Source organism: Strix uralensis, chromosome 11 (genome assembly GCF_047716275.1).
Source record: "Strix uralensis isolate ZFMK-TIS-50842 chromosome 11, bStrUra1, whole genome shotgun sequence".
NCBI classification, from domain to species: Eukaryota; Metazoa; Chordata; class Aves; order Strigiformes; family Strigidae; genus Strix; species Strix uralensis.
This window is the reverse complement of record NC_133982.1, coordinates 18,676,731-18,746,342: the sequence shown is the minus strand read 5'-3', so window position 1 is coordinate 18,746,342 and position 69,612 is coordinate 18,676,731. Positions and strand designations below refer to the sequence as shown.

The window sequence follows — 69,612 nt, the reverse complement described above, 5'->3', positions numbered from 1 at the left end:
CAAAGGGGAGAAAGGGGTCTCTGGCGTGACTGGCAGGCACCGCTTTGCTGCCTTCTGGGCCCCTTCGGAGGAATCGCATTTCACTCAAGTTGTCATTTCTGGTTACACTTCCAGCCCTTTCTATTAACAGTAGGCAAGAAACAAGCACCTCTTTCATCCCACCACGGGACTTGCACGGGCATGCAGGGGGAAGCCAGTCCCCGAAGAAAGGACTACTGAGGAGGTGCAATCTCATTGCACCCTCCTGGTGATGGCTTGGCCACATCCTGCACGGGCGAGAGCACGCCTGCAAGCCCGGGAGCAATTGAAACTTCATCTCGATAACTGAGCGCTGACCTCACTGGAGACATGACGTAATCACAGAGCTCGCGAGAGAAAACCCTGGGGACCGACAGCTTAAAACACTGCTGCCTTATGCCTGGAACAACACTTCCAGTCTTCGAGCCTTAAGAAGCTCCGGTCTGTTGGCAGGACGCTGCTCAGGGCTCGCCGGAGGCTGCGGGACTCGGGGAAGTTGAACACTGGCTCCGGTGGGAGCCCCAGGCTCCATCAATGCCTCTGGGGACATCTCCCAAGCGTCACTCCGAAGCAGTGAGCAGGCAGCACTCTCTGCTAAGGAGCCCCTGCTGTCAAGACCTTTGCAGCTTTTGGTGGTATGTTTCACAGGACCAGCTGTTGAATGGAGCAGAGGCAATATCTGCCACTTCCACATAGCAGATGGCAACTGGGACATAGTGTCCCTCTTCCAAGGGTCTGCTTTGCTCCCCTATCCATCACAGCTTCCCCTCCGGTCAATGGAGTAACCAAGATCAACCCATGGGTGTCTGAGCACGTGCTTTATACACTGACAAGTGACTTCATCATCACACTGCTGGCTGTCACCGTATTGTCCATGGTCAGCACACAACCACTGAGCACAGTGCCACCGGCTCCTTTGCATCCATTCACTCAGACCCTCATCACACTGTTTTTTGGTGGCACTCCCTGGATTCATACTAGTGGGAGTAGGCTCACTGGCAGGCATTTTCAGCCCTGTGGGAAGGAGAATATAGCTGCATATATGAAGACGGTGATTTTTTTTTTTTTTTTGAGGGGAGGAGCGGATAAAATCTGTACATCCCAGAAGAGACTCCTTCAAGAAAGAAAAGGTCTTCATCACACTATAGGAGACAGCAGTCTCATGACAGCTTGTTTCATGGGCGTTTGCTAAATAGAAGCCAGCTCTCTCTAAGAATGGGTTTTCCTGAGAAATTCCTACACTAATGTATGCAATCTGCCCGTGGAAGGGGTGTTACGCATCCTCTTGGGGCCTCATCCAGCAGGGGTGTGAATCTGTCACAGTTCCTTGGGGCTCAGATGGGCTCATCAGCTCCAGAAGGAAAGGTTTTGCATGCTCTGTGTATCAGCCAGGACATGCCAGCCAAGCCTTCACACACGTATGGCGGGGAGCTAAGCATGAAAACTACACTAGCTGTATTTCCTGAGTGTAATTTGTGCCTAAAACACCAGCAACCCTGCTTCTAAACATTGCCAGTCTCCTGTTCCTCCAGACACACACATGTGATCCATCTAGAAAAGAGAATTTACTGGTACCAGTTATAGAAGCTGTGCTCAGTCCAGCAGAACTAGCTCAGAGCTGAAGGTCCTGATGTGGTCCTAGTTTTTACATTTGGATCTTTGGGCTGCAGGTTGGGAGCATCAAAGAGAGTTTCTAGGGCACAGGCTTATGGGTCTGTTAGCCAGCTCCAAGTCTATTGAACGATCAGCTGCGTTAGCTGGCAGGGGTGAGCCCCAGCAGGGAACACCATGCCTGGGACTGACCACCCAGCCAGGATCAGGTCCGATGCAAATGCTGACTGGCATTCAGAGGAGCAGACTCCAGCAGAGTTTCTTTAGTCGTTCTATGATTCACGCATAGGAAAGTGTGAATCTGTCGCGCCTTGTGTGATCGGAGAGGGTCTGTTGCCCCTTGTCATCACAAGGAGGATGGGCTGGGAGACAGACTAGCTCAGAAGGGGTCTTAGAGAGAGAAAGTCTTTGATGAGAAAAAAGAAGCATCCAAATGACTCTTTTCTCAGTAATTTTTGCTAATTATAAAGCCATTGACTGCTATTCCCAAAGCCACCCTGCATGAGGGAGCTTAATCACCGATGACAATTTTTTGGCATTTTCAGAGTTGTCACTGACAAGAACACACACCAGACACCTCCACCCAATGGCAACATCCCTCTTGACAAAACGAAGCCTCCATGTTATTCTCAGCTCGATCACTCGCTCTGTTAAATTCTCTACGTTTGCCCTGCTGGCCACACCATGATGTTAGCTTAAGGTAGCTATGGATGTCTCAGTTGTTTGCAGAGCATCCTTCTAACAAACAATACAAACACCATCTGCTTTCAAAAGCCACTTTGTGACCTGCAGTGTCCAAGAGAGGAACAGACAAGAGCCATTTGTGGGCTGTGATAGACTGATTAGAGATTTGGATATATAAACTACTTGATTTTGTTCATAGTCTCCTGAACACTTTTGACACTGCTGGTTTGGATGTGGAGACTCTGCAGACAGCTTTTAGCTCCAAGATAAAGCCAGGCAAGAAATAGTATTGCCAACAGGGAAAAAGAAGTAACCACTTGCCCTAGGGCTGGGCCATGGGAATCTGGGGGGAGCTCTGCTTCATCTAGCCAGACCTAGGCCCAGTTAAAGTTTCACTTAAGCGTCACAACCAGCCAGCCCTTCTAGCCAGATGTGAGAGCAGTCTCAGCTGTGAGCCAAGACTCCTGCGCTGAACATCCAAAGGCACTGGCTAAGCCCCTTCCCTCTCCAGGCATAATCCTAATTGCTGATGCTTGGCAGCCACTCCATCATGAGCAATAAGGGAAATTCATATTTTGTGTTTTAAATGTGTTTATTAGCCAAGAAGTTATCACCTGAAAGTGGACGCTAGGGCATGTCCAGAAACCTCTTTCCCTAAGGTTCCCACCAACAATGTAGGTACTGTAACATCTCATGGCAGCTTGGTACCAGCTTCACGGCTGCTAAAGCTATGCAGAAGCCTAATGGAATCCAAGGGTCTTTTTTAATGTCACGGAGTAACTTTTTGAATGACTAACACAGAAGTAAAGTTTTTTGAGAAGCTTTACGGTCACTGGAGGAAATTTGTGAGTGGCAATGTGTGGCTATTTGATGATGGAGAGCACGTAAAACGATCTCTTGGGACGAAGCTGGCACGCCTGCTCTCTTTATGCTTGTGACCTGGTGCAAATTCACGTTCTGGTCTTGCAGTGTGAATATCCCACTCATCTGACTTCTCCACACCCCCAGTTAATTACAACTCTGCGTTTCCTTAAAGAACCCCAGGTGCAAACATACAGATTAGAGGCGGTTACAGGAATAGGTTAGTTGGCTTGCAGAGCTAAAAGGTTATTGTTGTTGCCACAGAGGTTTTATACAGTGTGCATGTGTGTGTGCATGCATATATTTATATTTCAATTATATTTATGTTATTATTTCAATTACAACCATCCATCTCTTCATAATGCCCGATTTCATTCTGCACCGGATTAAGCCCTGGTTGAATGCCAGCTCTGAAATGGCATGAATGAGTCCTCACAGCGTGGGGAACCTTTCATCATGAAGGTCTTGAAATAAATGTCACCACTGCTCTCATCTCTTTCTCTGAAACCCTCTTTTGCCCCATCCCTCCTTCCTGCTCACTGAGGACACTATGGCAGTGTATTGACTTGTGAAGAAAGAGACTCTTCTTAGGTATCATACGTGCCCTTCAGTTGGAAGGAAGTTGGGAGCCATGGACAGTTTGTATTCAACTGTCCCTTGAGATGCTGTGACAAGAGTCTTGTCTTCACTGCCCAAATAAAAGTAACTGAAACCCATTATGCTCTTCAGCTCAGATGCAGAAGTGAAGAGGAGGCATTATGGTTTTATTGCAAGGCAAATTTACCTGAGCCAACCTTTGGCAGCATTCACATGTCCTACTTGCCTTGGGATAAACACATGTCTTTATTATTAGGAAAGGCAAGATCAGTGACTGCCAGGATCATCCCTGACCCATCACACCATGCAGCCAGAGTGAAGACTCAGTAAAATATCTATTTAATTGAAAAAATGCAGACAGGCTTCAGCTTAGTCAACTGCAACCTGTTGAGGAGTCTTAAAGACCACATGTGAAATCATTAGATTAGACCATTTTTAAGATGCAGCACAAGAGTTTGGAAAGAATTATCTCTCAGCTTTCCTTGTGGCCTCTACTGTCAGCACTGTTTTTCAGATATAGTCAGATTTTCTGTATGTCTAAAAACATCACTAAGTCTACTCATAGGAGTCATAAAGCTGAATGTTGTTTCTGGGGATAGCTGAGTGGGGACAGAGATGCCAACCTGGCTGAAGGAAGATGTGGTGGGATTTTCTGAATCAGAACTAGAAGTCCTGGGCTGTCTGCCCCACAAGGCGAAGGGGAATCTCTGTGCACGTGTATGGACAGAGGCGGGGAGAAGGCATCTGGAGCTAACAGAAGGAGACAGGGGTCAGAGAATTTGTTGCATGTTCCTGTCCAAGATGAGCTGGAAACTTTTCCCTCTTGTCAAATATCCAGGTTGTACATCTATGGTGCTGCCATATGGGAACTCAAGAGTCACTATACACAACCCTCCAACCTCGTATATATAAACGATGCAATATCTAGGAGCCATAAACATCTCCACAGCCCTCTGGGGAGGCTTTTAGTTGACACAAGAGGATCTTGCGGGGGGCAGAGGTGAGGATGTTACAGCCTAATACTTTGCCATCTCAATCCTTGGGGCATTTTGTATTCTAGACTGATACTTAGGAGCAAGGGACACGTCATCTCTTGAACACCAGGATGCTCAAAATGAGGAGGGTGTGAATCATCATGTGGAAAGCCACATCTGAACAATAGTCAAACTCCTGAGGATTCATATCTTCGGAGCTTTCAGATGCACCCATGCCAGGAGGAGGAGGTATACTTCAAAACGACACAGTTTGAAGACCATTTTCTAAGGGTCTAGAAACAATTTTACAGCTTCAGTCATTCTCACATGCTGCAATTATTGCCTTAATAAATATATTAGCACGGAAGCATAAACTCCTTTAAAGCTAAGGAAATACCCCAAACACCAACAAATGGACGAGCTGCTGTGAGCTCTGGTGGAATAAATCCCAGGCTCCTGTGGGCTCAGATGATTCAGGCTTTGCATTCTCATGGTTTATGATTTCACCAGATTTCCTTGATGCAATTATTTTCTTGAGACTCTGCAGTCTACAAATTCTAAATATAACCTTGCACATAAAATAATACCCTCATTCCTGAAACAGTCACTTGCCTAAAATCCTGCCAAACAGACGTTTTTTATATTACATTAGTCATGAGCTGTGGCTGACAAGAAGTTCCTCTTTGCAGACCCCTCCCAGAAATCTTGTGGAAAAGTCTTTTTTTTTTTTTAAATAATTCCAGGCTAGCTGAGCATATCAGGCAGGAAAACGTTAACATTTTCCAGAAGCGGCTGATGTCTCATGCACCCTTTAACAGTTGCTGCTGGTCCTTTAACAGATGTGTGGGAGGAATGGAAGTGGCTGAGCTGGGAAGTGGTGTCGTTGCTCAACACCAATAAAGACACATGAGGCCAGGCTTTGAAAATAGCTTTTATAGTCTAGGAAGGGCTAGTGAGTGAACCTAGAGACCCTCTATGGTAGATAGTGACAAGGTGCCCTGCTGAATCTGAGGTTCAGACTCCCACCATCTCATCCTTTATGTTTATACAGCTCAGGTGCTGAGCAAGGTGAAGGCTGAAAAATGCTCCCAAGATCAAGAGTCCTTCAGGACTCCTCCACCCAGGGGTGGAAGAGGCATTCAGTGCTGACAGAGCGAAGAGCAGGCCCTGTTGCATGGTCAGAGCCACAGGTATCTGTTTAAGTAAGTGCCAGAGAAACCTTTATCTTCACCCATTCCTGCTCACCAGAATGAGGTGGGAACCAGAGCTCCAGCTACCCCTGCACTAGCCAAAGGAAACAGGCTTAGATGATTTAGAATAGAGTAGAGTAGAGTAGAGTAGAGTAGAGTAGAGTAGAGTAGAGTAGAGTGGAGTAGAATAGAATAGAATAGAATAGAATAGAATAGAATAGAATAGAATAGAATAGAATAGAATAGAATAGAATAGAATAGAATAGAATAATTTCAGTTGGAAAGGACCTACAATGTTCATCTAGTCCAACTTTCTTCCTTCCATGAGGAAAAGCAAGCCCCTGGGCCTTTTCCATTCCCTGAAAGGCACAACAGCAGCAACCCTTAGGATGTTGATCCTCATCAGCTTGTACTGTATGTGGATACCAGGACCTCTCTGCCTCCCCACCGTTTAACACAGACCCAGTTCCTTCTAGCATTTCAAAGTTGAGGTAGTGAGGTTTGGGGTCAAGCAGAGAGCGGCACTGTGCAATAGGGTGTCTGTTGCAGAGCAGGCTGGGATATGGTCTTCTGTTCAAGCACCGTTAGGAGGAGGAGAAGGGAGAGAAGGTGCAGGGTGTGGTGACACTACAATTTTCCTAGTGGCAAAGCCAGTTGAAATTCACATCTTGCCAGCCTCGTTCCTCTCTGCTGTGAGGCAGCTGGCCACCCCACTCCATTGTACCAACTCAAGTCTAACTGGGTCAGGGATCTGTGTTTAAAAAAAGCCCTTGAGAATAAACATAAGCTTTCTTACAAACCTCAATAATTTCACTGATTTTAAGCACAAAAGAGGTGCTCATCAACAGCAGTTGGGGTGAGGGAAGGAAAAAGAAGAGGGAGCAGAACCCCTCCTATGTGGTTTTCCACCAAGACACTGATTGAAGCCCAGCACATGTGGGAGTCAGCACAGGCTCTGGAGGGACCACTCACACTGTCTCCTGCAGACAGCTAACCTGAGTAAGAGGTAACCTGCCTTTTCTCAGCAAATGCACGGGGATCACCAAATCTCAACTCTGCACCTCTAGCTTTTACCTCAACTGCCTATCGGGGTGGTGTGGGTTGTCAAATGAGCGTACAAAGAAAGCACAAGCATCCTGTTGGCACGCAGGGAGGCCAGCTGGAAGGGATGCAGCTCTTGTGCGAGATAACATTCTGCAGAGGCGACCGATAGCTGATGGGATGTGTAGCCAACAACATGGGACTAGAGTTATCATCTCTGTGGTTGCTCTCCAGGGACCTAAGAAGCGTATTCCTTGTTCTTGAACTCAAAAGCGTGACTGTTATAACCCTGCTCTCCATGGCAACAGAGATGGAGCAATGCCATCTCTGCTTCACGTACCCCCTTGTTGTTCTTGTGAAGGGTTTGCTCAGATCCGACCACCTGAACTAGTGGCTCAGAGCTAAGCCAAGCCTTTCCCACTCTCTACATCTCCCAGACGAAATTCTTTCAAGAACAGCTTGTTCCTTTTTGGCCTCGGTATTAGGATTATTAAATAAAACTTGGATCCAGCTCTCAAAACCTTCCCCCAAGATGCCTTTTAATTAAAGCAGTGGAAAGAAAAGACAAGTCTAAATGTTGTAACATTTTTAATTAGTGAAACCTTTATTTTATTTGCTAAAAAACAAGATTACCTCTAAGTCCATTAAAATGAGTCCTTCGTTGAAAAGCTTTGTAGTGTGTGTGAAAGGGAGATTTAAAGGATATTAACGAGGGCTTAAACATCTTAAACACGCTAAAATAATTGAAGAATGATATTTTTTAATGCAAGAACTTAAATAAACTTTTATTCCCACCACGCTGAGCGTATATGTGTGTACTGATGCCTTTAAAGTTCACTTGAACATATGCTTGCATGGGCACACACCTGCCTTCATCTTGACCCATCCATTCATCCATCCCTACTACCATGGTGAACTGCAGTCCTTTCCTGATAATTCCTGAATAAAGATGTGCCTCTGAGACAGTAAACACATGTTCAACTCATAAACACTTCAGCTGAAAGTCCTCTTATTTACGGTCCCATGATTTATTTATTGCAATGGAGGACTGTGTCCTTTGGCTTTGGGGGTTTTTAGGAAATGAAGTTTATCATCTCTTATAAAAAACAGTTAACATTTTCAGAATCAGTTACTCTACATTTTGCAGCTGTCACTCAGGGATATGAAAGTATCTAGGTCAGTTCCTGAAAGTCCAAGATGGTGGCAAAAGTTGTTTGTACTTACACAAACCCTTGAGGGATGTCTGCTAACATGGCTCATTGGTCCTGACCTAGCAGAGCACAGCCTTCTCATATGCTTTCTTCTCTGGGCAACCACCACATGCTTTAATGAGCAATGTCCATAGACTCTCCATGAGCTTCTGGTTGAGGAACCTATTTGGAGGAGGCAATGCTTGTGTTCTCATAGATGTAGCAAAGCTGAATTGCTCTACCTGTCTCTCCACTTCGGTCTCTAGAAAACACCAAATTACCATGATAGCTCTGCCACTGTGGAGAGACATGTAGATGCTAGCTGGCCACACAGGCATGGGTAACCTGGATGTTCTGTCCACGATGACCTGTTTTCCTTTTGTTTTTTCCTTTTGCAGGCATTCTTGTATGGCCTCTTGTTAGAGCAAATGAAAGAGCCTTGAGGAAGCCTGTGTGCTGTCCATACATTATAGTTAAGCAACAGAAGGCTAAAAGCAGTTCAGGCAGTCTGAGCAGCTTTTTCATGGCAGGAAGGTCCAACCATCAAGTGGAGGGAATGCTGTTGGAAGTACTGAGACTTTTGACATTGTAGAAACTTGCCTGTCCTTAGTCATAACAGAGGGCCTGATTTTAGGACTCTTGACCACAAAACTCCATTACCTGCCTTCTGTCAGAGACCATGGTCATCTTCATAGGAGGTTCTTTCACCTTCAGACCATGTTCAAGCCAAAGCATCTTCCTGCTTTCCAAGGCCAGCAGCATAAAACAAACCAAGCTAGGGTTAATCCATCCATCCATCCATCCATCCATCCATCCATCCATCCATCCATCCATCCATCCATCCAAGAGCTCTACTGGATAAAGGAAACTGCAGTGGAGGGGTCCTAGGGCACATCTCCCAGCATGATACAGCTCTTTCCCTGCAGTCCTCAAGCAAAAAAATAACCCTTCCCCCCCGCCCTTCAGAAGACCTATTCCTTATGATAGTAAAAAAATACTGATTACTATTAAAAACCCAAACCCTGCAGGAAAGCAGGGAGGGGGAGTTTATGGCCATTGACCTTTTAACTCAGGTTGGTTTATAAAGAGCTGTCTTTCTGTTGCACCACTGGGATTGTACAAGTTTCTTGGCCATGAATGGGAGCTTTGTAGGATTCTACTGTGTGGTCATTCACAGGCAATCTGTTGGTCTTTTTAGAGACGTTTAATAAAAAAGAAAACCTATCTGAAATACAGGAGGAGGGGGGTGAGCTGAGTATCAGCTAGCGGCCCAATCAATGAGTGAATGTGTTTGGGTCTCCTCCCGGAAGAGAAAGCTTGTTTTAGGAATTTAGCCTGGCACTTGCAGGGTTCTGTTTGTATAGCCCTTTCATTTAAAAAAATACATGCAGGCAATTAAAGAGAGATGGCCTGGAGCAGGCACAGGGAGAAGAGACAGGGAGGGAGGGAAAAGGGGAACGAAGAAAAAAGAAACAACTGTTAGAATTCAGAAGAGGGCAACAAGGAAGGATAAAGCCATAAACAATAGTATCTTCTTGTTCTGTTGGCACCATACAATTCAGTGAATGATGGAATATGTTCACTGTCATGGAGTAGTATCCCCTGAGGTTAGGGGAACCCTGGTCTGTGCATATTAGTGCTTGCTCCTTCCCCTACCTCTCCCCTCCACTGGCTGATACAGCTCTGCTGGATGTTGCCTCTTATCTGCTCGTTTGATAGAAGACCTTCTGCTGGGACACTGGTCCTCCTGATGGTGTGCCAAGGTGAAAGCAGCTTAGACTGAACCTCCAGGCACCAAAACTCCATCAACTAACATACTGCATCAGGAATGGCACAATTTGGAACAAAACCTGGTTTTTGCTGATTGTTTAAGAACCAAGCACAATGGGGCACTGGGCAGGACTGGGATGGCTGGACTCCACCACACTGTAGGTACAGAGGATGAATACCTTTCATGCTGGCAGATGGATCTATAAGGCATTTCCAGAGAACCCAAGCAGGACCTGGTTGAAGCTGATCTGTGGGATGTTTGTCCACAAGGCAAGAACTTTCTCGGTCTCCTAGAGAGTGCAGACGTCACCTTTACCTGACAGTCACACTGGAAGCTGGGCTGCTTCCAGCCTGTCCAAGCACTGGGCTGCCCACCACACCAGCAGGCAGGCCAGTCCAAGGAGCATCTGCTGGGATGGACAGATGCTGCCAATCTTTCTTGCAAGTTCAGTAAGAAGCTGTCAACACAAGCCAGCTCTTATGGAAAGACCAGCCACACCGCTAAAGGCTGCCTTTGGGCTGACAGAGAAGACGGAGTCTCTGGCAGCCTGTGGTCACCGAAGAGTCCCCAGGCACCTGATGGAAGAAGTGCATTAATTCAGCTGCAGTAGCCAGCCTCCACTAAACCTGCCTCCCCAAGTTAGCCAGCAGCTTCACTTGTGCTTTCTCTTTCAAGTTGTTGCTATGAAACATTAAAACAACTACCTCCATTTTTCAACAGCAAGGGAAAACTGCTTTCATATAGCTTGATAAACCATGCTGAGCTCCTCATGTGATGAAGGCTATGTAAGTGCCAGGAACAACCATTAGTTAAGCTAATTTTCTCCATGTGCGTGTGTTTGTATATGCATTTTTATACTTGTATAATATGTATCTATAAATATTCACATAATTCATCAAAATGTTGGTCTGTATAATTTTCACCTTGCAACATGTGGCTTGTTAAAGTCTCTGCATTACCCTGTAGTGATCAAAAAAAGATCTCAGTTGTGCTCTCCTGACTCTGCTGATAGCCCTTGCTATCTATAGTCTATCTTGGCCTTTACTCCTAAAGAAAATTAGAGACTTAATCTGTGAATAGTTACTAAGAACATTTAAGGATAAAATAAGTATCTAGCCTGGGGATAAGAAATGTTCACTGTTCTTCACAGGGACTTTCAAAGGGCTTAAAGAAAATACCTCCCACCAGCTGGTCTACAAAATGTGTGACTTGTACATTTGTAAACCTGAAAAGTCAACAACCATATATGATGTTAAGATTTGCCAGCCAGAACCCACAAGTCATATACAGAGACCTTTGCTCTGTCCTTGCTAAGTTGAGGACTGGATTTTAGTTGTGACTGGCCACAGGAAAAAAAATGCCTTGTGGAGGAAAATCATCAGCCTGTGAACCAGCTGGACATGCCTTTACTCCAGGGCACGCCAGGGGCAAGAAGGAGGGGACATGCAGAAAGTCCCAAAATTAGACCAGCCCCTCAGCTGGCCAACAATTGGTGGAGGGCCTGGGCTGGAGATAAGTAGCTGTGAGGTCTCTGTACCCACAGCATGGAGAAAGCAATGTCTGCTTTGGGAAAGCCATTGCTCTACATCTCCAGGGAGGACTAAGGAGGAGCAGGGAGGACATGGAGACAAATCCTCATCTGGGTCCTGCTGCACCTCTCAGGCAGGGCCAGGGCTGTGTAGCCCTCCTGAAATGTTTTATTCCTAGATATACATCAGGGAAATGACGGTGTCTCTTTTTTAGTGTTTCTGAGGAGCTGAACTGGAGGCCAAAGCAAACCAGAGATTGCTATCAATGGCTCCATTGAGTGCCAGGGCAGGCACAACGCAGAGCTGCAGGATACAGACGTTGAAATGGGGGGGCCTGTCCAATCCGAGGATCCATAGGATAACGAAGTACTGGGAAAAGAAGGGGAAGAATGGAGAGGTTGCCACTGAAAGTGTGGAAAGTGCATGGATTTGGAGTTTCCACTCAGAAGTTCTTATAAGGTGTGAATTTTGGCAGAGCTTTGTGGCTCCCATGGTAACCTGAGGAGGAGGGAGCCAGGATGTCTGGGGAGAAAGATGGCAGTGGTATGTTTCAGAGTCCCGGTAGCTGTCCCCTCGCACACACATGGCATGACACAGCACATGGGGAAACACCACAGACCCTGACAAGATCGCCTGGCCCCAGGACACGGGAGGCCTGTATGTGTGAGACTGCCCTGGGTGCAACACTGCCATCAGCATCACCTTTTACCCCTGCTCACAGAGTTCACCAGCAAAAACACACACCTCTGACCAGCTGACAGCTTCTGACAGCTGCATGCACACACAGAGGTCTGCACTTCATGTCTCTCCTGGCTGCCTGGGGTGGGACAGATGGGCAGCGAAGCAGCAGGACAAAAAGCAAAGATATGTGCTTTAGGATATCAAAACTCAGCTCCTCTCCTGCTCAGTTAATGTCTTGGAAACGTTTATCCACTGAACACTTGCCTAAATATCCCACCCCCAGACCTCCAGCTTTCTGCACATGGTGGTGCAGAAGTCTTGGTGCCACTGCTGACAGCTGCCTTCCCTGATCTCCCAGCCAAGAGCTCTGCCTCCGGACGAGGGGAAGGTAAAGAGCTGTTCAAAAGAGGTAGGAACAAGGTACTGCCAGGATAATATGCCTTGCTGCAAGGACAATATATAAGTCACCGGGGATCTCAGGAGGAAGGGAGCCCAGCAAGATCATCCCTTTCTGCAGACACAGGCTGCAGGCACCAGGCAGTCACATCTCTGACATGTGAACCGAACACACTCTTCTGAAGTCTTGGTCCTAGAGATCTGATTTCCCTCTGCTTCCCCAAAAAGACAGGGCCAGAAGGAGATTGTACTTGATCTTGGGCAGGAAGAACAGCCTGGCCAGGACACAAGCACATATCCTGCATTAACTCTCCATCACATAATGACTGCTGGATATGTTACCCAGTGTCTCTAGGCAGGGGTGCTGCTCAGGAGAACATCAGCATGTACTGTGCTGTTAAAGGAAGCCCAGGTTCCTCTGGCTTTTATCTCTTTATAAAGCACAGTCAGACACAGCTTGTTTCTGAAAGGCCAAAGTACCAGGAGGGTTATTGTTGCTACAGACAGCATGAACGGGTGAGGTGTGGGATTGAGGGACTATGCCCAGGGAAAGTCATAGATTACCCCTGCTTTCCCCAGCCCTGACACGATGGGACAGATCTGGAAACAGAGGTGTCTTCTCCATGTGTACCGAGGCTTGGAAAATGAGCATGCTACTTGAAGAGCAATCCTTTGGGGCTCTCCTCCTCCTGCTCTAATGGTGGTTAACACTGCTTGGATTTCAGCCCCATTTGTTGTCCTGCAGCTGGTTAAGTGGCGAGAGGAGTCTGTGGTATGTGCACAAGCTCGGGCTGGCCTCAGGGAAGGAAACAGAGGGTCTTGCATTGCTGGGATGCACACAGTGTGCTTTGGTACAGCATACAGCCTGGGCTATGGCTCATCCCAGAGCTTGGCCAGCCCTGCAAAGCCCAGAAAGAGTCCTGGGATGACAGAAGGAGCTCTCAACTCTTCGTCTGACTACGGCTTTTGTGAGTCAGGTTGTGTTTGCATAAACTGGACCTGGTTGCTAGCTGCAGGTTTTCCTGCCTATAACCACCATGCCTTTTAAGGCGTTTAACAGCGCCATAATAGTAATTATTACTGGCAACTCTAGCTTTGCCTTACTGTGGGCACATCCTGGATGGAGCAGCCAGTGTGTGATAACACTAGGGAATAAGATTATTTGGGCAATTTTTCTTCTTTTGACAGCACTTGAGCTACAAGAGATTCCAGTAAGAGAAATTACTGGCAGAATGGACATGGAAAGAGTGATTTTTAAGCAAATATTGAAGTGAGTGTTTGGCGTGAGAGATTGAGAAAGAAATTTGACCTGTGTCCCATCAGAGCAAGCAACGCAGCTTTGACACCACAGACGTCCTACAGTCTGACACCTAGGGAGGGAAGGAGTTCAAGAACTCATTTCAAATAAACACACACTTTGCAGAAAGTTGTGTTTTCTTTTCAAGCAGTGGACAAGAGAAAAAGGCAAAAGTCTTTAGTCACCCACTGGCTGACAAGTTTTTCCCCATTTTTATTGAGTGAAGGGAAGATATTCGCCAACATGCCTTATCCAAATGGCGGGTGTGCCAGGCTCTGCTCTGAAGTTCTGCCCTTATTTGTAGCCTGAGCTATGGTGAGTGGTGGATGGAAAGTGTCCCTTTGCAACCCCCATGGCAGAACCAGGGCTCACAGTAGCCTTTGGCTAAGCCCATGGCATGGACCTTATGAAAGACTTTTTGATCTTCAAAGCCTGCAGTTATCTTGAAACAGAAAGCCTCGTTTCACTCTGCCTTATTTAGATCTTTGCCTGTCCCATACAACGGAGATTAGAATATGTGTCATACCCCCACCACCTCGCTTTAGGTGACATGTTGACATTGCTGTGCCACAGCACCAGTATGTCTGCATTGCTCTCAACCCAAAGCAGCGCTCTCCAGCTGGCAAGAGAGCGGGTGCCTATATTTTGGCAAGGTGGTGGCTTGCAGCAGCACATACATGTATGTCCCTTTCAGGTGCAGATTTTGAAAGCCTAGTCCTCTTCTTATGTAGAATTCACCTGCCAGATCTTCCCTGGGGTAAACAACTGTCTCTCCAGAGCCCAGTGGCGCAGGCTGGCACCTCACTGTGTACAGTAGGGAAGTACAACTGCCAGAGGACTTAGTGCTGGGAAAGGCGGGACTGTCTCGGAGAAAAAAAAAAAAAAAAGAAATTTTGGAAAAGAAATGTCAGAGCAACAAAAGAAAATCCAGATGTGCTGCATTCACATGGTAACAGTCTAATTGGAGACAGCCCCACCTGATTTCTAGCAGCTTAGCGTTTCTCTTGCTGTTTATTGACTGAGGATTTTCTCATTATTGGCGCATCTTTAGGAGAAAATACTATTCAAACTTGGCATTTGATTTTCTTTCAGAAATACTGTTTTTATTACTGTACCTTCAGCAAGATTTCCTAATAAGAAACATGAGACCTTTTAGCTCAGTTGGAGTTTTGCCATGGATTTCTGCAAGGACACAATCCTGGCTTAACCCAAAGGGCTGAGGATAGGGCTGGAAGGCAGTGGCAGCAGTGCATCTCTGCAGATGCCCTCCTACACTGCAGAAGCTGCAATTATAGCAGTGCAGGGTTGCTGTCACAGTTATATCAGTGCATTCCTATCTCTCACAAGAGGGCTGGAGGGGCACTGGACGCAAAGCAATATCTCAAAGTCAGGCACAGCGTGCAGGACTAGTCAACCCCTCCTGGTAAAGGGTAGCAAATAGAGGGAAGCCTCTCTGGGATGGGGAGGTGCTCACCAAACAGGCAGATACACCTTCCCCTGCTCGTGCTTAAGAGAAAGCTTTTGATTCCCAGTTTGTTTTAGTAAGACAAGTCCAGAGAGGTTTCAATTAAGTATCTAGGAGCCAGTACATTTTGCAGCTGTCTGCTCCAGTGGGGAATCTGCCCCTTTCCAGTTAAACTCAGACACCTGCAGCTGGCGAGTCACCTGATGCTGAGCTGTGGCTGCTGCTTTGAAGGCCAAAGTAGTCCCACCTGTGTTCCTGCTGCCTCTAGGGCTGTTACACCAGGGAGTGCTTGGCTCCATGTAGACAGCAAACTCACTCCTAAGCTGAGCCAAAGGAAGGCACATGCATGCAAAGACCATGACACCTCTCATTCCCCACAGCCTCCTTCCCCACCCCTCGCCCAGGAAAAAAATCCAGTCCAGCTGCATGGCTGGCCTCTGTGCAAGGCAGAGGAAAGCTCATTTCCAGTCGGACAAACCCAGAGTGAAGTGGGTTTCAGCTTCCCCAGCACAAACCAAGGAAGTTGAATTAATTTCAGACATTTCTGGAATTTCAACTATTTCATCAAGCAGCTGTGCCCTGTCACAGGTGCTCAGTGCTAAGGGCTGGCGAGAAGCAAGCTGATGGCCCAGCACAGAAAGAAACAGAGGAGGAAAGGCCAAGGCCAGGCTGGCTCCATCCCAGTGCTGGCTGCAGCCTCCTACCCATCTTATTGCCGCCCTGCCAGCACCTCAGGGCTTCTGCCAGGTCCCTTCAAAACGCTGAAGGGGACCAAGCGACAAGAGACAATCTTTGTCCCTGGCTGATAACATATCCTTTCTCAGAGCCCTCCCCACTGCCAAGCTTTAAACCTTGCTCCTGGGGCCATCTGAGCCCGAAGCAGATGCTGGCTGAGCAAACCCACTGGCAGGCTGTCCTGGGGCTGGAGCCGCCTGTGCGTGACAGTAGGCACGTAAGCTTGGTGGCCCTTCAGAAGAGACATTTCTCTAAGGGGTGGAACAGGCGAAAAAAAAAAAAAAAAGATCAGTCCCCTTCAAGGTTTTCAGTGGTGTAATAAAAGTCCCTGTGTCCTGGATGCCAGGGAGGTCTGGGGGAGGGGGAAGAGAGGGTGAAAGTGAATTAAATGGGCCTTTCAGGAGCAGAGAGAGCACTTAATCTTCTCTAGCCCATTTAGTACAGATGCTGTTGAAGCCTCCCTGCCATGATAGCCAGCACAGCTCGGCCCACATTGTCTTTCGCAGACACGGTGCAGTCCCGGAGGAGGGCTGAGCTGGCGGAGAGGAGCAGCGCAGGAGGGGAAGGGTGTGTGCTGGCTTGAGAAATAGTGATCAGCTTAGACACACAGGATGAATCTGGGAGTACAGTGTGTCCAGGAGCATAGGGACAGTGTGCACCTCACCTTGGGATGAAACACAGTGTTTATCTCAGCACTTGCATACTTCTATGCCAGGTTCACCCACCTATGAGTAACATCGGCTACAAGGTGGTGTGGGTTGGTGCAGGAGCATAAGGCAGGGAATGGAAAGCATTTGTATCTGAAAGTCACCTTTGCATGTGGTCACCAATGATGCCAGAAGGGACCAAAGCCTGGAAGGCTGTGTCAAGGTGCAGCCCCAACCCAAGTAGAGGGGAGAAACAGGAAGACACTTGTGTTACATGGTCAGGGCACAGGCCGTGCTCTGGACAATGCCAGTAGAGATGAGGGGTGGACTGCTGGCAGATCTTCAGTTGTCCCTTTCCTACAGAGGCAGCAGAACCCCCTGCTCACCACTGCTGTGCTTCCTGACCATATCTGCCCAGCATCCCCCACTTAGGCCACTTGCCTCATCCTGTAAATATTTAGGGTGCTCTGGCACCCATCGATGCAGAGACGTAAGAGCAGGAGGAAGAGCCCAGGGGCACAGGCTAGTACACTGCAAACGTCAGCCATGATCACAGCCCTGCCCATCTCTGCCGATCCTTGCTATTCCCTTGATCCATGGTTATCCTGCTCAGAGTAGCTGTGCCCCAGATGTGCCTCTGAGCACCTATAGCTCTCAGTACTAGTGTTGTATGCATATTATCACCAGTGCTTCTATAGCACAGATCTCCCCCATGACCATACCCCATCATCTCAAGAGCATCTCTGGGTTTTTTTCTACAACTGTCCTTCTGGCTTCAGCAGTGAAGGACACCTTGCTCCTTTTATCAGCCCTAGAAAAGAGACAGACCCAAACCCTGCTGCTGCAGTCAGTAAGTGATGAAAAAAAAAGCACTAAGTAGCTGCAGGACCTGCTGACACCTCAGCGTAGAGTGTTTGCACAGGGTGCATCCTAAGAGCTACCTCTGAAAGACTCCTTAGGACTTACACCCCAGCATATCCCTCAGAAAACACATTCCTGGCTCAAATACCATTTTTCTAGAAGAAAAATAAAACTCTAAGTGCTTCTTTTCTGATAAGACTACAGAAGGGTAAATAGTTAAAACTAACTCAGAGTGAACAAGCCTGGCTAATAGGCTCAGATGTGAAAAACAGCCTTTCCCTCCTCTAGGTACTCTGGGCTCCCACATGTTCACTTAAAACAGCACCAGAGGCAGCTCCGGCTTTATACAGGACAGAGGCTACAGGTGGGCCAGTGCAGCCCTTCATGCCAGCACAGCTGAGCCTGCCTGCTCAGCAGCGGGGCTACGTAAGACCAGGTTCATGAGAGGCCTCTTCCTTTTGTGTAAGAATTTAGGTGGTGGGGGAGAGAAGCAAAGTAACTTTTGTTAGGCTGCTGGTATACAGCCAGCAGTACCTGTAGAGTCAGGGAAAATTGTGCTGTGGAGGTGAGGAGTGCTAGGAATACCTAAAAATAAAATCCTTTGGATTATAAGGACTTAAAAGCAAGCTATTCCTTAAACAGTTAGTAGTTGCAGCCTAGGGTCAGCAATGTCTTCCACCTGAGGCCGTGTGAACTAAGAACATTAATTGAGCCTCCTGGGTGTGTAAGCCTCTTATCTACTTATACACAGCACTTTATCTGAGCTGGAAAAAAAAGAGATTATTAGCTACTTTTAATGAACAGCAGTAGGATGTGCATGTTCACCTACTCTTTGCTGGAAGATGCTTCCTTCTCTCTATGTTTCTCTTTAAAACTATTAGCTTTTTAGGATGTGAGCCAAGACTTCAAAAGGGATGTAGGTGTCAGAGGAAGGGAGTTGGCTCCTATTCATCATTTAGGGGCTGAGGGTGCTCTCAAAGCTTCTGCTTGGCTCCTTAATCTTACAGGTGTTTCTCAGTTTTTCATATCTGACATCTAAAAGCTGTTGTGTGGGGCTCTACTTGCCTTCCTGTCTTGCTTAAGTGGCTCCCTATTTAGCGAGGCAGCTTTTGAGACCCATTTCCTCAGCACCTTGCAGTGCCCATGCTCTGTGTCTGGGGTGTACGTCAGAAGGGGAAGGTGGATGGGCTACAGCTCCTCGTGGGTACAGAGACCTTGAAGATGGACATGGTGGGGTGGAGGTTACACGTTGGATAATTTAAATGTGACTTGCAGGCTATGAAAGAGCCTCTGTAGACCCAAGTTCCTTTGTTGGAGAGTAGTGGACACTGGTCTGGGTTGTGCTTGGGGATGGGGGGCTTGCAGCAGGGGGTGGCTGGGACCTACCTACAGTTTTGCTCCATGTTTTTTAGGGAATATAAGAAGCAAAGCAGTGTGAAATCAGCACCACGTTGATGCCAGCCCTGAGCTGCCCTCTTCCTCTTGCCACTAACAGTGGGGGGGATGTGCTGGCTCACCAGTCCTGAGGGCCTGTGTCTGGAGGAGGAAATTGATAAGGAAGAGCCTATCTGCAGGAGCAGATTAAAACCCCCTGGCCTGGAGTTTCCCAAGGCAGTCTGTCGCCGGCAAAGGGCTCATGGGAGCCCTGTTTTCCCTCCTGCTGCCAGCTCTGCCTGTTGCCCTGCTGCTGGCATGCCTCCTGATGTGGTCCCTGCTTTGTATGCCCTCATGATCCAAGGATGACTTCAACTGACTGCTGCTTTTTCTTTAATGTCTCAGAGAGCTGTGTTTGCTTTTCTGATTCCCTTTCCTGATTGTTTTGAAAGACAGATGCCCTCTGCCCCCACTCCCTTTAAAAGCCATGGCTTTTCTTGCTGCTAGTGGGCTGTAAACATCTTTCCTGTTACAAATGTGCCCTTTCAGTTGCTTTCTGGCTTGAAGCAGTGTTCCTTTTTGTTTTTCTTTGGAAGTTGATTCTCATTTATTGCTCTCTTCTCCATAAGCTGCTAGTGCTGGCCAGGAGAGATGGGGTAATTTCCCCTCTCCTAAGTTATACTTCCTAGCTAAATTACACCTGGATCCACCACTAACCTTAAAGATGCTGTACTTGAGAGAGGATTCAGACTAGGATGAGGGTTTGAGAGCATGGCAGGGCCTTCTCTTTGCCCTCCCATTACATTTGGACCTGGAGGCCAATCGGGAACCTCAGCCATGGGGAACAAGCAGTGCGCTGTGGCTTGGCCAAAATTATTTCTAAGCCAGGGCAGGGTGAGACGCAGGAGCAGATCAGGTTCTAAACCAGAGTTTTATCGTCCTCTCTGCTCACACCTTGGTTCAACCCAAGGCTTTAGTCAGTCCCTCTCTCTGCAAGGGACCAAGGATACCATAAAGGTGGCCAATGATGGAGCTAGAGGCAGGGGCAGGCACCTTGCTCCTTTGGTTCCTGGCCCTGAGCCTGCTCCAAGAGGCTGATTCTTCCCAAAATCCTGCAATCATTTTTTAGCTCCATTCTCAGCTCAGTTTTTCAAAGCTGCCTCTCCCACTGTGTCTGGGGGCTGATCTAACATCCCTCTCGCACATCTCACTCCCTGTCCCTGCTTAGCTGCTTTTGCCCATAGAAAGCAGGGGGAGAAATAAAATCCCTGTAACTGAGGATCTCCAAGTGGTTTGCAAACCTCTTTTCTCCCCACTGTGATACTGCTTGTTCTGGTGGTAGGAAAATTGAATCAGGGAGCAGCGATGGGGTCATGTGCACTTCTAGCATCAAATGCCTGGCAGCGCCGGAGCAGAACTGGTTTGCAGGATCCCCGGTGCACAGCCCGACTTCCCACCCGCCTGCTTTACCCCACTAACCAGCCCCTGCAATACAAAACAGGTTGTGGTTGGCAGTGGTTGCTTTGCAGTGGAGCTTAACAGTGCCAACCCCTGGGATGGTGACGATCGTTCAGGCTGGGGGGGGGGGGGGTTGGGGGTGGGACACGAAGCAGAGAGCGAGCTCTTAAAATGCTGGGAGGGTTGGCACGAGGCAAAGAAATGCAGCAGTGAGAAGGCTCACTTCCAAACTTATATATATGATTTAAAAAAAACACAAACCCAAAAGCTGGAGCTAAAAAGGCAGCTTGAGGAACGAAGCTGCTGGAGTTTTCCGAGAAGGCTCCCAAGATGCACAATGGGAACATCTGTACCTCGGCCGGCGCCTTGGAAGGGTCTCAGGCCGCAGAGAGGGGCTGGCGTCAGCTGGCTACAGCCCTGCCTTGATGCTGCCCTCTCCCCCAAAACCCCTGCCTCGGCACGGCTCCTCCCGCCGCCCGGCTTGCCTCGCAGCAAGCTGTAAATCCCCCTTCCCACGTCTCCTCCTTCACCATGGGCTCTGCGGGTTTTGAGCAGCCCAGCATCCTGCGGCAGGAGCGGGGGAGAGGGAGGTTTGGCCCTGGGAACAACCGTCCTCTGTGCTGTCCGTGAAAGGCAGTTTCATAAGGCTCCTGCTCAAAACAACCCGTTATCGGGATCTGCCGCGTGGGTCAGCACGCTCCCGGGGAAGGAGACACAGGCCAAAGAGGTGCACACACGCATAGTGTCTTGGTCCTGGCACCGGTGCTTGTTTTCCAGCCCCAGGGGATGCAGGCAGCCAGGACTGATCCTGATCCTGCCTGTGAAGGCTATTGGGAGGCTGGGAGATGGTTGTCTGTCCCCCTGCCTTCATACGTGGTGCCCACTCCCAGCAAGGGGGTGAGTGTGTGCTCAGAACCCCTTGGTGAAGCCTGGCAAAGCCATGTGGGTTCCCGCTGCAGCAATTCCCATGCATGGAGCTGTCAGGAGGTGAAATGGGTCCCTTGGGGCAGGCAGCGGTGGCCTGAGATGGGGAATGCATTTAGAGACACGTCCCAGGGAAAACTCCCTCCCCTTAAACCCGTTCCCCATCAGCTATTTCATCTTTCTCCCCACACCTACTGCCCTCGTCCTCTCCTGGGGGGCTTGGCGCTTGCCTGGTGCCAATGAAGGAGCTTTGAGAGGAGACAGAGCCCGCCCGTGCCAAGCATTTCCCACTGCCTGGGACAAGCACAGTGGTCAGCCCTGGCTGGACCAGACTGCAGCCCCTGGTCAGCCTCTCAGTGAGGGCATCGGTGCTGCAGCGCTGCTGGCAGAGCCTCAGAAGGGACAGTGCCCGAGGGATGCAAACTGGGGATGGGGTTTAGCCCTCTTCATCCTGACAAGAATCTGTGCAGGACAGCCCAAAGTGGGGGAGGCTCAGGGACGGAGGAGGGGACAGCTTTCTGGATGCTCCCCTCTTATCTTTGTGCCCATATTCCTTCCTCAGAGTACAAATTAATGGATTTATTCTCTGTTAAAATCTTTGTGAACTTGGGAAACCTGCTGAAATGGGTCAAAACCAGATACCTTTAACAATTTTTGTGGCCTCTTAATGAAAAATTCACCTGTTTGAGGAACCAGAGGGGTAGAGACTTGGTTCCCTGTTGCAAGTTTTCTCTCCTGAGCTACAAGTAAACATGGAAACACATGCATGTTCGATGTAGCATGGTCTAGAAAAACAACTCCTTCATAAGGGGATGTTCTGAGCTTACACAAAGGTAAATGATAGAGATGACAAGGGTGTGTAGCTTTACTGCAGTGTTTTTCCTGACACTGGACTTCAGTGCTAAACATGGGGTTTTATTTGCAGGGTTGAAGGCAGTGGATTGTCAGGTCCGCAGGCATGAAGGAGCAGGTCTGTCTCCTGCCCAGAGTGAAGGTTTCTGAGGGTGGGGGTCAGCAGGGAGGAAGTTGCTATTCCTAGAGGTGGGATGAACCTGTGACCGTCCAAGGCAGGAGCATTGTTTGATAGTTGAAGAGCAGCTGTCACAGATGTACTGGACACTGAATTCCCAATTTAATGGGTTGGCTTGGCCAAGCTTTCCTCCAAAGAGGGAGACCTGGAAGATCAAAAGCAGGCTCTGTAGGCAGTTATTGTGTTCATGTGCTTATTCTTCACGTTCGTTCCCAAAATGGAGACCTGAGTGCCATTTTGCCCTCTTTTACATCTTTTTATTGAAGCCAGTGATGCCAGAGGCCAGAAGGACCATTCCTGCCTCCTGCTGACATTAGGTCCTCGGGGCTCATCGGCAAGTTGTCTCTCTCCAGGACATTTGTGCTGCTGATGCCAAAGGTAAACATAATTTCTCCCATGTTATTTCCAGCTCTATCTGCCCAGTGTAAAAAAAAATATTTAAAAATGAAAATATAAAAATTAGAAGCAGTCCCTGACTTTTGTGGCTTTATGTGGCTCAGACTCTGACATCTGGACAGCTCTGCAGGGCCCAAAGCAGTGTGAGTCCCCACATATGGGCAGGACTCAGGGTTTGTCTGGGGCAGGGCAAAGATGAGCAGCAACAAGGAACCATTTTTGGTGCAACTTTTTCACCCAGAACTGCATATTAAGGCCATCTTAAAATAACAACAAATGCTGCTCTGTATCTCTGGCTTTGATCTTTTCCATCATTCCGCTGTTTTAAGAGACCAGAAGATTAAGGGAGACACTGTCATGTCCTACAGTGCCACCACAGAGTGGCCTTGTGTGACTTGGCCCCTGAAAGTTGCCACTCACAGCTGGTATCCTAATCTTATAAAGGAAAGAGTGGTTTCTAATGAAAGGGAAGGAGTCTCCATCCTGGCCAGGTGAAGGCCAAATACCACCAGTGACTTCCTGAGATGGCAAACAGCCCCTGGTGCTGACCTGCAGCAGCCGCGGCCATTCCTGCCCTGGGTCCATGGGCGGCCCCGCAGATGCCCTGCATCCCTGTCCCATCGCATCCTCCTGCTCCATGATAGGGCTTCTCCCTAATGGAGACAGCTAATGCTGCTTTATGCCCATTAATTTACATTTCTAAATGAATAAATATCCTCCTAGTAACACTAATGTGTGTTAGCTTGTCTTCCTTCTCTCTTCCCCCTGCACCAGAGCTGCAGAACTATGGCTGTACATGTTTTTTTGGTGATGGTTGTGGATGGTTAGTTGCTATTTTACTCAAATGCATTCACCATGGAATTGCCTCTTTGCCCATCCCATCTTCTCTTCCTGTGTTGGGGATGTAAACCACCTTCACAGCGGTAGAAATATCAAATACTGAGGGATTCATATAAACCCAGGACATGGGAGAGAGGCCCGTGCTTGCAGGGCATTACTGGAGCCAGACCCCGAAGCCCCCAAAATGCGCCTCGATTTAATTGAGTGATGCAAGTGGCTTTCACGCTCCTTTTGTGTTTGTGACCTGCCTAAAATACACCCTGGGAACCCGGGGCAGAGCCGGGCCCTGTCCCATCCCCAGCCTGCGAGGGGATAACTCAGAAACCAGCAGCCCGAGGGCACCATCTAGTGAATAGCCGGGACTGCACAAACCTGGAATGGGCAGAAATGGAGTGAAAACCGGGGGTGGGGCTCCTCAGGGGGTCAGCCCAGAGGAATGGAGAGTCACGTTTTATGCTTCCCCTACACTCCAGTTATTTTTTAATTTTCTCCATCAGGTTCCCCCAGAGAAGAGCCTTCACCATACACCATCCATCATGGCAGAGATGCTGGCCTGGGGCATACCACACTTGCTGCTCTGTCCCGGTGAGGTGGCATTGGAAGGATGATGTTATTCTGTTTTCTTGTTTGGAAAAAGAAAAAAAAAAAAGGATTATTTCTGATGGTTTGTGAGGGGGCCCGGGTGTGTGGGAGTGGAGTGGTGCATGCAGGCAGCTCTGTTATGGGTCAGGTCTGAGCCGGAGGCATGGGCTGTGCTTTCAGCTGAGCTGAAGCTTCCCTTCTGAATTAGAAAATTTAAAAACAACCATAGGCGCTCTAACGTCTCCCTGTCACCCCAGGGTGAGCTGGTAGGGGAAAAGCAGGTTTGGTGCAGAGCTTAAAGCTCCCTGAGATAATGCAGCAACTGGGGATGAAGGAAATGCCATGCCACGCTGCTTCTGCTCCCAGTGCTGGGGGTGCTGAGCTGGGTGCTCTCCCCCTGTTCCCTTACTGGGCATTGCGTGCCTTGCCAGGAGAGAGCTGACCTGCAACTTGCTGTTTGCCGAGCAAGAGGCGTTTCTGCAGCCCAAAAGTGATGCTGTGCCTTGGTATCTGCCATCATCCCCAGCTCCCACCTCCTGCAACGTGTCCCCATGTCCACTGACCCAGGGCCAGCCCCTGGTCCCCCCAGCCATAAGATCAGTGGTTATTTTGCGATCTGGCTCACAGAGAGGCTATTGTTAAGGCAGGGGCTCACGCGTCTGACCCCGCTGTCCTCGGAGCCCTTTCCCTGGGCAGCTGTTGAAAGAGAGAATCCCAGGGCAGGGACAAGGGAAGGTGTCATCTCTGACCAGGACCACAGTGGTGACCGACTCTTCAGCTCCTCCTTTACCCAGCTGTGCTGGGGAGCTCTCCACATGCCCCTGTCACTGCACCCCATGAACCCCTCCTGCCCTAGAGCTGGCATCTTCAGCAGCTCATGGTCCCCACAACCACTTGGTGTGCAGCCCCCAGCTCGCCCCATGGGTGCAGGGCTGTGGGGTGCCTGCAGCAGGGGTCCCCTTGCCATGCTGGGGGTGAGCCCAGCACCCAGCCTGCCTGCACAGGGGATCGAGCCACAACTGAGTGGGAGGGGGTTTCTCCCCCAGGGTCTTCCTTGTGTTGTGCCTGCAGCAAACCCTTCCCATGCACCCAGTGCATGTGCGGAGCAGGGACCGAGGGGTACACAGGTACTCAGGTCAGGCCCCCCCAGCCCCCCCAGCCTTTGCAGCCCGCTTTGGGGCCAGCACCCTGGGGAGGATGGAGTGTGCCGGGAATTGTGCCTTTTCCTATCATCTGCAGACAGTCACGATGGTTAAGTGGCTTGTTTTTCATTAAGGAAAGGCTGTTGCTAGGCCACCCTGGTCCCCGGCATTGGTCGGGAAGGGGTTTTGCAGCCAATCCGTGAGACTGTGCTGGCGGTTCGCACACGCACAGACATGCACACGCACACATGCACACGCACACCCCTCCTGCAGCCGAAGTGCTAAGCAGCTGCCAGATGTGCCTATTCATTTCCACATCACACCTATTCGGTTCTTCCGGCCAAGTGGGTTATTAAGGTTCCTGAGATTTTAATTTATAGCTGGCTGCGAGTTTTCTGCCTTCTAATTTATGCTTGGGGCATAGAGGTGAGGGGTGATGGTGGGTGGGGGTACCGATGGGGCACAGGGAGGCCAGTTCCTTCCTCTGCTGCAACCGGTTTGGTATCTAGTGAGTTGCCCAAGTAAAGCCTCTGCTCTTTGCCTACAAACGGGGTGAATCATCCTTCCGTGTTGCCCCAGCGAAGGGACAAACTGCCTCAGGATGGGGGCTTGCTCCGGGCTGTTATTAGGTACCGGCATTACTCCACCACAAGACATTTGGGGCTTACATGGCACTTCAACCACATGTACCGTGATAACCAGAGTCCCCATCAAAGTAAACCTGGTGTTTGATCAGGGGATGCTGCTCCCAGCTGTGGTACCCATGCAGCCAGCCCCCAGCAGCTGGGAGAGGTGCTGGACCATGGCTAGGTGCTGGTGATGCAGGGCAAGAGGGTCAGACACATTCCTGGTGCAGCGTCTCCTGGTACAGCTGCTATTCTGCTACAGTGCTATTTCAAGCAGCAGAAGGAGAGCCCCGGCTGCCTGGGCAAGTCAGGGTGTGAGCAGAGCCTAGGACGTGAGCAGGATGGGGGCAGGCATCCACTTTTACAGCTGCAAAGCTCTTGCCATGCGAGATTGACACCAAAACCATGCAGAAAACCATGGACAATCCATGCAAAACTCAGTTTCTGAGTGTGCCCCATGAAAACCCCCATGTAGCAGGAGGGCAGGAAGTGGGGAGCTTAATAAAAGCAAAGGAAAGCATTGAATTGCCATCTGCTGCTCAAGGAGAAGCTGTTGCTAGACAGAGGTAAAAGCCGTCGCCATCAGCTCCCATTGGCTCAGCCCCACTCCAATGACGGGCTTATCAGTTACCTGCTCTTGCAGCTGGCTGGAAAAAACTCATTTGACAATGTTTTCCCTCTGATAAAAAAGCCCATTGCTGGATTCATGGGTTTGGGTTAATCATTATTCAGGGTCGTTGAGATAACAGCCAAATTTTCTGCAGATTCTTCAATTATCACAAAATTTAGTGTAAATGGTGACCCAGAACAGCTTTTCTTCACCCATCTAAAGATGCTCAGCCTGCCTAAAGATGCTCAGCCTCCCAGCATGAGCACCAGCAGGCAGCTCGAGTGATGAACCAGAGCGAAGGTTAGCTGCTTTCAGCCACAGCAACTCCCTGGCATGCAGGTGAATATTCACAAACACCTGTGAAAATCCTGATTAGCTCTTGAAGGGTTCACTGGGTGCAAACAGGCGAATGTTGCCATTCAGATTATTCAGAGCAAACATTGCTTTGCTAGTAAGAAGTGAGTTGCCACCACCCCTCCTCTTCCATGTGGGGTTTGCTCACCAGCAACCCTGCCTCGGGGGTCTGGGGAGCTGCAGTGCACAATGTCAGGGGTTTTCCAGCCCTTCAAATCTGAGGTAAATGGGGATTGACCCCCCCAGATTTGTTCTCAGCTGCCCCAAGTGCTGGAGATCATGGCATAGAAGCAAAGCTTGCAGGGCATGAGAGCACCAAAGAGCAGCTGGCCTTTGGCTGCCTTGCTGCCTTCAAATTTGCCCCCAAAGCAGGAGTGGGTATTTCAGCAGGAGAGTTAAGTGAGTGTGGTGGCAATGGGGACGAGCTCTCAGAGACAGCCTGAGACTTTCCCAGCACCTCATGCCACTGTGCAAGGCTGGGGCTGTGCAGGAGGGCAGGCAGGTGGCTGTGCAGGTAGCCTGGGGGAGTTCTGCTGTGGGCGGGCAGGGAAAAAGCTGCCCTGGATCAAAGGGGATGAGTGCTTAGAGAAATCTGTCCCTTGCTTGGAGCTCAGCCCAGGCTTATTTTTGGAAGTGGGTCTCACTAAGGTGTTTGGATGGTCAAGACTTCAGAAATGTTGGGTTTTTTTTCCTTAATTACACCTTCCCCTTGCTGCTGGCTGACAGCAAGGCAGGCTGAATCACAGGCTGATAAAGCCTCGTGGCCTTCCACCTCCTTTTGCAGCTTTCTTCAGTCTCACCCCAACACACCTGTGTCTCATACCGAGCCATCACGTGGTTTAGGGTAAGTCAGTGCTATGGGGTGGCGAGACAGGGGGGCTCAGGTGGACAAACAGGTCAGGAGCTGTGGGGTGCCCCATGTGAGCTCCCCACAAACCCATGTAGTGACCGATGGGATGCAGTTATATGGGCTAGCTTCTATGGCCATGAGCAAAGCATCTCTCTGCTGTGCCTTTCCTCCGGGTCTGCTTTCCTGGGAGCAGAAGACAGCACTGCTGTGTCAGCTTTGGGATGCCACCATCTGCTGATCCGCTGAGCTTTCACCTTTCCTCCTGCTTTACTTCCCTCCTGCCACCCCAGGAGAGGTGGAACCGGCAGAGAGGAGGAAATAGAAAAATGTGTGCCAGCTGTGCTCCTCCTGTACCCCCCTGGGTGCCGCCACGGGGTTCAGGTCCCTCCCATATCCCGCCAGGTCCTGCTGACGTTGCACAGCATCATGCTGGTGCTCAGCTGAGCTGCACCCCGAGGATTGCACAGAGGGTGGTGCCAGCTGTGTTTTACAACTTGCTGCATCGGGAACATTCCTGGGACAAACTGGCACGAGCAGTATTTAAAGACCTACCGTGGGGCCATGTTTCCTACCAGGTCTGGCGGAGAGTGCCTAGACCATGAGCTCACAGCGCAGCTCATGTTGTTATTTCTGTTGAAGGACAGTTGTGCTTGGGCCATGGGGAGGGCAGAGCTTTTCAGACACATCTAACATGTTTCAAAGCATTTCTGAGCTGTCCCCGGCTTCCGCTGCCGGGCAGGGAGGAGTTAAGATGGGAAGCGCAGGATGCGTCTTGTAATGGCACTGATGTGTGCGTCAGGTGTGCCTGCGTCACCGGCTCCCTTGGCTGCTTCCCAAGGCTGGGCCTGAGTTCCCCTTTCCTCCCCCTGGCCGCCGGGAAAAGCCTGGGACCCGTCTAGCCTGGCCGCAGGGGACACGGTCTCCACAGGGGACACGGTCTCCATGTCGGTGCTGGCTGCCGTACCCGTGCTGTGCTGTGCCCGGGCTCCCGAGGGCCCCCGGGGTGCTGGCAGCCCTCCAGCCCCCTCCTATCTCACAGCCTGGGCTGCGGGACTGGGGACCCTGGTGCTAAAGGGGTGGCCTCAGCCTTGAGGCACCCAGCAAAAAAATATCAGTTTTCTATAACCATGGCTGTTCAGTTCTCCAGGGAAGTGTGCAACTCCCCATGCCCAGCCCCAAATGCCACTCCCAGCTGGGGTACATCTGTGCAGCCACGGGTACCTACATATGTCACCCATAAGGCATCACCCCATCCCCACACCGTCACAGCAGCCCACGCCACAGCTCAGCATCATTCCCACCCCACAGGGCAGGCACAGCTCGTGCTCCCAGACCCTATGTGCACCCCTGACTTGTGGGGTGGGCAAATCCCAACAGTGCCTCTCCTTACCATGGGGAGCTCTCCGAGCTGGGACAGCTGCTGGAGAGGGGCATGGCAGGATGCGTTCTCCAAGCAGCCGGCAGCGCTGGACCACAGGGCTCTGGCTGAGCCCATCCCCTGCTGCTCCTGCCTTGCCTCCACAGGGATGTCTCCAGAGCAGAGGGGACCAGCTGGTACCCCAAGGAACTGCTTACTCCAGCCACCATCAGGTCACTCAAAGCACCTTTTTTGGCTGCAGGTGGGTTTTAAGCCCTAGGGTATGGCATGGTACACAAGCAGCTCTTTGCCAGCCTCATATACCTGCTCTCTCCCTCCTGGAGAGCTGCCAGACCAGATCATACAGCACATACACAAGGGTTTAGCAAGAACAAGTTTTAATTCAGAATTGGGCAATTATGTGAATAGTCTATTTAAAATTAAGTGCATCCTATGCTCTTGTCCAGGCTGGACATTGATTAGACCCAGACTTTCTTTTCAGGCTTCACTGTGCAAAAAAAGTGAGGCAGAAACTAGTTTAACTGGCCCCAGGTGGTTTGCAGCCTTTGGGCACCTCAGTCCTCCCACAGGAAGACTTGCCACTTGCCCCCATGGGGGGGGTATCCCCTTCCCAGAGGGCATGAGAGGTGCCCTGGCAGCCCCAGCTCACCACTGCAGCCATCACATGCCCACAGGGGCTCCTCCACGCTGACACGAGGACCCTGCTCATCCCTGAGCACCGAGTGACAGATCACCGTGGCACAGCCACGGTGTTTATTTCTGTGCAACAGCAAGAGGCTGCAGACAGCATTTTTGGGAGATTGCTGGTGTCCAGGTGTCGACATGTCTCCATCCCTGAGCAGGGCTGGGGATATCCAACTCCCCTACGTTGCTGCCCGCAGTGGAGTTGGGTGCCAGGCAGAGCCCATGAGGCACAAGCCCCGGGGAAGGAGGTCAGCAGCCACCTCCACCTTTAATAGCTGAAGGCACCAGGATGGCCCGAAACACGTGGAGGAGATGCTGTTCCCCATCACAGGCTGCTTGTCATCAGGTCTGTGGGCCAGTACTGGTCATCCATGTACTGGTTGCTGTCTGCAGTGGGGTCTGTGACGGGGCTGGGGGGCCGGGGGGGCAGGCTACGGGCCAGCTCTGTCTCCCACTGCACCTCCACCAGTCTGTACAGCTCCATGGCCGTCTGAGCATCCTCCACCGATGAGTGCCCTTTGCAGCCGACCTGAGCGAAGGGGGGAAAGCCTTGTTAGATAAAGGGAACAGCAAAAATCCCACAGGTCATCTTGTCTGCTTGCTTGGAAGGACACAAGTGCAGGGGGTTTTGGAGGTGGCAAAGGTTCGATGCAGCTGAGGGAACAGGCATCTCTTGAACACCTTCTGGAGGGCACAGGTCCTGTCCCTGCTTTACTGAGATGCTTAATAGTCAGTTTGGGAGGTCCTGGGCTCCCCCAGCTTGATCACAGCCAGGAGCACAGGAGGTTCATCTCCATCTCACAGAGAGCACCCATGGAGACAGAGGGACCAGGCTGACCACACAGGCTCGCAGCAAATCCAGGAACTGCTCCCCAGGGTTCCTGGTGCTTACCTGGATCTTTTTCTGGAGCAGGTGCCCGGCCAAGCTCTTGAGTGAGACGTTGGCCCTGCTGGGCAGCCCTGCCCTCTGGTTCAGGATGGGGATCCGGCTGGTGTCTCGAGTCCTGTCTTTCGGGTGGAAGTACTTCAGGGCTTGGAAGTCATTGTGGATGGCGTGTCCTACCACAATCTTGTCTTTCAAGATCTTCAGGATCTGGAAGTGTCAGAAAGAGTTAGACAGGCAGTACAGCAAAAGAGACACCAATTAAGCATAAAATAAACCATTTTGCGTTAATTTCAGCTCCCTCAGTTCTAGTTTTTACGTTCCCAAAATAGAGCAGTCAAGCAAACCAACCCACTGCACAGCTTCACAGGCTCCCCGTCCTGTGCTCGTGTCTGCACAGGCCACCAAATATCCCAATTCGCATCTGGAAGGTTACACACAGCCTTTTTTTTTTTGTTGTAATTTCTCTCTTTTTCCTCACCTCTGCCTGGGCAGCCTTGAAAGGAATCGCACTCTTCATGTGCCGCTTGGTGATACCGCTCCAGCGCGTCCGGTAGTCCACGATGGGGAGCTCAGGCTGGACGTATTTGTCGTAGATGACGTCCCCCTCGTAGTTCACCACAGAGCACCGTGCCAGCTCGCTCAGCCTGCCCTGAGGACCCGTGCCCACCATCTCGCAGTCGATGGCCACGTACTTGCCCGGGCGCAGGAGCGCGGAGGACATCCGCACGCCCTTGGAGCTGCCGTTGCCCTGGGACAGCAGCACGGAGTGGTGCCTGGCGATGCTGTCCGGAGAGGCGGACGGGGACAGGGATGAGGAGATGACCTGTTTGGGCTTGGCGACCTTCCCGCAGCGCGGTGCCGTGGTGCCACCCGTCTTGACAAGCGCACTGCGTGCCTCCGACCCGGCCATGGGGGTCTGGCTGCCCAGGCGCTTGCGGGGGCTCAGCAGCCCCTTCCGCTCCAGCAGCGCCCGGCGCTCCATGAACCGCTGGTGCTTACGGCTCCTCTTTTTGCTGCGACCCTGCGTTGAGCCGGGACCCTCCGGGGGCTGAGCGCAGCCCCCCGCGGCGCGGCCATGCGTGCCCTGCGGGGGGGGTGCGGAGACCTTCGGGGCGGGCAGCAGCGGGCTCATCTGCCCTCTGCCCGGAGGCATCCCTGCTGGAGCGGGCACAGGGGGGTGAGTGCCATGCAGCCACCATGCCCCCTGGCAAAAAGGGCCCGCACCCCCTCCCCCCGCAACCCCCCCGCCATACCCCCTCCTCCCGCGGTGTGGGCAGGGGAAACACGGTCACATTGTCACACCCTGTCCCCACACCCTTGCCCCCTCACTGCCCGGCCCCCGCCTGCCCCATTCGCGGTCCCAGGGCCCTTCCCACCCCGTAACCGATCCGCAGACCCCTGCCCACCCCGCCGCCCCCTCCGCCCACCCCACTACACACCCCCTAGGGCCCTGCCTGCCCATTGCCCGGGCCCCGTCTGCCTCGCTCGCAGCCGCACCCCCTGGCCACGCCATTACCGGACCCGCAGCCCCCTCCCGCCCCGTTGCCCACCCCCAGGCCCCTGCTCGCCCCCGCCCCGGTCGCCCAGGACCCACCGCTGCCCGACCGGACCCGGCGCGGCTCCCACGTGTCTCCTCTGCCCCCCCCACCCCCCCGGAAGCCGTCGCGCTCACATGCCCGGGCAAGTCCCGCCGTGGCCACGCCCCCGGCTCCCCATTGGCTGCGCGGGGATGATTTGCATGCGAGGGGCGGTGCCCACAGCCGGGTGGGGCGGGGCTGTCACCGCCTCGCTATAAGGCGCCTCGGCTATAGCGCGGGGTGCGGGCGGTGCCGCTAGCGCAGCACGTCTGGCACTTACATCCCAGAGCTGGGTGCTGCTCAGGGCTTTCAGCCTGTGCCACCTGGTGGGAAGGGACCCTTCTGGGGGGTGGGTTTGGGGTGGGGATGCACCCAGCCCCACGCCCTGGAATTTAGCCCAGCAGCGACATGCTGCAGTTTTGCTGTGCGTTTGCTGGGGTGCGGTGCTGGCCCTGTCAGCATCCCTTCTCCTACCAGGGACCTTTGGGCTGCTGGCTGGGGCAGCAGCACTCTTGTGGGGTGGGCTGAGGCACTGCAGTGATACGTTAGCATAGAATCATTCAGGTTGGAAAAGACCCTTGGTATCGTCAAGTCCAACCCTCAGCCCTACTCTACAAGTTCTCCCCTACACCACATCCCCCAACATCTCATCTAAACGATCCTTAAAGACATCCAGGGATGGTCAATCCACCCCCTCCCTGGGCAGCCTATTCCACTCTCTGACCACTCTTTCTGTGAAAAATTTTTTCCTCATGTCCAGTCTGAACCTCCCCTGTTGCAGTTTAAAGCCGTTCCCTCTTGTTCTGTCACTAATTACCTGTGAGAAGAGACCAGCACCAACCTCTCTACAATGTCCTTTCAGGGAGCTGTAGAGAGTGACGAGGTCTCCCCTCAGCCTTCTCCTCCTCACACTGAACAGTCCCAGCTCCTTCAATCGCTCCTCACTGCATTTATTCTCCAGGCCCTTCACCAGCTTTGTTGCCCTCCTCTGCCCTCGCTCCAGCACCTCGAGATCTCTCTCGTATTGAGGTGCCCAAAACTGGACACAACACTCCAGGTGTGGCCTCACCAGTGCAGAGCACAGGGGGACTGTCACCTCCCTACTTCTGCTGGTCACACTATTTCTGATACAAGCCAGGATGCCATTGGCTTTCTTGGCCACCTGGGCACGCTGCTGACTCATGTTCAGCTGTTTGTCAATTAGAACCCCCAGATCCTTCTCTTCCAGACAGCTCTCCAGCCACACCTCCCCAAGCCTGTAGCCATGCCTTGTTGAAGCTCATCCTGTTAATGTTGGCCACCAATCCAACCTGTCCAAGTCTCTCTGTAGTGCCTCCCTATCCTCATGCAGATCGACACTCCCGCTTAACTTGGTGTCATCTGCGAACTTACTGATGATACACTCTATGTCCTTATCAAGATCATCAATAAAGATGTTGAACAGAAATGGTCCCCACACCAAGCCCTGAGGAACACCACTTGCATCCTCCAAGCTCTCCCATGGTGCTCCCCAGGGTTGTGGGGGGCAGCTCTGGCCGGGGCGTGGGTGCAGATGGAGTTTCAGACCGGCCTCTCGTTGCTTCACTCTCGAGGCTCACGAAAGCAACGGCTGAGGTGGTCAGAAGCAGGGAAGGGCCATGGGCAGCCCCAGCCACCAGCTTGTCCCCGTGCCTTTAGCATCGCTGGAGAGGCCGTGCGCCCTAGGGCAGACTGTGACTTGTTGTGGTGGGATGAGCCATACAACAACAAAATCACTAGTCTTCCAGAGGGAGCCAGGCACAGCATCCATCCTTGTCCCGCTGGACCCCACGCTGAGCATCCCCTCTCCCTGCCACCGAGGGGGCTTGCGGGGACACAGGACAAGAGTTTTCATGCTCTGTTGTTCCCCCTTTTTGCCACCTGTGAGCTTTTTCTGCCTAGTCAAAAAGAAAAGATTTAGATCACCCTGCAATTTATTTTTTCCTATTCCTTTTATGTTTTTCTTCTGGCTAGTAAACCTCTTCCTTAAATCTGTTGCTCTGTGTTTTGCATTTATTGCTTCAGTCCCTGCTGTTCAGCTAATTAATTCCCCCTAATGAGAGTAGTTCAAGTGTCCCACAATAACTTGCTAGAGAGCCCTGGCAGGCCTTGATGCAGAAATTTGTTTCTGGTATTTTTGGTGAAACTGTGCAGCACAGCTCTCAGGGAAGGTTCATTTGGGGTTCCTGGGCCACTTTGCCTCATTTTTCTCCACTAAGTGAGCATGTGAGCTGATCATCACAGCACAAGTGGGAGAAAGTTTGAGCCCTGATGTGAGAGAAACTGGCTCGTGTTGCCTGTTGTATCTCTCCACCAGATCCAGGCAGGCAAGGAGGTGGCATCTCTGGCTGCTCTTCTCCCTCGCACTCTGTGGTGGGACAGGAGATTCAAGCACCTCAACTGGTGCTTCTTGGTTGATACCTTCTCCCTGGACATGTTGCTGTTGCACTCGTGGGTCTGATCAGTCTTGGTTTGTCCACAACCAACCTATCCATCTCCCCTATGTTTGGTGACACTTTCTTTCCTAGGCTGTAGGTTTTGCAAGGAGCGCACAACTCCACTTGGCAGTGTGAAATTTTAGCTGTACTGTTGTGATTATAGAAAAACCTCAACAGGTGAAATTCTGGTCACATGGGGAGGAAGGGAAAAAAGCGTTTTCTGGTTTCTCAAGGCCACTATAGCCCAGGCTGCAAGGGAAGAGTGGTGTCATTTTTGTCCCTTATCCCAGATGCAAGGATGGAGGTGGAAAAAAGTCAAAATAGCTTTAGATGGATCCATCTGTGTACCATGGCCTCATTTGATCCTGCTGACCTCTGGATTATCAGAATATGGTTTTCGCATCACCTCCAGCTTCAGTGTCTGCAGGGAAAAAAGAGCAGTGAAGTGTTTCTCCCTGGAAAAAGATGCAAAAAAGGTCCAGGGGGTGTGGAGGGCAAACACAGACAGTGGTGTTCCTGCTGAGATCTGCGCTGGAGCCTGCACGCAGTTACAAGCACCACGGGAGGACCCCAGCCATGCCAAGGGTACAGCTTGCACCCACTCCCTTAGGAGAAGCCTTGTGCACTGCAGGGATGCTGCTCATCTCCACAAGGTCCTGTGGCCTCACTGAGGATAGAGGGTTTGGCAGCAGACAGTGGAAATCCCATTTCGGATGTGGCAGATGAGCCGAGAGCTGAGATGAAGGCAGAGCGCGCCAGAGCCCGGGAGAGGCTTCTGTGGTGTTTGCACAATTTGAAATAATAACGAAATCTGTAAAACTCTGGGTAGAGCACGACTAGAATAACAGGCTAAATTTGTCGGATGAATAATTTACTAGAAGAGATTGGACCCGCTCCAAGTGAGACGAGCACCAGCCTCATCTCAGGCAGAGCAGCCTGGGTGGCTCTGTCCTCAGCTGGGAGCTGGTCCCGCTCCTGCCACCTGGTCATTGCTCCTGTAATAAAAGCCAGTCTCCAGCCAAGGTGCCTGTCCTCAGGTCATCACTGCCCCGGGGCTGCAGGGCTTCCTGCAGAGCTCATAGTACCCTTTTCCTGCAGTTTATTTTCAAAGTGCTGCTTTGCAGAGCAGAGGTGATGGCAGTGGGTGTCTGTCACCAGCTCCGGGCTCATGGACTCACCTGTCCTCTGCCTCTTTGCCTTCTCCAGCCAATTCCCTGTCCTCAGCTGTGGTGCCAAGTGGATGGAGGAACAGACATCTTGACATTTGGGATGGGAAGGGAGATGAAGTCTCAGTGCTGGGAGGAGGCGGCGGCTGCGGCCTCGGCAGCCAATTAACATGATCATGTTTATGAATGTGGATCAGTAATTCCAGGTAAACTCCCTGAGAGCAGTGCTGCAAGCAAACAAAGCCTCCTGCCTGCCCAGGAGCCCACTGGTGGCCAGCGGTCCCCACCAGTGCCAGCAAGTTCCTGCTGTGACTCTAAACTGCCTCATTTCCCAGTCCCAGCCTGGACCCAGCTCATTTTGCTCATATTAGCACAACGCTGGAGCTCACGCCCGTCTTTACAGGGCTGGTTGCACCCATTCCCAGCCTGGACCTCTCTGCCCCCTCTCTGCTGTGGGGGGCGGCTGGTGGGAATGAGGACCTTGGGGATAAGGTAACTTGGAGAAGGCAGCAAGGACCCAGCTTTGCCTCCACGGGTGATGAGGGACCATTTCACCTTCCTGGGCTTTGCTGGCTGCATGGCACCTCCCTGTCACCCACCCATGGGTTGGGGAACCCCACGAGGGTTCCCTCAAGCTGCTCCCATCACTCCAAATAGGCTTGCGGCAGGGCTGGTTTGTGCCCATCGGCATCTAGAAGATCAAACAGAAGCTGGGAAGCTAGAGAAGTAGGTCAGGGCTGTGATCAGTCCCTTGCTGGACCTGATTTCCTTTAGACAAAGGAAGTCTCATCACGAAGGGAGCACCTGGAAACACCACTGCCATCCTTCGGTGCAAGGGACTGGCTGCAGATGTCATCAGCTGCTGGTCTGAGGTCACCAGCGTGAGATTATCAGAACAGACAGGCACTATGTCACTCCCTGGCTTTTGCCATGATGGGTCTCGGAGCACTGCAGCCCTCTTGCTCTACAGCAGCGGTCCAGCACAGGGGTCCCCCCCGGACCTCTCCTTTGCCATGCCTCATCCCCTCTGAAGAGAGCAAAGCGGTTCATCCTCCAGCGCTTGGCCACTCCTTGGCTTCTCTGCTCAGTGGAGCTGGGCTGGGACTGACCGCGTGTTTCAGACTCGAGCTCAACTGCCTTAAACCTGAAGGGCAGGAAGGCAAGAAGTGTGTGGATGTTAACATTGGCCGCAGAAGCCAAGGGTTTCTGGAGTGGTCTCAGTCAATGAGTGCTTTCCTCATTCCTGCTTTACACCCTTGATACCTCAGCTGTAGCTGGTCTTTGAGTTCCCCAGCCTGACCCCACTTATGCAAAACCTCCAGGAGACCGTACCCGTCCCGGCTAAGGACAGAGACGGACTGGGTACGACTGCACCCACCCAGCCTTGAAGACTAGTCAATGCTGAAAAGTCCTGCTTGGAAAGCAGAAAACCTTTTCCTTTCGCTTGGAGTACCAACAGTCTCCCTCTTCCTCTCACACCTCCTCCACTGCTCCATGGGAATTGCCTGTATCCCTCCAACATGGACAGACCTCCTCCTCAACCATGTCCTGGTGCTCTGAGGATGCTCCTGGGGATTAGGAGGGATGCTCCTGAAGCAGGAGGGAGAGCATATGATGCTGCCATACGGCTCCCCCCCTCACTCCCCATTTTCTGGCTCGCCCCCAGGAGAGCAGTAAGCAATTATGGGCCATGCAGAAGCTTCATTATCGCCCTGTCGTGGCCTCGTTTGACGAGACATTTTATTGCCAAACTTATTAAAAGTGAAACGTGCGGTTTCTGCGCAGCAATTTCCTGTCTGCAGTGATAAGCTGGGCTCTGCCCGCTGTGTAATAAACAGTTATTTTTATGTATGGCTCTGGCTAGGACGACAAGGAGGAGAGAGGGCCTGGCCTGTGTTAATTGCGGTGGTTAATGAGATCTATTTTGGGAGTGATGTGTGAGGAGGTGCGTGCCCTCTCCCTGCCACCACTCTGCCTCTGGTGGCTTTGTGCTCTGGGTGCTGGCAGCGGGGACTGTGCAGGATCTCCTCCCTGGGATGTATGGGGGCAGCATGCTGGGAGGGGGATTAGTCTGAGACACCCTCACCTGCCTCATCTCAGCCCTTTGTCACAGCTGGGAGCAAACAAGGGACCTGCTGTGCACCCCCACAGTGTGAGACTCCATCCCATGCAAGGGCTACCCCTGAGCTCCACTGATCCCACCCCTGTGTGATGCTGGAGGGAGCCCCAAAACCCAGGGGCTTTGCTTCAGCCTCCCCAGATCCTCCTGTCCACCCAAGAGCCACCCTGTTTGTAGCGGCATTTGCAGGTGATGTTGGTGGCCAAAGCCCAGGGCATCCACCATGTCACTTCCCAAATGTCCCTCCTTGGGCACCTGCAGCAGGTGGGTGCTGGAGAGGAGACGGCAAGAGCAATAAATTCAAAAGGCACACAAATGTCACAGTAAACCTGCTGTTGCTGCTGGGCTGGGACCAGCCAAAAGCTGATAAATATCATTTCGTTTTGTCAGAAACAAAATGTCCTCATTAGGTGTGCGGTCTGTATTTTGGTTTAATGATATCTTTTTAATATGTTTTGAAGGGAAACAGCTTTTTTAAATGCAACATGTCAAAACTGTGTTTACAAAAATCCTGACTGCTTTTCTTTTTTCCATACCTGGCCAAAGCTATTAATTGAACTCAACCTGAAACTGCATAACTTCTCCCAATAAACAATTCATCAGAAAAATTCCTCTTGCTCTGGGAGACCTGTTAGTTATTTGTCAGCAGTCAAAACCCTGTTGGGTATTTCCCATCTGACTTCTTTTCTTAACAGCGGCTTTACTGGTCTGTGAATAAATGGTGGAAGAAGCGATACTTGCTATTCATTGCAGTCATCCCAAATGCCACTCATCTCATCAAGCCATGGCTCCGCAAAGCAAAAGCCCCTCTCCTTCCTCTGATGCACCATTTTTTGGCAACCATGGGGTATTTTACCCCAATTTCCTCCCCACATCGTCCCAGTCCTGCAGCATGCACTGCTATCCCCAGGCTTGGAGCCACATCAGGTTCCCCCATCCCTGTCCCCCCCCCCATCCCCATCCCTGCTACCTGGCTCTGCCTCTCACTGGGTAAACTCCCTCCATCACCAGCCTGGGCCCTCATTAATTTGTATTGCAGAGTGTGTCGCGGGCTGATGTGTAATTAGAGCTCCTGAAGCCTGTCTCATGCTGTAATTGCCATGACAGGGGCCACAGCATATCCGCTTGTTAATTAGTAAACCACAATATCCCGGGGGCTCGTTGAGAGCTGCCTTAATTGTATTTCAGCTGGAACAGAGGGATAATTACCCTTCGCTAGCGCTGCCACTTTTTAATTCTTTTTTTTTTTTTAAAAAAAAAAAAAAAAGAAAGAAAAGCCCAAGTTGAGATCCTCTTCCTCTTGGTGGCTGCTGCCTCTCCCCTTGGCCACCCAGGGATCTGGTTTTGTCCCCAGGTTGAAGGGCTGTGGAGCTCAGCAGCATGGGCACAGGACACCAAGAGCTTTGCATGGGGACACACTCTTGGCCTGCCCTTCAAACTGGTGGTGGCTGAGCTGCCCCTGCTCCAAGAGTGCTCCTGTATCCCTGCACATGGGACTCTGCCTGGAACCCTGTTTGCAGATGCCGGTTGCCTTGCTGGGAGTCCTGTTTGCTGGGAATCCCATCCTGGCTAGCGGGCAGCCCCTGGGCACCACCACCAGGCACTGCCTGGGGTACCGGTATGGCTGGCTTGGAGGATCAGCCTGTGTCCAGGGAGGAGCAAGCCAAGGTCTCCAGGCTTCCCACTGGACAGAGGGGCTTTAGTCCCCTCGAAATGCAAGTGCGAGCTGCCATGGGCTGCAGGAAATTTAGCAGGGCTTGGTGTAACCGTATGTTGCTGCCAAGTGCACTCTTGTATTTCACATCCCCAACATGCTTGGAGCACCAGTATTGAGTGGAACCTCAGTGTGCTAGGTGCTGGAGGTTCCTGCTCCCTCAAACCTCACGGCAGCATGGCCCCAGCCCGCTTGGCTTTGATGGACCACAGAGGTCCATCTTTCCTTCTCGATTCCGTTCCTGGCAAACCTCGCCTCAGCAGGCAACCCAGAGTCTTCTGAGACCTAGTTAAAAGCTTTTCCCTCCATGGGAAGCATGTCCCTGCAAGATATCAAGGTATGAGTGTGTCTATGTCTCTCGTAATGGTCATGGGAGGACTGTAGAGCTTTGGTGTGAAATGAAGGAGGTGCTGAGGCTCAGCATTACCCTTCTGTGGGCATCGTAGGTTCCAGAGCCTCTCTGCTCTGTGCCGCAGGGGAGCTATTGGGTGGTCCAGGATCTTGGTGAAAGGTTAACCTGGGAAGAGATGCTAATGCATGACATCTGTCCCTTTTCCTATGCTTCTCCCCAAACCAACACAAAGAGCCCGGCTGCCATCAGCCCTGCTGATTCCTGCTGTTCAAAAAATCGTATAATGGACAACTGGCCTTTGGGATCCAGTTTGTGAATTGGTTTAAATAACAGGTCTGGCTCCCTCCTGAGAAGCTATATGGAGGTCAGCCTTGAAGAAAAGATCAGTGCAGCAGCTCCAAGCATTAGTGAAAAGAAATAACTGAAGCAAAGAGCCTTGAACATAATTACAGCCTGAGAGCTGCGGTGGGAACTCAGCGACCTGAAGCCATCTCCTGGACTTTAGTGCAATCAACAGATTGACACTGCTGGGTCCTGAAGGCTGGTTTTTGGAAGCCGTGCACCAGGGTTGAATGCCAGAGCAGGCGGAGAAGCAGCACAGGTGCCCGTTCCAAAGGTTGGAGCTAGAAAAGTGTCTCAAATGCCATGGAAGAACCAGATGGAGGCAACCACTGGAACGCTCTGTGCGTAATTGAGGGCACCTTCAAGGGTGAGCACGAGGTGGCTGCCTGCCTCCAGGATGCTCTCACTGCTGCCATGCAAGTCACTGTCATTAGAGCTGGGGATGGAGTTTATAGCTGAGTAACCACAACAACTTTGTACAAATTAAACAACATACTGCAGGTTAATTAGATTTCTTACTGCTGCCACCATTAACTTAGCCCTGTCCTCTGCTGTCAGAAGTGGATGGAGCCCCTTTGAAATTCACAGGCATTATCACTGGGAGATGTGGATAGCTAAACCTCTCCCTGAGCAACCATACCAGTGTGGGCACGGGTGGGAGATGCCACCTTCTCTGTTTGGAAACCCCTTGGTGCAGCAGATTGGACCAAGTGGAGATGTAGTCATCCTCCACCACTGCAGGGACTGGTCTGGATTTCCCCAGCTGGCATTTCAAACCCATCTTCTCCTAAGATGATCTTTAAGAAAAATAGGTATTTTCGCAGCAGAGTCTCTCTCTTATTATTCCATGGGGTGCTGTGTGAATGCAAATAAACAAAAGAGCCCCCTTTGACAACATCTGAGAATGTGGCTTCGTATTTTTAAACCAATTTCCTTCGACCGTGTCAGGGCCTGTTTTATGTTTGCTAGACAATTATGTGGCTAATGAGGACAGCCACAGTTACATCAGGCAGGATTAGAAGAATAAGACTACAAATGTTGGAGTGCTTAAGGCAACCACTAACTAATGGGTGGAGGGCATGCCCCAGGGGCAGGTGGCTCCTTGCAGGGCTCTGGTGCTGTTTTGAAGGAGCTGGAGCAGGCAGTAGACAACAGGCAGTGGACAGGCTGGCCAGAAGGCGAGGGAGATTTCTGGTGCCTGCATGGTGGCCATGACCATGGGAAATGAGGAAGTTTGATGTTAATTAGGAATCTTTAGGGAAAGCAGCACTAAGCAGCACTCCATGTGATCCTCAGGTTGTCTCATGGAGGCAGACACAGACCCGAGTCCTCTGATGGAGCAGGAGGCACCAGCCCCAAGCGCTCTGCAGGGCTCAGCAAAATGGGCTCAAAAGCAATGGGGGAACTGAGCCTCGCAACTGAGATCACTGAGAAACTGGTGTTTTAGCTGAAGCCTTTCTGTCCTAACTCTCTTATGGCTGGCACAGAACTTTGTGCCATGTTTTTTCAAGGCTATGGCTGTCACCCACCCCTCTGAAGAGGGCAAGGAAGGAACGCAGGGAGGATGCCTGGTGTTGCAGTGAGACCCTGCTCCCCAGGTCACCTGGGGAGATGTTGAGCAGCCAGCTGTGGCCTTTGGATGCTTCCTCCCAGCTGCCTGCCTCTCTGTCAGCTCTCCAGCTGCCTGCTCCACCATGCGCTGGCTCTCCCATCAATCAGCCATCCAGACTCTCCCTCACACGATGGGCAGCTGTGCCAGTGCTCCCTGCAGGTGCCCTAAGTCATGTTCAATGAATTTCTACAACCGCAGCATCCTGTGCAGCTCTACCGGGAGAGTAGCCTGCACAGCTGTACTACTGCGCAATGGCGCTTTTCTTATTCCCCTTTGGACCCTCTTCCTCTCACTCTTATCCCACATTTCTATCTTCTACAAAAACCTCTCAGCTAAAGTAAAGTAAGACAAGTTCACCCACAGATGGGTGGACGCACAACCACGACCACAGCAGAGGTGCTACCACGTGTCCATCTTAAGACCTGAGCAGGAGACTGTCCAGGCCCAACAACCTCAAGATCGAGATGTCAACCACCCTTAAACCACATTTCTGTGCCAGCCTTCCAATGCACCCTTGGGTCAGATGCTGTCACAGCAGGGTGCAGAGCCAAGCATCTCATACTCAGCTCCCTCTTCTTCCCCTGTCAGTGCCATCAGGGAGCTCCTGCCTTTCCTCCTCAACATGTGGGCTTGGGATGACTAGGTATAGCTACCTCCAAGGCTGGAGGAAGCCCCTGTCCTGTCTCCGCCTTCCTGTTGGAGAGCAAAGGTGGGTGGTGAGGACCCTGCAGAAAGGCTTGGGGAGCAACTGGCTCCTTGCTCTTCCCCCCACCCTTTCTGTTGCCATTTTGCTGCCATTTGCAAATTCTCCATCATTTATTCCCAATGCTTAGAGTCCAGTGGTCCACTGAGTCATGTCAAGGTTCAGAGGCCAAGAAGAAGCATGCACAGCTCATGGAGACACCCTAAACCCTCTTGCTGACTCTGCTCCATGTCCAGTCCCAGGGTCCCAGCTTGGGCTGTTACCACCAGCCCCAAACCTCAGCACCCCAAGGACCATGCTTGTCCCTTCCCTGTCCCTGCCGTGGCCACCCCACCTGTGCCTGCCACCTGCCTTCCTGGAAGAAGATGGCACATGTGCTGAAGAGCCTCCCTTGAGCATAGCCACTGAATTGCACTCCGAATGACTAATTTGCACCCTAATTGGCGTGGAAACAGATGCCAGAAAGCACTGGAATACTGAGAAGTGAAGCTCTCCATCTTGGCTTTCTTCAGGGAAATGGTCTTAATTAAGAGTCTGTCTTGCAAAGAGAGATAATTTCCAGCTATGTGTTGAAACAGGAGCTAGGGTAGAGGTTGCGACTGAGACCGACATCTTCTCCTCGCTGGGTCCACTTGGCCATTGCAAAGCAGATCTGGGGTGCAGGTTCCTCAGACCTCTGCGTCTCCAGGGCTTAACCATCCCTGCCTAGACCTGAAGGACCTCCCCATGGCACTTGCGCTTCCATTAGCATTCCTCAGCCCTAAAAGCACCTTTGCATTTTTGTCCACACTTTGGGCCCCACCAGCAGCAGCTCCCATCAGAAGTGGTCACATTAGTGCAGGAGGACATTTTAGCAGCCCAAACCATACCAGCTCCAGTGGTGTTGGCTCCATGCCTATGATCTCCACCAGTATTTGCATTATGGTTGTTCCAACTTCATGTCACTCATTGATTAACCTTGGGCTCTCTGTTGGGGCTTTCTCCTGGTGTATTTGTTCTGGACAAGCAGTCACATCCCTGCTTCCTGTGGTGGATGGTCCTGGCCATCCCACACATCTGGCACCCCTTCCTGCTCTGGCCAAAGGGAGCATGCCAGGAGGGGTTGCATATGGCAAGCAAACTGGAGGGGCCTCGTGTTGCTTTGCTGGGTGTGCTGAAGCCCACAGCACCACGCCAGCACTGTGGGAGACACCCGGCAAGCCCTGGCACTGGTGGGAAGGGGACTCTGGGGATACAGGCTGCCATGGAGAGCTGCTGGACCTGGCACTGCTGCCTTCAGAGCACAGCTGGCATTGAGACGCCCCAGCCCCTTCCCCTTCCCCATGGCCTCACCGTGCACAGCTGTTCCCTTAGAAATAGCTGTTGCCATGGTTTTTCCAAAGAAAACACATCTCTCCCCCCCTTCCCCACCACCACCACTCCCCACCGCCTTAACCTTGTGACAGCAGTGATGACGCGGCTCCCTGAGAAAGGCCACTTCATGTAACTATGGTAACAATTAGCTTTCTCTTGATTTTACCTCGGGGGTGATGCTAGGGAGAGGGACCCAGAGCTGCTCTCCCAGAGTGGGTGCTTCCCCCAGCCCTGTGCCCGGAGCTGCAGCTGGCATACACCAGCTCACTGCTGCAGCATCCTGGGCAGATGCCTCACTCGGACCTAGGGATGTCTGCAATCCCCCTTTATCTCAGGTGGCGGGGACAAGCTCTCTGTGTAGAGGGATGTGCCCTGGGACCCTACGTAAGCCCTAAGCATCTCAGCAAGGCTCTGCTGGCCTCCAGCAGCAGATGGTGTGGGGACCTATTGGGGAACATCCGCCAAGACATGGGGAAGGATGGGAGCATCTGCATCCCCCAGGCTCACCCCAGAAGTGTGGGGAAAGGAAGTGGGGAAGCAGCTGGGTGTGTCAGAGAAGGGTTGGGAGCCAGCTGGGATTTTGGTGCTGGGGCTGGGACCATGGCAGGGGCATCCATAGCCTGGACAAGCAGTCTGCAATGGTGTCTCTGCTCCCAGCAGCGGGTGGGTAAACATGGTGTGAAGCCACTCCTTGGGTACATCAGAGTCACAGCTGCTGAATGCAGCAACTAAAATAAGCGTTTGCCTGCTTTTTATTCCTCCGAGCCCAGCAGAGCCCACTCAGCGCCAGGAGCGGAGCTGGAGTCTATTCTTAGCCCTGCAGGGAAGGGAACGGGAGTCCCTGTGCTGCTGCTGCGCAGGGCTGGGGGCTGCTGGGCCCCATCCCCTCACAGTCCCCAGGATCCTGGCCTGACCTCAGGGGTCATCAAGGCCGGAGGGACTGCACCCTGATAGGGACAAAGTCCTACTTTTTGGCCAAGGAGGAGTTGGGGACACAGCACGAGGGAGGGATACCCCAGCACCTCTTTCAGCATCGCTGCAGGATTTGGCATCCCTGGGGAGTGGCTGCAATGCAGGCGGCTTTGGAAGGGGTCCCTGCTCTTGCAAAGCTGCTTTTCTGCCTGGGCATGGGGGGGAGTGGAGGACCTCGAGTCACAGCTCCCACTGCCTCTGGGGACAGGATGTTTAAGGGGAGTTAAGGGGTCTGAGCTGAGAGTCACCCCTCACCCCGTGTTGTGCTGGGATCAGCCCTGCTTTGTCCAGCCCCAGCCATGAGATGCTGCTGCTGCCTGCCCCAACGCTTCCCAGCAGTTTCGATGTGTGCTGCAGACCACAGTGGCCGAGGAACCATGACCACCAGCATCACACCATCCCCACATTGCACTGAGGGTCCTGCTCTGAAATGCAGGGAGATTCAGGGTGACCTCCAAACCGGACTGGGGGAACAGTGGGCACACTGCAGGGAGCAAAACACCCATGGTTGGGCACACCAGAGACAGCCCAGTGCTTGGCCCTACTCTCCATCCCAGCCCCGCGAGGATGAGGGCAGGATGGGGGTCAGGCAGGGATGCAGCCGTGCACGGGGGGCTGGGGGGCTGCAGGGAAGAAGCCCCAGCTCCATAGCAACAGGTACTTGCCACGTAATGGAGTCCTTTCCGCTCGGCCTCCGCAGCCGCCAGCCTTATTCGCATGGCCATAAATAATTCAATTTTCTCATTCACACACATGAATGCTGTGGACGGGGCTCCGGGTGCGCTCAGCCTCCATCTGTCCGGGGGGAAGGGGGAGGCAGAGCCTGATAATAGACTCCAGCATTTGTTTAACATGGATGAGTGTGGCCAGATGGCCTGGGGACGGGAGGTGGGGATGGGGAGGTGGGAGGTGAGGGATGCTCCGGGGTGCTCCTGGCACCCTGTGACTCTCCTGGATGAGGAGGGAGGGAGGGCAGGGGACTGGCATGGGGATGAGCTCTGGCACCTCCAAATCAGCCTTGGAGACGTGGACTTTTGGGCTGGGAGTGGGTTAGGTGAGCTCAGGCAGCCCTTCCTTGCAACGTGCCATTGGTGCCTTCCTGACAGAAAAGAAGGGATGGGAGAAGTGCTGTGCTGTGCTGAGAATCGCCCTGATCCCTGGTGAGACCCCATCTCGGTGTGAGCTGGGAGCAGGGGAGTAAATCCAGAATCAAGACAATTTGGCTGGTGATGGCGAAGGGGAAGGGGAGAGGGGTTGCTGCTGATCACCATCCCATCCCGCATTGCCAGGCAAGGGCCAGCAGCCCCCAAAACGACCACAGACAATAACACCCTGGCGATGGAGACACAGGGCAGCTCGCTAGTGCAATTAGCAGGCTCCGGGCCAACCCCCTGGCAGGGGCACAGCAGGCCTGGCAGGAGAAAACAAGGGAATTAACAGGGTTAAGAGGCTGCGCTTGAAAAGCTTGCGTGTTGCTGCCGAGGAGCTGGTGCCTGCTGCGTGCACACGCCGAGCCAGGCTGGGAGGCGAAGGATGCTGGCTACTGCCCGGTGGCAACGCTTCCTCGCCTTCCCTCCCAGGGCTTGGGCACAGTCCAGCCCAAAGCATGCCAAGGGTGGCGTGAAAGCTGGCACCTTCATCCCCTCGCGGTGTTTGACCAGAGGGAGCCATCACTCTGGCACACAGGGACAGCCTGAACCTTGGGTGGGCTCAGACCCCAACGAGAAAATACAGGCCAGGGAGGAGCCCTGAAGGTGGAATTGGTCACTTCACCTTAACTCTGTCTCTCATGGACAAAGGGTTGGGCTTCTCACCACTGAAGCAAGGTCCTGACCAAATTTACCACCTGGAGAATTCCCCGTTGGAGAACCCATCCCTGCGTAAGACAGTGGCAAGGAGGCGCTTAGCCTTGAGCTCAGGCACTGTCTCGAATTGAAGCCTACAAAGCCGGCAAAGGGAATTCGGATGCTGCCAGAAGGAGGGTCAAGAGAGGAGCCTGCGCTTCGGCAGCGTTATCCGTCACCAGCATTGGAAGAGTTTCCCCCGTGGGAACGGGGGGAGGTGGAAGCGCCTGCCAGGGGGAGCTGGGAGAGTAACCAGCTCACGCGCTGGCGTTCCCAAGCGCCGCGACGTATTTGGGTACGACACGTGTGTATGTATGTATATTTGGGTGCCCTCACGCACAGGCGTGAATTCTCTTCTGGTTACATGCTCTCGCAGGATTTTGAAGCAGTAAAAGAAGATCAGCCAGATAGCACATCCCTGGACCATCGGGCACAGCCAGCCACTACTCCACAACTCCTCCCGCGTGTTGCATATCCCCTGCCTGCTCCCTGTGTCCGTCCGCACACACCAGAGCCAGACCCCACACCCCGGGTCTCCTCAGCTCGACTGCAACCTTTTAGCACCACTGGAACAACAGGCAGCCCTTGCTCATGCCCATCTAGTATTAACTTAACCCCTGCTTTCTGTGGCTGCTGCTCAAGCAGCCCCTGCCCCACACACAGTGCAGGGAGGGGACGAACCTGACTGCCTGTCTGGGAGATGAGCCCCCCCAGCAGGTCTCTGCCATGTACACCACACCCCCCTATGAGCACCCCTCGGGAACAGCAGAGCAGCAGCCTCAGCCTCCCCAAAGCCCCCGCAAAGCAAGGTGGGTCCAGACAGAGCTGCCCCATGCCACACTGGGGTGCTGAGCACAGCCAGAGCTCCCCAATTTACCAGCTGCACCCACAGCAGCGAGGGGGTCAAAGGTGGCAGATCATCTTGGGGGACTGCGGGTGTTCCCCCTTAAATCTCCCAGGCTGTGTGCTGGGAGGTGCAGGCTGTGCCCTTGCGCTTCAGCTGCTGCCAGGTGAGCAAACACTAAGGCCACCTAGACAGAGATTTCCACCTATCCAATTCACATTTTGCCTCTTCCACCCAAAAAACAGGCCCAGCCCAAGCCTTCTGCATCTTTTGAAGGATGGCTGACAGAAACATGCCACTGCTTATTCCTTCAGCTCCCGGCACTGCAGGAGTGGGACGCAGGGAGCCCGGCTCCGACAGACTCCTCTCTCCCAGGGTGCCAGGGGCAGCTGCATCCTTGGTTTGCCTGCATCCCTAAGAATGGACCCCAGAGTCACTGGAGCATGACCCCCTTCCCCACCTGCCCCATGTCCCCATGCCGTCTGCCCCTGGGAAAGATGCAGGGACAGCCCAAGCTACTAGCCATGGGAGTTGCCTTGCTCCCATCACAGCCACTCCTGGGGGACCAGTGGCTCTGTAGCTGCTGGGAGTCCATGCAGGCTCCAGTGGATCTGCATCTGCAGGCAGCTGCAGACTCAGGAAGACCTCGGTTGGAGCCACTGAGGAGTTTGATCACTTGCATGGTCACCACTGGGGTATGTCCTGTGGGAAGGGACATAGCCTCTCTCTTGCCGGGAATGCACACTCCAATCCCTACACACACATCTCCACCTTGCTCTTCTCCCAGCCTCTCCCAGGTCCCAGACCTTTTTCTACCCCACTCCCTGCCTGCACATCTGAGTGGCACCAAACAGGGGCACTTACCTGCCACTTGCCCCATTGGAGCTGGAAGGACAGTGGGACAAAGCCCTGCAGAACTGGCAGAGATGGTCCTTCCCCCCCCCTGCCAAGATGAGGAAGGCAGCTCCTCTCCCCCTGCCCCTGCCTGCTTCTACAGCATGTACCGTGGCTCCTGGCATCACCCGTGGCCCCTCAGACTTTGGCCATGGTGGGTTTCAGGTGCCCAGTGTGGTACCAGCTCTGAGGGTCCCCCTTAAATGAGAACCACAGCAGGGACAAGGAGATGCCTAAGGCTCTTGCCTGGGGGGTGGCATAGAAGGAAGGCAGATGCCCAGTGATGGACATCTCTGAGGTGATCTGGGAACGCTGGCTGGCAAGGGATGTAGACCCCCACACCTCGGTGCTACACCGGGCAGGAGCATCCCAGTCCCCTTATGCGAGCAGGGACCGGCCACCTCAGGGGTTTTGTTGTCCCAGGGGTTGTCTTGTCTTCTGGAATAATCCCCGTGTCCTGCCTGGAGGTGTGGGGAAGGTGGCAGGGTCCCAGTGGAGGACAGAAGTGACCGGTCCCAGCTGGGGGTGCCCTGTCTGGGGTTTGGATTCCCGGGGGACCCTGGTGGGCTGCAGCCCTGAACGCTGCCAGCGGCATTGGGGGCTGCAGCCCACCGAGGTTCCCGGTGGGACGGGGGGTCACGGAGCGCAGCCTTACCTTGGAGGAGCCTCTATGGGGAAGGGATACGGGACCCAGCTTGGGATGCCCCGGTCCCGGGAGAGCTGCAGTGGTGGAGGCAGGGGGTGCGGGGATGGGGTGGGATGGGGTGGGATGGACGGGATGGGTGGGATGGGACTGAGTGGGATGGGGTGGGTGAGATGGATGGGTGGGTGGTCTGGGGGCTGCAGGTCCCCCCGCTCTCAGGTGCGGAGACAATAGCCAGGGCTCCTGTTGCAGCTGCAGACTGTCTCTTTAAACCCCTCACCAGCCCACAGGTGGCCCTGTCACCACCGTGGTCATCCATGACGTCATCGAGAGGGAGGGAAGGGGAGGAGGAGGAGGAGGGGGGAGAAACGCGATCCCCCTCCACAGCAAAAGTCCCCGAGCGCCCATGGCAACAGATTGCAAATGTCACTGCGCATCAGCCGGGAGGAGGCTGCCGGGCTGCCCCCCCCACGGGTGACACGGGGGGGACAGGGCTGTCACGCCACGGGTGGCGCGGGGCTCACAGGGCTGTCACCCCCGTGGATGGCATGCGGGGGACAGGGCTGTCACCCTGTGCTGGGTGTACGGTGGGGTATAGGGCTGTCACCACAGGGGAGGGATGGGGGGGACAGGGCTGTCATCCTGTGGTGGGTGCATGGGAGGGGACGGGGCTGTCACCCCACGCAGGGAGCTGGCGGGTGGGCAGGTCCAGCTTTCACCACGGGATGCGGAGCAGCTGGGTGCCCCCCCCCCCCCGCCCAGACACCTTGCTGCAGGTGGGTGCTGCTGTCCCCATACCCAGGAGGGTCTGGTCCCTGTCCATCCCCTGTGCTTAGGGGATCCCCATTAACCAGCGACGGCACCCAGCCCCAGCCATCCCCGTGGGCACCCCGGGAGGACCAGGCACTCCAGTGAGCCCCCAGTTTCTGCCCCTGTGGTCCTGCCTGTGCTCTGCTCCTTCAATGGGGTGTTTTGCAAAGGCCAGGAGATTTTCGAAAGGTGTTTAAAGCAGATCTTGCCTTCAAGCAGAGACAAGACAACCCTGGGAGCAAGAAAAGGGGGTCCCAGTCCCACACCCACAGACTCCAGACCCACAGACCACATCCTGATGGTGGTGATCCCATTAACAGGCTCCAAAACTTGCCCAGTTCTACTTCAAAAAGAGCTTCTGCCACCAGTTAAAGCCTGAGTAAGGGACGCTTTGATGGCAAAGATTTCCTTAGTGCTGCGAAGGTCCACGGGTGTTGCACCCTGCAAACTTGGCTTTGCTGGAGCTCAGTCCTGGTGAGACCTGCCCAGCATGGGAAGAGGGACCGCAGCTCCCACAGGGTTTCGGCGGGGCTGGGGAGCCGTGAGGCCAGGCCATGGTGGACAGAACCTTTTAATCCTCTTTATAAGACTGTGTACATGGATTTCCATGCAAGGGGAGTCCAAAACTCTGTAAACATGAATGAACTCACCCTCCAGGCTTGGGGAAGAGCTAAATACTGAATTACATCCTTGTTTTCTTGGAAAAATGGGAGGCATCCAAGGTGTCCCTGTGCTCCCTTTGCTCTTTTCTCACACCAACAAGTTTCCTTGGCTGAAGTTTGTCGCTACCATTGCTCGGGTGCTTCACTCTAAAAAAATCCCATGGAGGCAGCTGGTTCATGCAGAGTGACCGCACTCAGCCCCACACATGTCGGGGCTTCAGGAGGACTGAGGCACCACTCAGGGCTGAAGCATTCCTCCACAGGCTGGGCTCTTGTGCAAACTTCACCCTCTTTTTTTTTTTTTTTTTTTATATTTAAAAAAAAAATGTGGGTTTGTTTTTTTTCCTTGCCCTTGGCACAACAGGGAAGTCGACAGTGACCGAGTTCAGCAACCATGGGAGGGGGATGGCAATGCCCAGGACCTGCAGGGTTTTCTTTCTCTGCAAATATCCCTGCAAGGAGACAGCCCAGCTTTTTCCTACAGTGATTTTGGGCTGGGGCTTGTATCTGGCTGGTGGGGCAGCCAGGATGGGAGCAGCCCCTGCGATCTCCTCAGTGATGTTCTCCTTACACACCCTCTCTAATCCTGGAAAAGCAGCCATGGGATCCAGAGCTAGGAGGCTCTTGGTAAACAGCTAAAGCAAGAACAGCAGAAGGGTCCTTGCTTCAACAATAGGAGAAATTGTCCAAACCAGCCCAAATGGGCTGCGATTTATTATTTTCTTTTTTAAACCCACCTGCTGGCTCTGGAGAAACAGGCTGGAGATGGATGCGGCACTGGCAGGGTGGTGGTGGGGTTGGTGATACTGCTCTGGCGCTGAGGCTCACTGTGCAGGCACAGAGCATCCTGCTCCTCGGCCTGCTGCTAAAGCCTAGATAAGGGACTGTCCGCCCTGGGGAGGAATCCCTCATTTTTGTAGCAAGGGACATGCTCAAGGCGTTTGGGGTGGGACAGGGGCATTTGCATAGGGTAACAGCCAGAGCAGGTTGCGGAGAGCTGGACAAGGGATGAGTTGGGCAAGGGACACCCCTGACCACCCCAGTTCCCTGGCTGCGGGCTCTGGCCTAGGGAGAGCAGGGAATGTCTTCCAAACACCACTTCTTCCACCAAAACCAGTCCAATGAGACCCAAAGCCATGGACCTGCAGCTGCTCTGGGAGGCTGGAGGAGAACAGCAACCTCTGGACCAGCCCCCAGTAATCCCTGTACCAGCACTTTGGGCTCTGGACTGGGGCCTGCCATCTACCCCTGGCCTGGGGACGTGCAGATGGGCACCTCACCTCCCCACTGTCCCCCAGCAGATGAGGTTAGGGGCAGCCACATGTCCCCCAGTGCTGGAACCTCGACGGGTGGCACAAAAAACTACGAGAGGTGGGAAATTGCAACTGGTGAAACATCTCAGGAGCCCTGAGTCTTCAGCATCCTCCTGAGGGGGGGGGGCGGCTCTACAACCCCCCCACCTCCTGCCTCCCCCCCCAGGCCAAAATAAACAGGGACTAACTTTGCCCAGAGCCTTGTGCCCACAATGAGATTTATTGCATGTGATGCAAATCCCTGCCGATGAATGAAACTGTTCCAGCGAGGGACCCTGACCCCCTCCCCAGTGCCTGGGGGGCTGCGGCCGTGGGAAGATTGCGGTGATGAAGTTATTAGCTCCGGAAGCCCTAATTGCTGCTGTATTAATGGCTCTTTTGTCCGGCGAGTTGTCTTTTGGTGTATGTGTGCTGGGCGGTTGTTTTTCTGCCAGCTGCTGTGTGGTTGGATGCTCTTTGGTATTTAGTTTGATCCTATTAAGGTGGATCTCAATTAATTAAGCAGGAGGCAGAGAGACAAAGAGAGACGCCAGGGCCATTCATTTCAGTCTTGTCATCGCGCCTTCTGCAACCAGGAGGCAGTGGGGAGAGCGGGAAGGGACATGGGATACCGCTGCTGGGCGTGAAACTGCTGGGAGATGGGAACAAGGTGGGCACGTGGGGTGGCAGAGGGGTCCCCCATTCCCCCAGGATCCCCTGCTCCATGCATGGGAGTGCCGGGCAGGCTGCCATCCCCCATCCCTGCAGGAAGGCAGCTGGAGCCACCCAGGTCCCATCCCCTGGGGCAGTGGGGTTCCACTCTGCCCCGCTGCTGATGGGACCCTCAAGTGTCCCCCAAAACATGTGGAAGATCCCTGGGAATTTCAACGGCAAGAGCTTTGGTGCAGCAGGAGCATCCCCCCTCCATCCCTGTGCGATGCCAGTTGGGTACCGCTGCTGCACCCCTGTGGCACCCACCCCATGGGAATGGGGTGTGCCCCAGCACCCCAGTTTGAGCATCCTTCCCCACGCCCCCCGCTCCCAGCTCCTGCATCTGCTGATGGAGTGGGTCCGCCTTGGTGAGAGGCCGGCAAATGGATCTCAAGGGCCCCCCGACATTCCTCCTTCCTTCCCTTTGAAGGACAAGTGCCGCTCAGAGCTGCCCTCACCGCCTTGCCGCTAACGCACGGGGTGGGAGGGGGAACACTGCTAAAAACCCAGGCGAGCAAAAAAGCTTTCAAGCCCCTTAGAAAGCCCAAAGGGGTGCCTGGGGGTGACCCCAATCTCTAGTGCCTGTGTTGGGGTTGAGGTGTTGGGGTGTGTCTCCATACGCTGGCTAGCGGCAGGTGTGATGTCCCCTGGGGTGTGCCCATGTGGGGACTCGGGGTGCAGCGGGTGCCTGGGGATGGAGGGGTCTGAGATGCTCAAGGCATGGGAGGGTTCAGAGGGTGTTTGGGGTGTGGGGACGGGGGTGCGTGATGGTGCAGGGCGCTTGGGGATGGTTGGATGGGGGTTCAGGGGGTGCTGGGATGGGGTGTCCAGGGTGCAGGATAGGTACGGGGAGTGTTGGGATAGGGTGCAGGATGGGTGAAGGGTGTGAAAGGGTTCAGGGTGCAGAGAAAGGGGGAAGAATGCGTGCAGAGGGTGCTAGGATAGGGTGCATGGGGTGTCCCGGGGGCAGGATGGGTGTCGGCAGTGCAGGGTGTGTCCAGGATGGGTGTAGAATGGGTGCAGCACGGGTGCAGGGTTTCAGGGGGTGCATGACGGGTACAGGGCTGCAGGGGAGGTTGGATGGGTGCAGGGTGGGTGCAGGGTGGGTGCAGGGTTTCAGGGGGGTTCGGGTGGGTGCAGGGTGGGTGCAGGGTTTCAGGGGTACGGAGGGTGCCCGGGCGCGACCCGCAGAGCTCCCCCCGCCCGCCAGGGGGCGCGGGTTCCCCCGGCCGCTGACACTCTGGCCCGGCGCAGCCGGCCCGCCTCGCTGGCCGGAAGCGGAAGTGGGGGCTGACCCCCTCCCGCCGCCGCCGTCGCGGCGCCTCTTCGTGCGGTGGCGGAAAGATGGCGGCGGCCATGGAGTGAGTGGCGGCGGTGGGACCCAGCCCCGGGCCCGAGCGGTGAGTGCAGCCTTGGCCTCCTCCCGCCCCGCGCCCGGTCCCACCGGGCCCTTGCCCGGCTAGGAGGCCACCGCGGCCCCCGGTTCCCTCGTGTCCCACTCACCCTCCGGGCCGGTGGGAGAGCAGCTGGGGGCCCTGCTCCCATCGGCAGGCGGGCCCGTAGGCCTCCCGGAGACCCCTCATGTGCCCATCAGCTCCCTCCATCCTTGCCAAGCTGGCCTTCTGCGCTTTCTTGTCAGCAGACGGGATTATCCCTGGCTTCCCTCACTCCTTCCCCGGTGCCTGGGGGCTCCCTCTATCCCCTTGGTGCCCACCTGTGCCTCCCTGCCTCCCCGGCTCCCTCCATCCCCTCCCGGTGCCTCCCCGTGTCTCCCTCATCAGCAGACAGGCCTGCGGATCCCTTCAGCCCCTGGTGCACTGGGGTTCCCTCGGTGTTCCCCTGTTTTCCCTGGTACCTCCCACTGAGGTCTCTCTCCCAGTCTCTTCACGTCTCTCTCTCTCTCCAGTGTCTTCCTGTGTCATTTCCCCCCTTTCCAAAGGCATGTCTGCACTTTTCAGCTGACTCCCCCTGACTCCCTGGGTTCTGTGGGGCTTTTCCCTACCCCATCCCTGCAAGCACGTCCCTCAGTACCCTGAATTCTCTCCCCATCTCTGTGTGGTCCCAGGGCACGTATGTGCTCTCTCCGTGGCAGGGTGAAGATGAAGTAGAGCTCTGACCATGGACCATGATGCCCCCACAATCAGGCCCCGTCGCATCCAGAACCAGAATGTCATCCACCGCCTGGAGCGCCGCCGGATCAGCTCGGGCAAAGCCGGTACCCACTGGCACCAAGTCCGTGTCTTCCACCAGAATGTATTCCCCAACTTCACCGTGGTCAACGTGGAGAAGCCACCCTGCTTCTTGCGCAAGTTCTCCCCTGACGGCCGCTACTTCATTGCCTTCTCCTCTGACCAGACCTCTCTGGAGATCTATGAGTATCAGGGCTGCCAGGCGGCGGAAGACCTCCTGCAGGGCTACGAGGGAGAGATCCTGGCCAACGGCAATGACCAAAGATCTGTCAACATCCGGGGGCGGCTCTTTGAACGGTTCTTTGTTCTGCTCCATATCACCAACGTGGCCTCCAATGGGGAGCACTTGAACCGCGAGTGCAGCTTGTTCACCGACGACTGTCGGTACGTGATCGTTGGCTCTGCTGCGTACCTGCCTGAGGAGCCTCACCCTCCCTTCTTCGAGGTTTACCGCAACAGCGAGTCAGTGACCCCTAATCCCCGGTCCCCTCTTGAGGATTATTCCTTGCATATCATAGACCTCCACACGGGCAGACTCTGTGACACACGGACTTTCAAATGTGACAAGGTCATCCTGTCTCACAACCAGGGGCTGTACCTCTATAAGAACATCTTGGCCATTCTTTCTGTGCAGCAACAGACTATTCACGTCTTTCAAGTAACACCTGAGGGTACGTTCATTGACGTACGGACTATTGGCCGCTTCTGCTACGAGGATGATCTGCTGACTCTGTCTGCAGTGTATCCCGAGGTGCAGCGGGACACTCAGACGGGGATGGCCAACCCCTACAAAGAGCCCTTCATAAACTCTCTGAAGCACAGGCTGCTGGTGTACCTGTGGAGAAGGGCCGAGCAGGATGGAAGCGCTATAGCAAAAAGAAGGTTCTTCCAGTACTTTGATCAGTTGAGGCAGCTCCGCATGTGGAAGATGCAGCTTTTGGACGAGAACCATCTATTTATCAAATACACTAGTGAAGACGTGGTCACGCTGCGGGTAACGGATCCTTCCCAGGTACTGCCTGCCTCCTTAGGCTGCTCGTTGCTTTGGGGCAAGTGCTCAAGCAGGTACAATGCTGGTAGCTGTGTTTCTTAGCTGAGCCTGTGAATGTTGTTTAGGATCCCTGGTATTTCATTCTTGTGTGAACATTTGATGCTTCTGATACTGAATAACTTTTGTGTCTTTTGCTCTCATGATTTCATTGCTTCCTTCGCAACTGAAAATGAGAGAGAAAAGGTGTGATGTGGTTATTGAGTCCCCTTTCTCCAGGGATTGTTTCCCATGCTCGCAGATGCTGTACAACCCTCTTCCCCTCCCACATCCCCAGCTGTTTCTTTTTTTTAGCTGATATTTTGTGTAGTACATTTATATTCTAGAGGTTGTCTCTCCCTTTTCTCATGTATCTTCAAGCATGTTTTTCAAATATAATAGTCTTCATTTTTTTCCCCGTGGAATTGCCTTTTCTATTCTGCCTACATATTCTTTCAAGCTTCAGTGAGAGTGTTTATGATCTCTCCAAATTGGAGTAGCAACTCTTAGATCTAGCTAATGTGGCAATTGCTCCTCCTTTCAGTTTATTACTAAAGAAGCTGAGTTAGAGCAAATGTAGCTTGGTCAGTGCTGGGTCCCTCCAGATGTTTCACCATCCGCCAGGTTGATCATCTGTTTTCACAACTGTTAAGAGTGGTGGTCAGGTTTTGAGCTCAGTAAAACTGAGAAGGATGCTTTTTTTAACCTGTTCTATTAAGGAATAATAGAATGTTTGGTTTTTATTATGTTGAAAGTATTTAGCAAGAATTTGTAATAAATCTCCAGTGCTGCATGTAGGTCTGATTGTTCCCTAGATGTTTGTTTTTCTTTCATACCCTTCTCTTCCTCCCTGTCTTTGCCAGATGCAGGACTTAGATCCTAGAAGAAATAGACAGCAGTTCTTTGCGAGTTGCCTTGGTCTAATTCTTCCTGGAAGATGACTCTGGTTTGTTTCATTTTTCTCTGAAGTGGTATTTGTTTGGGGGAGTTGCTTTGGGAGTGAATAGGTAAGGCTTAATCTAATCAGTTTTACCCATTTGTGTAAAACTGAGCAGCTGTCTTAAAAACATTATAGCTTTGTGGAAGTGGCCTGCAGCATTCTGCTCGTTGCTGGTATCTGGAATGGTGCTCCTGACCCTGATGTAAATGTTTGTGGTAGGCTTGGCTCTGCTCTCTGCTGTGGTTACCAAGGCTTTTGTGCCTGGTTTGCTGCAGCTCTTGACTCTCTTCACCCGGGGGTTACTTTAAGATGCAAGTTGTGGTTTGTTTGCGGTGCTCCTCAGGCGGTGTGTTTTATGCTGGAGGAAAAGCATCTCATTTCTCAGTTCTTTCAGGAGATAATTCCAGGCGTGGGGCAGTCTCCGCAGACCTGCCTGAACGTAGGCTTTGCGTTAGGGCTTCCTGAAGAAAACTTGGCTCGCTAAATACCTAAAGCTCAGATTTTCCTTTCGCCCATCAGAGAGGAACATGAGGTTTCATGCAGTTTTGGGCTCCTCTCTTCTCTCTGGCTCCTCTGCCAAGAAGGTTGAGGAAGTCACTGTTCATGCTTGTGGGTTGCTTGTATATTGTCAGGGTCTGCACTGAATCATTCAAGATGTTTAATCGTGTGCTGTGTATATGTATCTTGTGGTTTGTTGTTGTTGTTCTAGGCTTCTGTTGACAGACTTGCCAGCTTTGCTGCTTGATTGCTGCGAGGCTTGACTTCTGCCACCCATGCTGTGACAATGTTTTGCCTGTGTTACAGGTGCTGCTGAAAAGCAGTGAGGATAGTTTCTCTGGTCAGGGGCATCCTGTGGATGTGTCTGCGTGTTAACCTGGCAAAGGAACTTTTTTATTTAAGGTTGGAGGATACTCCCTGCAGTCTTCAATGATGTAACTAGTTTTTTCCTTCTGCTGTCTCCTCTTGTTTTCTCTCTGCTCCAACTCTGTATTTCAGAAGGGCTTCCCTTTCCTTAGGCAGTAGTCTAGTGAGTAACCTCATCTACCGTACTTCATTTTGACATGTGGGGGCTGGATCGTATTATCACAGTTTATTTTGGGGCTGTAAAACAAACAAACCTTGTGATATTTGCAGGTGGGTGGGGTAGGCAAAGTGCCTGCCGTCATCCCTGAGCATTGTTTGAGAGCGGGAGGTGAAGCATTTAGAAATTGCCTTTATTGACAGAAGATTTAACCAGATATGTGCATGTAGCACGGGAATTAGTTACCTTCGAAGTATGGACAGGTTCTTAATTTGGGGTGCCAGGGTGTTGTTAGCACTTCTGTCTCTAACAAAAGCTACCTTTGATGGTGAAGGATTAAATCTGCCTTTTCCCAATGGGATGGGAACGTCTCCTTTAGATGTAGCTGCGCTGACACAGTGCCACCTTTTTCCCTGATTTCTTGCTTATTCCTGCCATGAAACACTGCCATTGCCAATCCACAGCGCAGTACCTGGGCCTTCTTGCATGAGAATGTCGTCATTAAAAAGAAGTCATTAATGTCTTTCAGATTTTTATTCTTGTGCCGGCAGGGTACCTGGAGGGCACAACATTTTGCGGGCAGTGCTGTAGTACATAGTACACTAAAAAGGCTCATCTCTGCGTGATGGAAATATTAAGAAGGGGAAGAAAATAATGTCTCTACAGAAAGGAAAAAAAAATATGTGGCCAGCTAGCACTGGATTTAAAATAATTTTGTCAGCAGGAATGAAAATTAAATTTGACACTTTAGAAAGCATTTTGGATTTGGTGGAGGGCAGAGAGAAAGAGAAAACAGAAATATTGTTACCCAGTTTGAGTTGAAAAATTGGAAGCCCATTAAGTTTTCTTCATAAATAATCACAGTTAAGAGTTGGATAATTTGGTATCTGTTGAGGCATTTAGGTAGCAGAATGGATTAGTGTGAGAATGTGGGATTTCCCTGTAGAGAATTCCCTGTATTCTCTCCCCTGCAGAGAAATTTGGATAGGGTCTGTGGTGTCATGTGGGGAGAAGGGACAGCTTCCCCCCACCTCGTGCTCTCCTGGGTAACTGCTGCCTCTGCCTCTCTCTCCAGCCTTCGTTCTTCGTCGTGTACAACATGGTGACCACAGAGGTTATTGCTGTATTCGAGAATACATCTGATGAGCTGCTGGAGCTGTTTGAGAACTTCTGTGACCTCTTCAGGAATGCCACCCTGCACAGTGAGGCGGTCCAGTTCCCCTGCTCAGCTTCCAGCAACAACTTTGCCAGACAGATCCAGCGCCGGTGAGCCATTCGGAGCATGCTTTATACCGTATAGACACACGCTCACCCCTCAGCTGAAGGCTAGTATCAAATAACGATGCAACCCTGAGAAAACCGGTTCCTTTAGTCACTGGGTGATGCAAGGGTCTGGCTTGTACGTGGTTCATCTTGCAGCCTCATGCATCTGATTTTACATTCCACAGCATCTGTCTTGTTACAGGAAGGAACAAAGCAGTGGCAATCCAGTGCTTAGAAGAAGGAAAAGGAATTTTGAGGGAAAGATGTTTCCCTCTCTCCTCAAGCAGTAACTCTTCTGGAGGTTGTTAAAGTGTTACTGCCCAGTAGCTCAGGATCCTGAAGATGAGATTTGTCAAGGTGCTAGTGTCATCTAATTGGATGTATTTTGCCAAATGGCATTCTCTGAATTTAGTGTGCATCAAACTGTGTTCTGTAGCATTTTCTCCGGCATCAGTCACAAGCTTGTGATTCCTGTCAAACTGTGCTAGGAGAAAGGAAACTCATCTGCTTAGACCTATTGTGAAAGCTGAGCAAAATATCAAAATAACCTGGGTTTCTAGAATGTGCTGTAGCAGTCAAATGTGGTTTTAATGAAGCAGAGTGTGTTATTTCTCTTGGAATATATTTTTATGTGACTCAGGGTGTTTTGTTCTTCCAGTGACTTGTTTCACATCATCCAAAGTACTTGGCAATCACTTATGGGCATGAAGCTTCTGTTGATTTTAGGTTGACGTCACATAAGTAAGAGGAAGTTGACTGTGTCTGTAGCTTTCTAGAGCTGCCTGTCAGGAAATCCATAATGCTTAGTGGGAGAGAGAATGAGAGAGCTCGCCGTAGACACCCAAAGAACAACTTCTGCCTTGTGTTAAAGTAGAGAGGAGAATCTTTTCATCCCCTTGGCTACAAGGGCCTGTAACAGGAGTGTTTAACTTCCACAGCAAAGTATAATAGAGCATAATCCACAGCTAGCTGGCCTTTGGCTGAGCGTTTCTGGTCAAATGGAAATGTTTTACCTTCCTTGATGTATGACATCCATGCAGCTGATCTGACTGTTCTTGCACATGAAAAGCTCAAATTTTGCTTGGAAAGAGAAATCCAGCCTGTGTTAATATCTCTACCTGGAAGAACTTTCAGCTCGCTGTAGTTTCTGAAGAACTTTAGGCTTCTCGTCAAGGTGCTTCCTCATCTAAAGTTTCTCCTTTTACGCATTTAAAACATAGCGGCTAGAGAAAGGCGGATTCTCAAGTCAACATTAAGGGCTCAACTGTTACTGTGAAACCCTCTGGCTTTTGCTTACGCTTTTTCCTGGCTTCATGGTAAAACTTGGATTGACTGATAAGCTGCTAATCCATCTCCCCCTGTTTCTGATCCTGTTCATTTCCTGTACTGCAGAGCAGCTGGGGCCAGACCTTGTGGATAGGCACAGTCTTGTCCTTCTGTCAGTTTGGACTTTCAGAGCAGAAACAGTAATGATGAGGGAGGATAAAAAGGTCACCAGAACTGGTTGATGCTTGAATCACTGTGATACATCTTTGGAAATGAGCTGGTTTAGTTCTTAAACTGCTGCTGTTTTTCTCTCCCTATCATTTTTCCTCCTTAGTTTATTTAAGCTGTGCTCTTCACCTGTGGCCTTTGTGAGTAAAACCTGTTTCTTGGTTTGCTGCAGGTTCAAAGACACTATCGTGAATGCCAAGTACGGAGGGCACACAGAGGCCGTGCGGAGGCTGCTGGGCCAGCTCCCGATCAGCGCCCAGTCGTACAGTGGCAGCCCGTACCTCGACCTCTCCCTTTTCAGCTATGATGACAAGTGGGTGTCAGTCATGGAGCGGCCCAAGACCTGTGGTGATCACCCGATAAGGTAAGGAACAGGCCAAGAAGCTGTATGTGAGGAGAGCAGTGTGAGAGTAACTCTGAATCACCTCTGCCGTGTGGCATCAAACGTGTAGAAAAGGGAAGAGATCGAGGCCTTTCTCGTATGACATCCTTCCACCAGAGGGTTTATTTCAGCAGGCTGCAAAGCTTGGCCTCCCTCCCTGTGGTAACGGTTTTATCTTGTATGTGTGGGAGGGCTCTTCAGGCCGCCTCGCTGAGCTGCCCTGGGGAAGGTTTGGGTAGTGAAGCCTAAGCCTTTTCCATAGGAATGCTCTTGTTCCTCCTCCTCTTCTTGCAGTCCTGCTGTTGTGTTTGGGCTGCAGAGTGATATGGCTCTGGATGCCTGCTTTCCTGTGCTGGAAGGATCCCTTTTGAGCATGTGGGTTTAGTTGGCAAGGATGATGTGGTTTGTCCTGTGAATAAAATAGCAGCTGGATTAGGTGTTATTCAGAATGCTTATGGTATTGATTTAGCTATTTTCAGACTTTCCTTGTTTACAATTCTCAGCCTGGGAGCTGTACTCCTCTTCATATTCCCCTTCTTTCTCTGACCTGTAGGAAATTTGTTTCTCTAATAGGAGTTTTAGCCAGGTGTAAGGGCCATTCTGTGCCTCTTCTGTCTGAGTCTTTGATGCTGGGAGAAAGAATAAGTCCGAGCCTGGGAATAAGGAGGTTTGCAATGCTTCTTGCAGAAACACCAGGACTATTTATTTCTTTTTGTTGGCTGCAGCCATGGCTGCAAGTAGTAGTGGTTAAAAATCCAACATCTCCAGACTGAAAGGCTCAAAGGGGCTGAATTCTCCAGGCAGAATAGGCTTTCCACTTATAGTATTGCAAAAGCAAACCTATGCTCTGAAAACAAAGAGAGCCTTCAATGCCTAAGTGCTTTGTTTAGTGACTGCACACACATTGGGGGCTCAGGCAGCCTAGGGAGACCATTCTGGCAGGTTTCCCAACTTTATTTTCATCTGTGCATTCTCAAAAAGTGGTTTCATGTCTCTCCTGGCCCTGACTCAGGTGGCAGGGAACCTCTGATTATTCCTGTGCTCTCAATTCCCAAATTATGTATATTTAATTGATTTTTCTGCCCATATGATTTGGTTTGATCTCCAGCTCCCATGTTATCTGCAGAGAAAAGCCTGCCCTTTCCCCCTTGTCATGCTTGACGTCGGGAAAACTTGCAGGGCGGCAGTTGTCTGCCAGCGCCAACCTGCATATGGCTCCTGCAGACAAAAGGGAGCAAAACCGCAGTCATTTGCTGCGGTTACGTCTTTGTAGTAAACAAAGCGAAGTGCCACCTTCCCTCCCTCCCCTGAGCCAACCGGCGTTTCAGAGCCAGAGCTTTTAAAGCTCAAAGCTGTGCAGAGTCAATTAGGACTTGAATAGGGCCTCGGAGCAGTGGGGCTCCTGGTTTTTGGAAAGTAAGCAGAAGATGAGGCACTAACCTTAACCATTCAGTAGCTGAAATAGTGCTGCTGTGTTTCTCACATGCAGAACAAAGGGATTAATAAAATAATGCCACTGCCTGTTGTGGTTTAGAGAGCTTCGAAATGAGGGGCCACAGGATTTGTAATGTAAGTCCTATAATTGGCTGGAATGCAAAGCCCTTCAGCAGCTAAGGGTGTTATAATGTGAGTGCAGTTTCCTGGCACGGTGTGCAAGATAGGAAGACTTAAGGCCTCCGTATCTCTTACACATCGGTTTCAGCACCTCTGTGCACTGTGTCCTTTTAACCCTTAGTGCCTTTCTGCATCCCAAAAGGTTCAGCTCTTGTCTCTGGCTACTTGAGAGACCAGTGGTTGTTTGCTCTCAGGTGGGAAGGACTCTAGGTTCCCCATCACTGCAGTCTTCCAGTATCTTTTCAGTAGGCTTGAAGAGATATTCACTGGGTGAAATGATGGCACTTGTGAGGAAGAGGCTCTAACACAGCCTTACCTATAGTAGGGGGTCTCTAAAATTCATCTAGATGGCTAATAAGGAGCCATTTAACCAAAAAATTGGTCTGCAGATAAATCTTCCATTTTCATACGGTTTGAAAAGACTGGTCTTGCTGTTTCTGTTGACATACAATTTTATGTTGCAGTGCCTAATTTATCCCCAGAGTGAGAGCCCATGGAAATGGCCTCTGATTGCAGAGCACTTTTAAAAATACATTTAAAAATACCAAACTGAGCACATCTTTGAGATTACAGGGAGCTTCATCTTGAGTAGTAAATTATTGTGAATTGGGGGGAGAGAGGAGCAGACGGGGGACTGTGCTTTATTTAAAGAATGACCCTCTGCATACCCAGCCTTGCGTAGGAGGGAAATGGCTTTTCAAAAAGCCAAATACCAAGATTGTGACTCTCTTGCTGGGTTCTTGTGTGCAATTTTCAGGCAGGGCTGGCTGGCACTTTGATTCAGAGGAAGGGAGAGGAGAGTGGCCCTCCAGGAAGAACATGAGGTTCTCAATAGGCTGTGTTGTTAAAATGTGGAGTATGTCTGCTCCTGAAACAGCATTGCCTGTATCTGTCATCACCCATTCTTCCAGGCTGAGAGCTGAGTGCATTGTATTGCTGGCGGGGGGGAAATGTGCTCTCAGATTAAAAGCATTCTCTGAGTTAAAACCAGAGGAAAATGCAAAATACCTACACGTACTAAGTGATGGTGGAAAGGGAAATAGCTGGGAGACAAAATGGCAATTCTGCCCAAAACTGAAAGAGCAGACAAAATGGTCTAATGAACTGAAACAACTTCAGGGTGAGGATTTGAGTTAAAGCCCAGCTGCTTTGTGAAGGTACCACATCCAGAAACCTCCACCAAAGTCTTGGGGAGGGTGGGGTCATCGCAGAGAGTCCCCTCTTCCCACAGCAGCACAGGACAGTGGTGTTACCTGGGCTTGTGTCGGTTACACAGAGTATGCAGGGAAGGTTCAAGAAGCAAAGAGCTTCCTAGCCTCGCCTGTCTCTTCAGCGCCGTTTGCCTCATCCCCTCGGCAATGTTCGCTTTGTGCTGAAGCTGCGTTCCAGGCCTCACCTGTTTGGAGACACAAGTGAGCTTGACCCACAGGCAGGTTTGTGGTTGACAGCAGAAGGACACAAGGTTTTCCTTGACCTCTGTGCTTGCTGGGATTGTTGAATGCAATCCACCAGGTACTTCCTGCCCAGCCTATCTTGTTAATGCTTTTTTGATGGAAATCTAGAAGGAACTGCAAAGCCTTGCTTGGGCTGTAAAGTGCAACTTGGCACCCTTGAGCAGAATTGGATCCAGCTGTTCACCTTCCTTGACTGAATGGGGATGTAGCAAGGCACAAGAGCAGCAGTGTAAAGCCTACCTGGCATCACCAGGAGAGAGAAGGGGTGGCCTTATGCTCAGAGTGAAGGCCATTGCTAAAGGAAGTGAGCTCAGTTCTGTACAGTATATATGCCTTAGGGATCAGGGGAGCAGCTTGAATTAAGAGAGGATGGAGAGCCAGCACAAGTGAGGTCTGGATCAAACTTGTGAAGTCAGCTCTTTGTCCCTCTTGTGAAGTCAGCTACGTCCACCAAAATGACAGGCAGAGTTCTCTCACTGATGATACTAAAATGAAGTCAAGTTTTTCCAGACAGTGGATAACTAGCTGTCCTGCGAGAGACTTTCCTGTATAGCCAAGAGCCAGACATCCAGCTGAGAGCCTCCTGCCCCTGAGGGAGTACCAGAGATTGAACAAGGCACTTGTCTCTGTATGTGAAGAGCCCAGATGGCAAAGTCAATAGTTGGGAACAGCCATAACTGTCTTTCTCTTCCTTTCAGATTTTATGCTCGTGATTCTGGCCTCCTGAAGTTTGAGATCCAGGCGGGACTCCTGGGGCGACCCATCAATCACACAGTGCGACGCCTGGTTGCGTTCACCTTCCACCCCTTCGAGCCCTTTGCCATCTCGGTGCAGCGCACTAACGCAGAGTACGTGGTTAACTTCCACATGAGGCACAGCTGCACGTAGTGTGACCCATGGCTGGGGCGGCTGCTCTCCTTGGGCCTGGGCCTCTGCCACAGACACACCAAAGCCAGGCACTCGCGCCTTCTAGGAAACCAAACCGCCACTCATATCAAGAAACCTGATCTGGGAGCTCCTACCAGCTGGCATCTCGCAGGGCCCTCGGCTCTGGAAAGCCGATCCGCTCAAGTTGGGCGCGTGAATGTTTCTTCTGACCCTGTTTGTACTGCGGAGGTCCCTCTGCATTAAGTGCTGCTGTTGTTCCCTTACTCCTGTTGATGAACAAAGTGTAGCTGAGGTTCCTTTTCTGGTTTCCCAGAGGCATGTCCGTTTTCTCCCCTGTTGTAGGTCTTAGGATGGCAAAGGTGGAGCTTTGCAAAACATTTATGGAGTGCTCCCTTCTGCACTGGTGCTCTCCTACCTTGTTGACACAAACAGCCTGTCGTAGTGGGAGTGGATGCAAGCCATGGGGAGGGCTTAGAAAAACAGCTACCTGTGTTTGTATCTTCAGTATTACTAGGGAAATGAAATCCTGTTCTCATCCACACAATCTACTCATGTGATTTTAATATGCAAGAGGTCAGGAAAAAAAGGTGTGAGAAATCACTGCAATTGAGAGACATGAGGTGTGTTCCTGACTCTTATGCAAGTCACTTAATCTTTGTGCCTTAGTACCTGTAAAAGCTCCTAAGTGAAAGGCAGTGTGTTAATACCAGAGAGCCAGGGCAGCTGGTTGTGTCTCTAATGCACGAGGAAGTGGGCACAGAAGGATGATGGGTGGCTGGGAAGGGTGTGGAAAGCAACAGCAGCTCCTTGCTCATGTCAGAAGGACTTTTCTGCAGCATGGGGGTGAATTCTCATGACCATCTGCAGGTTCTGCTGCTGAGGGGAAGGGACACCCAGCTGCTGGCACCCTCCTGCGTGCTGGAGTATGAGCGTGGAGAATTAGTAGCACTTGGGTTTGCCCAGAAAGGAGGGAGGAGACCTGAATTAATGTGCATTGCTGCAGGTCTGCAGTTAGGAGACGAGCTTGTTGACTTAGGTTGCTTACCTATCTCTGTTTGAAACACTGTTCTCTGTGAGAACCCAATTTTCTGTTCCCAGGCTTCAAAGCACAGCTGGCTGGTGCATTGATGCTGACTGGACCACTGCGGTGTTTTTGCTGCTGATAAAATAAGCTCCTGGGTGTAATATTACCTGCCACTGTGGCTGGTGAGGATGCTGGCCTGCCCTTCTGTCTTAAAAATGGAGTTTTTGGTTGTAGGCCAACATTCGGGTTTTTCTGTGTGCTGCCAGGCAGTGCAGCCATCCCAGCACTGCGAGGTGCTCTGTCGGAAGCTGGAGCCTGCTGTTGTCCCGTTCCTATAGGAGGTACAGAGGGGGCATTAGAAAATTCGTGCTTACACACGGGAGAGCCTCTACTTCAAAGGACCCTGTGGGTGTCTTGTTTGGACCAAAATGAGCTGTGGGTGATGCGTTGTGGCCACATGCCTGTGAAGAACAGTGTTGAAGTCATGCGTTCATTTTGCATGGTAATGCATAGGAAAATAACTGTGTGGGTTGCTGGAGCCTGCTTATAGCATGAATAGTGGACCTTGTAATGGAGGGTGCCCTGGGGTTCTTGAATCAGCCTTTACTCTCTGTCTCATGGTACTTCTTTCCTCTCCTGGCCTTGCTAAACATATTTCTAGGGTAAGACATTGTATTTCATTGCTCTTTTGCTGGTGTTTGCACTGTTGGTTTCTCAGGTCTGTCAGGAGCGACTTCAGGTCAGAAGACTGCTAATAGAGGAGGTGTCAGGCCGTGCGTGCTTTAGCTCCAGGTTCCTCTCCATCTAATAACACTATTTGTCAAGGTTTTAGGTTTTTATCCTGTGATCTGTTCCTCAAACATTCAATTAAAGCTCCAAGTGGAGAATCATTTGCACACTGTAGATCATAGATTTACCTCCTTCTGCACCACACTCACATTTGTTCACACTTCCAGTATGAGACTTTTTTTTTTTTTCTTTTCCAAAGCTCTCAGCAGCTCCACCCAAGACTGGATTTACTCCTTGGTGTCACAGTTTTGGGAGGTCAGTGCTTACTAAAATAGCTGTCAGATCTCCATTTAGACTTTTTTGGTGGCAAAAATATAAACCACTTCAGCATTTCTGCAGTCGGGGCTTTTGCCAGCCAAATTCAGGCTATCCTGTGTGAAGCAGAGAGCATGGCATGGATTGTTGGGCTTGGGGCAGAGAGACCAGAGATCTGTTCTTAGCTCTGCCTTTAAATTGTTCTGTGACTGGGGGCAAATCTCTTTCTGTTCCAGCTGGTGTTTTCTTCTCTGTAAATGAGGCCAAAAACATATTTTCAGCTTTTGTAAAACACTTTGAGATTAATGGATAAAAAGTGCTGGATAAGTGCTAAGTATTTTCTTATTATGTTTGCAGACAAACTGATTGATCATTCTGGGAACTAATTGCCTTGGAGTAGCATAGCGGATGCTCTGGTCTTGGCTGCTGCATTTTATATCTACAACAGAGTTAATTTTATTACAGAAATGTATTGAAAGAAAAGTCTCTCATGCTTGAAATTTTGATCTTTTATTTAAGAAACAAAAAGTGCGTGTGCGGTGGGGAGGGTTGGGAGGAAAGGGGAGATGTTTTCTACCTGATATTTTTCCTAGGTTAGGATAAAGATTTGTTAGCGACACAATACAAAAATGGAATAAACAGAATTTGCTTTAAGAGCCTGATTTATTGTCTTTGTCTTCCAAAAAATCTTAATGGTGCAGTTGGGAATCCCTTTGCTGAGAAGACAGGGGTGTGCCTTGGACTATGCAGGCGGATTACATGTGAGCTGGCTGCCTCTTCCCGCAATTTAGAGTACAAGTGTGCTCAAGGATGTTCCTACCTGAGGCATTTCTGTAGTTACTGCAGATTTCTCAAATTCTTGTCTACATGAGCTAATGCTGGGGGAGGAATTCTTGGCCTTCAGTTACATTTTCCCCTTTGTGTATTATTACTAACCCAACTTGTATTCAGAGACTCTTCTTTTTTTATTCCACTTAGAGCCTTTGTCTAACCTTGTGGCCATTTTCTGCTGATGGTCCACAATCAGGAGATGAAAGCTGAACACACCTTGCTTGGCAGAAGAGCTGTTGCCTGTCCACTGCTTCTAGGTTGGGCTAAGGCACTCGGATTTTCCGCTGCATGCTGCTCCCAGCCATGATGCAGCTCTGCAGAACATTGTGACTAAGGACATGCGGACGGGACCTTTTCAAAGTCAGAGATCCCTTTGTAACCCGCTGCTACTCTGTAACAACCTAGCAGCATCCTTGTTTGTGTTAGTTCCTCTAAGCATCTGCATCTTGGACATGAAAGCCGCTTTGAACCCTTCCTCCATTTTCCTGTGTGCAGTTCTCTGATGCTTTCGTTTGGAGACCTCAAGCATATCAGAAAGCTCTTGAGCCTGTGGCTCTTCAGATAGGCGCTAAGTGACAAGGAGATGCTTGAGTTGGAAACCATGGTTGACTGGCAGCAGAATCCCATCTTTTGTTACTACTTGTGCTGCCTTTGCTTTTAAAAAAAGTAGTAAAAGCAAGACACATGCAATGTTTCTTATATGAACTGCATTAGAAAGCAAGCCACAAAAATCCCATTAGAATCAAACCTATGTATCCATTAATGGTGTGTCCCTACTAAAGATTCTTTTGATTGACCTTCCAGCACTGAGCAGCTGGCCCTGATTTTGCTCCCTGATGTTCTTGGTGTACTTACAGGACCTTTCTTCTGCTCAGATGCTGGCATCTGTAATGCTTCCCTTGGTCCTTTTCACCCAGCTAGAAGAATCAGATTTCTGATTCTTTCCTTCTGTAAGAAATCTCTTTGTCTTTTTTGTTTGTGTCCCCTGTCTTGCCACTTTTCTGCCAGGTATTCCTGCAAGATCTCTCAGGGCTGTGGGCAGAGAGATGGTAAAGGCTGGATGGCAATGGGACAATGGCCCTTGGACAGCTTTTGTCCTTGTGTGAACCTTTATCAGATAGGTGCATGCTGCAGAGCAAATGCATAGTCCTGTGGGCGAGCAACAGGACAGGATTTTGTGGGTTTGCTTTTGCCTTGCTTTCTGACTTTCAGAGTTCAGGTCGTTGATGTGTCCAAATCCTTGTGCTTCCTTGTCTTGTTATATGGTTGTAAAAGTTTTTCTGGCTCAATACTCAGGAGGAGGGAGTGGGGAAAGAACTTTTTTTTTTTTTTTTCTTTTTTCCTTGCTCCAGGGCTGTGGGGGACGTGGGCTGAGCTGTGCAAAGTCAGTCATTGTAGCAGTAACAGCCTGGCACTACCTGCCCACCAGGCTGACTGCTCATCAGGCAGCAGCATCCCCTGCTAGAGCCATTTGCTGGTTAAGGTCTGATTTGCCTTTGTTTCTTTCAGGGAAGAGCTGTACTCACCACATAACGAAATGAGTTCTCAGAAAAATACTGATGTGGGAAAAACCCTGAATTTCACATTCTTTTTCCTGATGTTTTGACATAAAAATACTGCGCCAGTTTTAGACTAGCAATCTGGAAATCAGTAATTCATGGGTGAGTACCGTGATCCTGCATGCGAGGAGAAC

At 51.6% G+C, this 69,612-nt stretch overlaps 2 protein-coding genes across 4 annotated transcripts; one reads left to right on the top strand and one right to left on the bottom strand.

Moving 5' to 3' along the window:
* Positions 1 to 29,472: 29,472 nt before the first annotated feature.
* AEN (apoptosis enhancing nuclease) lies at positions 29,473 to 32,357 on the bottom strand. 2 transcript variants are annotated; one of them, XM_074880723.1, is made up of 4 exons: positions 32,277 to 32,357; positions 31,161 to 31,837; positions 30,689 to 30,889; positions 29,473 to 30,325 (listed from the first exon to the last, which is right to left on the bottom strand). In XM_074880723.1, exons 2-4 carry the CDS (start codon positions 31,833 to 31,835, stop codon positions 30,122 to 30,124), a joined length of 1,080 nt encoding a protein of 359 aa, XP_074736824.1. In that variant the 5' UTR covers positions 31,836 to 31,837; positions 32,277 to 32,357; the 3' UTR covers positions 29,473 to 30,121. The 2 variants fall into 2 exon arrangements, with proteins under 2 accessions (XP_074736824.1, XP_074736825.1); XM_074880724.1 differs by having other exon boundaries at positions 31,161 to 31,840; positions 32,277 to 32,339.
* A 21,702-nt stretch (positions 32,358 to 54,059) lies between these two features.
* Positions 54,060 to 67,737, top strand: DET1 (DET1 partner of COP1 E3 ubiquitin ligase). Of its 2 annotated transcripts, none has more exons than XM_074880529.1 (5): positions 54,060 to 54,148; positions 54,841 to 55,949; positions 59,001 to 59,191; positions 60,855 to 61,046; positions 64,831 to 67,737. In XM_074880529.1, the coding sequence occupies exons 2-5, from the start codon at positions 54,867 to 54,869 to the stop codon at positions 65,018 to 65,020; spliced, it is 1,656 nt and encodes a 551-aa protein (XP_074736630.1). In that variant the 5' UTR covers positions 54,060 to 54,148; positions 54,841 to 54,866; the 3' UTR covers positions 65,021 to 67,737. The 2 variants fall into 2 exon arrangements, with proteins under 2 accessions (XP_074736630.1, XP_074736628.1); XM_074880527.1 differs by having other exon boundaries at positions 54,814 to 55,949.
* The last annotated feature ends 1,875 nt before the right edge of the window (positions 67,738 to 69,612 follow it).

Coding starts and splice junctions, on each gene's coding strand:
- DET1 (XM_074880529.1), top strand. CDS start 54,867: ATGGACCATGATGCCCCCACAATCAGGCCCCGTCGCATCCAGAACCAG. Junction 55,950..59,000: donor GGGTAACGGATCCTTCCCAG/GTACTGCCTGCC, acceptor CTCTCTCTCCAG/CCTTCGTTCTTCGTCGTGTA. Junction 61,047..64,830: donor TGTGGTGATCACCCGATAAG/GTAAGGAACAGG, acceptor TCTTCCTTTCAG/ATTTTATGCTCGTGATTCTG.
- AEN (XM_074880723.1), bottom strand. CDS start 31,835: ATGCCTCCGGGCAGAGGGCAGATGAGCCCGCTGCTGCCCGCCCCGAAG. Junction 30,890..31,160: donor TCAAGGCTGCCCAGGCAGAG/GTGAGGAAAAAG, acceptor TGACACTTCCAG/ATCCTGAAGATCTTGAAAGA. Junction 30,326..30,688: donor TGCTCCAGAAAAAGATCCAG/GTAAGCACCAGG, acceptor CCCTTCGCTCAG/GTCGGCTGCAAAGGGCACTC.